The 72,089-nt window shown below is 34.8% G+C and overlaps 1 long non-coding RNA gene across 1 annotated transcript; it reads left to right on the top strand.

Moving 5' to 3' along the window:
• Positions 1 to 34,152: 34,152 nt before the first annotated feature.
• On the top strand, positions 34,153 to 63,251 carry LOC111549493. Its single transcript, XR_002733755.2, has 3 exons — positions 34,153 to 34,305; positions 51,100 to 51,194; positions 62,680 to 63,251. It is a non-coding gene; the product is annotated as an uncharacterized LOC111549493 (long non-coding RNA).
• Positions 63,252 to 72,089: the final 8,838 nt, after the last annotated feature.

Below are 72,089 nucleotides of genomic sequence, written 5' to 3'. Positions count from 1 at the left end.
ATCATTCAAAAATAAAAGCTAAATAATTTTACAGACAACAGAAACTTAAGAGAGTTTATCACCTAGTTATTTTCACCAAGCGAATTTTGAAATACTGTACTTCATAAAGAAGGAAATACCTAGGAAGTAGGACTGAAATTTCAGGAATAGTGGGGGAAACTTGCCAAATATCTAGGTGTAGTTAAAGGGACATTGACTCTCTGTAAAAAAAAACAGAAGTAATTATGACTAATTTGAAACAGAAAAAAACAAAATGAGACTAAATTTCTAAACAATATGTCAGAGAAAAGTAATCAGAATGAGTCTTAAGATGCTGGGTTCTGGCTCTCTTTAATAAGAATGGACCAGCCTGGGAAACATGGCAAAACATCATCTCTACAAAAAAAAAAAAAAATTAGCTAAGCATGGTGGCACACACCTGTGGTCCCAGATACCCAGGAGGCTGAGGTAGGAGGATGAATTGACCCTGAGGGTTCAAAGCTACAGAGAACAGCGATCATGCCACTGCACACCAGCCTGGGTGAGAGTGAAACCCTGTATCAAAAAAAAAAAAAAAAAAAAAAGAATGGCAGGATTAAGGATTTAGTGTAGGCCTTTTAGAAACAAGCACACACATAAATACGTTAAGAGTAACAAATAAAATAGTAGAAATAAAAATTTTAAGCAATCAAAGACAAATGAAAGGAAGACTGAAATAATTTGACTAATTCAATTGAGGACAGAAAAGCAATGGCAAAGCAAAATAAATAGAAGCTATAAAAAGAGCAAATATGAAGCAAAATAAATAGAAAGTATAAAGTTGCTAGTCACTGACTAAAAGTAGTTAATGTAGCGTTTTATGAAACTACTATTTCAAGAGGGGGCTGGCAAGATGACTGAAGAGGAGCAGCTCCAGTTTGCAGCTTCCAGCAAGATCAAGACAGAAGGCGGGTGATTTCTGCATTTGCAACTGAGGAACCTGGTTCATCTCACTGGGACTGGTTAGAGTGTGTATGTGGCCCACGGAGGGTGAGCAGAAGCACCGTAGGGCACCATCTCACCCAGGAAGTGCAAGGGGTCTGGGAACTCCCTCCCCTAGCCAAGAGAACCCATGACAGACTGTGTCGTGACAGACTGTGCCATGAGAAACCATGCACTATAGCCCAGACACTATGCTTTTCCCACGGTTTTCGTAACCCTCAGACCAGGAGATTCCCTCGGGTACCTACATGACCAGGGCCCTGAGTTTCAAGCACAAAACTGAGTGGCCATTTGGGCAGACACCAAGCTAGCTGCAGAAGTTGTTTTCTTCATTCCCCAGTGGTGCCTGGAAAGCCATTGAGACAGAACCATTTACTCCCCTGGAAAGGGGGCTGAAGCCAGGGAGACAATTGGTCTAGCTCAATGGATCCCACCCCCATGGCACCCAGCAAGCTAAGATCCACTGGCTTGAAATTCTTGCTGCCAGCACAGCAGTCTGAAGTCGACCTGGGATGCTTGAGCTTGGTAGGAGGAGGGGCAGCCACCATTACTGAGGCTTCAGTAGGTGGTTTTGCCCTCACAGTGTAAACAAAACCACAGGGAAGTTGGAACTGGGCAGAGCCCATCGCAGCTCACCAAAGCCACTGTAGCCAGACTGCCTCTCTAGATTCCCCCTCTTTGGGCAGGGCATCTATGAAAGAAAGGCAGCAGCCCCAGTCAGGAGCTTATAGATAAAACTCCTATCTCCCTGGGATAGATCACCTGGGGAAAAGGGCAGCTGTGGGCACAGCTTCAGCAGACTTAAACATTCCTGCCTGCCAGCTCTGAAGACAGCAGCAGATCTCCCAGGACAGCACTCAAGCTCTGCTAAGGGACAGACTGCCTCCTCAAGTGGGTCCCTGCCTCCCATGCCTCCTGACCGGGTGACACCTCCCAGCAGGGGTCGACAGACACCTCATACAGGAGAGCTCTGATTGGCATCTGGAAGATGCCCCTCTGTGACAAAGCTTCCAGAGCAAAGAACAAGCAGCAATCTTTAATTGCTTGGGTGATACCCAGGCAAACAGGGTCTGGAGTGGACCTCCAGCAAACTCCAGCAGACCTGCAGCAGAGGGGATTGACTGTTAGAAGGAAAGTTAACAGAAAGAAATAACATCAACATCAGCAAAAAGGATATCCACACAAAAACCCCATCCGAAGGTCACCAACATCAAAGACCAAAGGTAGATAAATCCACAAAGATGAGGAAAAAGTAGTGCAAAAAGGCTAAAAATTTCAAAAACTAGAATGTCTCTTCTCCAAAAAATCACAACTCCTCGCCAGCAAGGGAACAAAATTGGATGGAGAATGAGTTTGACAAATTGACCAGAGTAGGCTTCAGAAGGTGGGTAGTAACAAACTCCTCCAAGCTAAAGGAGCATGTTCTAACCCAAAGCAAGGACCTTGAAAAAAGGTTAGAAGAATTGCTCGCTAGAATAACCGGTTTAGAGAAGAATATAAATGCCTGTATGGAGCTGAAAAACATAGCATGAGAACTTCATGAAGTATTCACAAGTATCAGTAGCTGAATCGATCAAGCAGAAGAAAGGATATCACAGATTGAAGATCAACTTGATGAAATAAAGCAGGAAGACAAGATTAGAGAAAAAAAGAATGAAAAGGAATGAACCAAGCCTCCAAGAAATACGGGACTATATGAAAAGACCAAACTTACGTTTGATTGGTGTACCTGAAAGTGATGGGGAGAATGGAACCAAGTTGGAAAACACTCTTCAGTATATTATCCTAGAGAACTTCCCCAACCTAGTAAGATAGGCCAACATTCAAATTCAGGAAATACAGAGAACATCACAAAGATACTCCTTGAGAAAAGCAACCCAAGAAACATAATCATCAGATTCACCAAGGTTGAAATGAAAAAAAAAAAAAAATGTTAAAGGCAACCAGAGAGAAACATCGGGTTACCCACAAAGGGAAGCCCACCAAGCTAACAGTGGATCTGTCTGCAGAAACCTTGCAAGCCAGAAGATAGTGGGAGCCAATATTCAACAACTCTCTTAAAGAAAATGATTTTCAACCCAGAATTTCATATGCCAAGCTTCATAAGCAATGGAGAAATAAAACCTTTACAGACAAGCAAATGCTGAGAGACTTTGTCACCACCAGGCCTACCTTACAAGACCTCCTGAAGGAAGCACTAAATATGGAAAGGAAAAATGGGTACCAGCCACTGCAAAAACATACCAAATTGTAAAGACCATCAACACCATGAAGAAACTGCATCAAATAATGGGCAAAATAAACAGCTAGCATCATAGTGACAGGATCCAATTCACACATAACAATATTAACTTTAAATGTAAATGTGCTAAAAGTCCCAGTTAAAAGACACAGATTGGTAAATTGGATAGTCAAGATCCATTGGTGTGCTGTATTCAGGAGACGCATCTCATGTGCAAAGACACATATAGGCTCAACATAAAGGGATGGAGGAATATTTACCAAGCAAATGAAAAGCAAAAAAAAAAGCAAGGGTTGCAATCCTAGTCTCTGAAAAAACAGACTTTAAACCAGCAAAGATCTAAAAAGACAAACAAGGGTATTACATAGTAGTAAAGGGATCAATGCAAACAGAAAAGCTAACTATCCTAAATATATGTGCACCCTTTACAGGAGCACCCAGATTCATAAACCAAGTTCTTAGAGACCTACAAAGAAACTTAGACTCCCACACAAAAATAGTGGGAGACTTTAACACCCCACTGTCAATATTAGACAGATCATCAAGACAGAAAATAATCAAGGATATTCAGGACTTGAACTCAGCTCTGGACCAAGTGGACCTAATAGAAATCTACAAAACTCTCCACCCCAAATCAACAGAATATACATTCTTCCCAGTACCTCATCACACTTAGAATTCTAAGACTGACCACATAAGTGGAAGTAAAACACTCTCAGCAAATACAAAATAATGGAAATTATAACAAATAGTCTCTCAGACCACAGTGCAATCAAATTACAACTCAGGATTAAGAAACTCAGTCAAAACCGCACAGCTACATGAAAACTCTACAACCTGCTGCTGATTGACTACTGGGTAAATAACAGAATTAAGGCAGAAATAAATAAGTTATTTGAAATCAATGAGAACAAAGATACAATATACCAGAATCTGTGGGACAAAGCAAAAGCGGTGTTTTCAGGGAAATTTATAGCACTAAATGCCCACAGGAGAAGGCAGGAAAGATCTAAAATTGACACCCTAACCTCACAATTAAAAGAACTAGAGAAGCAAGGGCAAACAAACTCAATGCATTAAGTTGATCTTCAAACTCTGATATCCTTTCTTCCAGTTGATTAATTCAGCTATAGATACTTGGGTATGCTTCATGAAGTCCTAGTGCTGCGTTTTTAGTTCCATAACAAACCCACAGGCAATATACTGAATGGGCAAAAGCGGGAAGCATTCCCTTTGAAAACCATCACAAGATGAGGAAATCCTCTCTCACCACTCCTATTCAACATACTACTGGAAGTTCTGGCCAGGAAAATCAGGTAAGAGAAAGTAATAATGGATATTCAGATAGGAAAAGAGGAAGTCAAATTGTCTCTGTTTGCAGATGACATGATTGTATACTTAGAAAACCCATCATCTCATCCTAAAATCTCCTTAAGCTGATAAGCAACTTCAGTAAAGTCTCAGGATACAAAATCAATGTGGAGAAATCACAAGCATTCCTATACACTAATAATAGAGAGCCAAATCATGAGTGAAATCCCATTCACAATTGCTACTAAGAAAATAAAATGCCTAGGAATACAACTTATTAGGGATGTGAAGGACTTCTTCAAGGAGAACTATAAACCACTGCTCAAGGAAATAAGAAAGGACACAAAAAAATGGCAAAGCATTCCATGCTCATGGATAGGAAGAATTGATATTGTGAAAGTGGCCATACTGCCCAAAGTAATTTATAGATTCAATGCTATTCCCATCAAGCTACCATTGACTTTCTTCACAGAATTAGTGGGGGAAAAAAAAAAACTACTTTAAATTTAATTTGGATCCAAAAAGGAGACTGTATAGCCAATCCCATTACTGGGAATATGTCCAAGCACAAAGAAGAAAGCCAGAGGCATCATGCTACCTGACTTCAAACTATACTACAAAGTTACAGTAACCAAAACAGCATGGTACTGGTACCAAAACAAATATATAGGCCAATGGAACAGAACAGAGGCCTCAGAAATAATGCCACACATCTACAACCATCTGATCTTTGACAAACCTGAAAAAAAAAAAAAAAAAAAAAACATGCAATTGAGATAGGATTCCCTATTTAACAAATGTTGGGAAAACTGGCTAGTGATAAGCAGAATATTGAAACTGGACCCTTTCCTTATACTTTATACAAAAAAAATTAACTCAAGATGGATTAAAGACTTAAATGTAAGCCATAAAACCATAAAAACTTGAGAAGAAAACCTATGCAACACTACTTAGGACATAGGCATGGGCAAAGACTACATGACTAAACCACTAAAAGCATGGCAACAAAAGCCAAAATTGACAAACGGGATCTAATAAAACTAAACAGCTTCTGCACAGCAAAAAAAAAAAAAAAAAAAGAGCTATCATCAGAGTGAACAGGCAACCTACAGAATGAGAGAAAATGTTTCCATCTGACAAAGGACTAATACTCAGAATCTACAAGGAACTTAAACAAATTTAGAAGAAAAAAAGGGCCCCTTCAAAAAGTGAAGAATATGAACAGACACTTCTCAAAAGAAGACATTTATTCGGCCAACAAACATATGAGAAAAAGCTCATTATCACTGGTCATTAGAGAAATGCAAGTCAAAACCACAGTGAGATTTCATCTCACACCAGTCAGAATGGCGATCATTAAAAAGTCAGGAAACAACAAATACTAGAGAGAATGTGAAGAAATAGGAACACTTTTATGCTGTTGGTGGAAATGTAAATTAGTTCAACCATTGTGGATGACAGTGTGGCAATTCCTCAAGGATCTAGAATCAGAAATACCATTTGACCAAGCAATCCCATTATTGGGTATATACCCAAAGGATTACAAATCATTCTACTTTAAAGACACATGCATATGTATGTTTATTGCAGCACTATTCACAATATCAAAGACTTGGAACCAACCCAAATGCCCATCAATGATATACTGGATAAAGAAAATGTGGCACATATACATCATGGAATACTACGCAGCCAAGAAAAAGGAGAGTTCATGTCCTTTGCAGGGACATGGATGAACCTGGAAACCATCATTCTCAGCAGGCTAACAGGAACAGAAAACCAAATGCTGCGTGTTCTCACTCATAAGTGGGAGCTGAACAATGAGAACACATGAACACAGGGAGGGGAACATCACACACCAGGGCCTGTCAGGGGTTGAGGGCTAGGGGAGGGATAGCATTAGGATAAATACCTAAAGTAGATGACAGGTTGATGAGTGCAGCAAACCACCATGGCATGTGTATACCTATGTACCAAACCTGCATGTTCTGCACATGTATCCCAGAACTTAAAGTACAATGAAAAAAATGCAACTTTGCATTTCAGCCTAATTTATCAAATTTCAAGGTGGCCAATTCTGACAGTTGTTAGTGTTTGAATTCAGTATGAGAATTCAGTAATAATGGAGTTGTTCTTTGGGTAGCAGTCACAAATTAATGTCACCAAGAAATAAACCACTTATATCAGTAAAGTTAAGGTTTACACTACTGTGAGTAAGTGTCTGTCTTGGCTAGTATTAAGAGTTCTCTTGATGATTTGCACAGATTTTTAGATTTCACAAAATATATAAGAATTTTTGCATTAGTTCCCTGGGTCTACCATATCAAATTAGCACACACTTTGTGGCTTGAAAAAAACATAAGGTTTATTTTCTTACAGTTCTAGATTCCAGAAGTCTGAAATCCGGCAGGATTGTTGTACTCCCCACAGGGAGTCTACGACAGAATCTGTTTCTTGCCTCTGCCAGCTTCCAGTTGTTACTAGCTTGCTTGTCCTAAGGCCAAACTCCAATTTTTGCCTTAATCTTAACGTCAACTTCTTTTCTGTGTCTGTTTATTCTTCTGTGGGTCTTTTGTAAGGACAATTGTCATCGGATTTAGGGCCTACCAAGATAATCCAGGATGATACCTTTATCTCAGGATTCTTACTTTACTGCATCTGCAAAGACTTTTTCCAAGTAAGGTAACATTTGCAGGTTACATTAAAGGATTAGAACATATTTTTTTCAGAGCTACCAGTCAGCCCATTGCAGTAGAATCCTGGATTTCCCTGAAGAATCTGAGGTTGCTCTTAGGGACAAGAAAGGTTATGATGCAGTTTGGTTTTAGTTTGATTCTACTTATAATAGCATGCTCATACATGGCGTAGGCAAAAGATGCCTGAGAAACACTGCTCCCTCTTTACTCTGGTCTCCTGGTACATGATGAATTTAGTTTCAAACAAGACAAGAAATTTGTACCAGGATGTAAACATTTATCTGCAAAGTCTTTTTAGGAAGAAATGTCAGCCAAACAAAATAGAATGTTTAGAGATTAAGTAATTTACATTCCGGAATGAGTTTCCTACCTTTCAGTAGGCTAGTAATGATTTACAGAGCAGAAGTTTGTATACCTTTGTTCTAGAGGGTTTTCATATTAGGCTTCTTTTTAGTTTTCCTGTCCTCTGAGATATTGCAACTTTGTTTTGAGTAAAGTTGATTAAAAGTCCACATCTTTTATAGCCATTTAACTTTTGAGGTTAATGTGTAGAAAAATTATAAGTTGTGATTTAATTTTTACTTGTTGGAAACATATACACCTGAAGGCTTTGGTTTTACCATAAAAAAAAGTTCATCAGTTATACCTAAGTTAACATTTTTAATTCAGCATTCCTTTCCCCTTTGGATTTGTCATCCTAAATCATCAACTCCCATCTTGTCTTTCTGTTGATTCTAAATAAAAATAAAATTTTAACATGTGATTATTATTTTTATTATAATTATTTTTAGCAATTTGAATATCACGCTTTTATCGTCCTTTTAATATGAATAAAATTGTCTAAGATTATCTGGCACCATTTGGCTATAAGCTCCCCCCTTTCAAACATTAGAGATATTTTTTATTAGCAGGTTTCTCAGGAAAGGGTTTGTATTTCACATTTCAGTAGGAATTACTTCATTCATTCATTAAGGCAGCATTTCTTCACATTGTGGATACAGAGCCTCCTTAGGCATATTTTACTCTTAAGAATTAACAGACTGATAATGGATATAAAGAAAAACACACATAGTTATAAAAAATTTGATACTGGATAATTATAAATGTTATGAGAGAACATAGGAGGGATATCTAATTTAAGTGAAGGATCCAATATTTCCTAGGGGAGGAGACTTCTTCAGGTAGGTACAGAAGAAAAATTAGGAATCCATTCACGGCTGAATTCTCCTCAGCCGCTATCTGTCACTCTAAAGGAATGCTTATTATATATGATAAAAAAGAGATAACATTGGCACCTCAGCTTTTTCTACTAAGATCTGGTATGGATTTTGGAACAGGCATAAGGCAGCATGGATAGCTCCAGAAGCTAAATAAAGGAGCTGCCAGGTCATAGAAAGAAGATACTTTAGGGTAAGTGAAAAGACACCTCAGTAAGGCTTTACCTTTTTCATCAAGTATCTTGGTATGTGAAGGCCATTATTCCCATAGTTTCATTTTTAAAAAAAAATCTCAAGTGATATTTATGACAGTATGATTTAGGCTGAAGTAGGTAACTTATAAACTAAGATACATCAAAACTAATTATGATCATTTTTGCTCTTTTTCATTCTTTTCTGCATTTTGCCTTATGGATCACTCTTCAATCACTCTTAGGTGGTTTTCTTCCTTACCAGGGTAAGCAATAAACTTAGCTTTGTCATATTAATCGGTTCTATTTGTGATATTTGAGAAGCAACCATTTGACAGGATTAAGCTTGTTACAGGTAGTTAGACAGGCATGATCAGGGCACTCACTCACCATGCGTGTCAGGCAGTCAGGTGATGATCCAAGGATTGTCACATTGCCTCTCTGAAAATAATAATATTTGGTAGCCAGCACCAGGGAGAGACAATCTCCTGCTTATCCACTGCTGTTAACATTAAAGTGTTAACTGAATGCAGGCATCAGGGAGAAGCAAGAAGGGCTTCCAATAAAATCTCAGGTATTGGGTAAGTAAGCCCAAGCAAGTGCATTAAGAGACAGAATGGGGAGTAAGAGCTTCCAGGGGCACTCCATCGGAAAAGGGTAGAAAGCCTCAGATGGGCATGCATACGATTTCCTAAACACACTGCTCAGGCTCACTTCCCAAGGACAAGGAGTGCACTGCACATACAGAGAGCCCATCCTAAGGTAAGAATCATGGGAAAGGCAGGCAAGACACTGGAGGTGGGCCAGCCTATAAAGTTGTAGGATTAAGGTTAGACAGAGCACTTGCTCTTCAAGTGGACCACTTGGCTCTCTCCCACGTGCACTTTTCTTTCTTTCTTGCCCTAAAGCTTTTTAATAAACATCCACTCCTGCTCTGAAACTTGGCCTCAGTCTCTTTCTCTGCCTTATGCCCCTCAGTCTAATTCTTTCTTCTGAAGTAGGCAAGAATTGAGGTTCTGCAGACCCAGATGGGTTCACCACCAGAAACTCAAATACCTTCCACTAGTAACAAACTGATGAAGGAAGAATTGACATTCATAGTTTGGCAAATTCTTAAGTCAACTAGCTTGAGTCTTGAGTCTTGGTTTAGACAAAAGATGAGACTCTTTCTCTTTGACTCCTTAAAGTCTTTTTTTTTTTTTCAGATGGAGTCTCACTCTGTTGCCCAGGCTGGAGTGCAGTGGCATGATCTCAGCTCACTGCAAGCTCCGCCTCCCGGGTTCATGCCATTCTCCTGCCTCAGCCTCCCAGGTACCTGGGACTACAGGCTTTGAGTCAGTTGAGTGGTGGGCTTTTCTCTGGTATAATCTTTGTGAATGTGCAAAGCAAGATTTGAAACTAATCTCAAAATACCATACAGCTTTTAGGTTGTTGATGCTGTTATTGGCATAATGATTTACTGATTAAAAGGAGACTGTTGTTTAGGCAGCAGGACTGGCAACTCAGTATGTGGTTTGCTTATAAACCTGTGAACACAGAAATTTCTGCTCCTAATAGGTAAGAATATTATCTTTTCCTAATCATTAAAGATGTGGCTGCATTAGCATATGGAGTGAAATACAAAGGTTCTATCTTAAATAAATGAAACAATTTGTCACTGCATGTGACAAGACTTTCTTCCTGTGATAATGAATACTTGTATAGGAGAGGAAACTGCAAAGAACTGGGAATTGAAATACAAAGAAAGGAGCTGAATCTCACCTTACTGAAAACAGAGCTTTTGCTTTTAAGTGTAAATCTACCATTTATTATGTCCTCTGTTGAGATAATGGCATTATTCAATGTGTTTTAACTACGACCTTGAAAAATTACAGAGAAATGTATACTGCAAAAGAGAAAAAATTAATTAGGCTTAATACTAAAATATTTTCTTTTGTTTAAATTATCTAAAGTAAAAAGAATTATTAAGCCTTTGTAAAATGAACTTTGACTCCTTTTCTAATTATCAAGTGAAAATTTCCATAACTAATTATTTGTTTTACAAAGATAAGTTTCCAAATCCATGTTGTACTTGGAATAAGATTCATTAAATTACATAATTTTAGGCTGAAACTACATCTTAGATTTATGGAAAGGAAATTTTCACAACTATTTCCATAAATAAATAGCATACATTGTGAATAACCATACTTTGAAGGAATCTGATAAATGTAAAAATAGAACAATGCCTTAATTTTATATTGTACAGAATCTTGCAAACCAACATGTAAGACTCTGAAACATTCATTATTGTTTATAAAATAATTGCAATGATAGAGTTTAAATGAGAAAATATATCTGCCATGAGAATTACAAATTATAGATTTATTATAAGGATAAAGTCTTATGTAATCGTGGGAGAGACTGAGGAGAAAAAAATCTAAGGGAGATTTGGGAGATCAGGGAAAAGTCACAAATCAGTCCTACTAAATAATGATTTACGCAAAAAAGTCAGGAGTTGCAGGGGATTCTGGGAAGCCAGTAATGTAGAGCTGCCAAATATAGTGGAAACATCGGAGAAGTAAAGGGAAAACATTAGGGGAAATTGTCCACATTGCATAAATCCTGCTTTTAAAGGTCTTCAGCAAAACATCTGATTGTGGGCTTCAGTTTCTTTTCAGCCTCAGGGCTGGCAGTGAGAAGAGCTGAACACAGAGTAACACAAGACAGAACCAACAATCTTTTTGTCTGTCACAGCATTTAATTCAATCACCTTCAAAGAGTAATGGTAGCTGCTTAACTTCTGTCTTCTAAATGTGAAACAATTTCTTATTTTGGCTAACTCTAATCACAGTGACAGGAGGCAGTGAAATGCCTAAGCAAATAGGGACGGGTCCCCAGTGAAACCCCACCTCCAAAGAAGACAGTTTAAAGCCTGAAAGCCAAGCTACAAGTCAAATCCACAGACTGGATTAAGAACCTGTCTTGCCATTTGGCAGTCTTTCCTTTGATTGATCCCCACCCTTAGCCTCTTTTACATATGCCTACCCTTTCCTAATTGGGTTTCTACAGTTGCACCCACCTTTGCACCGTGTCTTCTCTTTAACCTTTTTTGCATACTCAGATCCAATCTGCATGCACTCCCCATTCTGAGTCCATAAAATTCCTGGATATAGCCACACTAGAGGAGAAACCCACCTGAGTATGGGGGTGAGGAAACACTCCCGGGTCCCCTCTCCACTGAGAGCTGTTCTGTCACTCAATACAATTCTTCCCCACCCTCCTCACTCTCTGAATTGTCAGTGGATCCTCATTCTGCTTGGATGTGGAACATGAGCATGGGAACCACCGAATGCAAGTACAAGTTGTATCACAGGCAGACCAAATGGGTGGGGTGTCTCGTGTGGCAAGGCCTGGCCTGAGGGAGGCCTGGGTAGCAGGGGGGCGTTGCTAATTGTGGAGGTTCCTGGTTGGCAAAGTGGCTGAGAAAAATCCTGCATCACGAGGCTGGAGGATATAAAATATGAAATTTCAGGCAACAGTTTTAACATAACTAAGTTGACAGAGAACATACTGCTACATAGTTGAATATAAATTATATACACTTCCAAGTAATGGCTAAGAAAAATAATTGAGACAAGTGCGTAGAAACTAATCTAGTAACAACCATATCAATTCTGCTTTTACCATTATAGAAAGTGTAAGTTTATAGAAGACAAAAATATGTATAATGGTAATAAATTAAAATTGCAGAGACTTTTGGACTGAATTTAGTAGCATGTGAGAAAAAAACTCAGATAATGGTAGGTAAACATGAATAAATTTACTCTGAGGATGAAAAGAACAAGCTCATTGATGGTCTGAGTGTTTTTGATATGGAAAAATATTACAGTTAATAGAAAATAGAAATATTTTAAATTGTTAGCAAAATTGTTACAGAAATCTGTCCAAAAATATCTTACATAAACTTAGTGAGGTCATTCTGAATGGAAAATGAATGAGGGTAATATGAAGATTTCACCCATGCAAATCACATCTTCTTTTACATGGATAGACCTTCCTATATGGGAATTCACTGGAACCTCAAAATCAGAATTTCAGGACAGTTTTGTCTTATGTGGGAACAGGGAGCAAAAGAAGGTAAGCAGAAAAAAAAAAAGAGGTGAAAAAATATTTTTATCTTGTTTCATCTTTAATTTTTCGAAACAATACATTTTTAACAAATTTTAATCCCATAGAACTTTATAGTTAACAACCGTACACGTTTTACTCAGGTTGACAAAAAGCTAAGAGTGTGCAATTGTTTTGCCTATAAATACATAGATGGATGAATATGTAGATGGATGGATGGATGGATGGATAGATACAGGTAAAGTGTATTTAAAATACTTTCTAGCTTTTCGTATCAATGGCAAGGTTGGTATCCCAACGGCCTGAATCTGGGATGGTCTTTTGTCTTGCTTTAATCCATGGAATGCAGCAGAAGTGACATCATGTGAGTCCTCAATCTAGGTCATGAACTCCTAGAAGCTACCTCCCTCCTCCTATTGGAAATCTGCTACAGTAGGAATATGCTCCAGCTAGCCTTCACAAAGTCCAAGTAGAGCAATTAAGGTGCTCAAACCAATAGCCAACAAAGCACTAGGCATGTGAACACAGTGATCCCAGATCATCCACTCCCAGAAGGACTGTCAGGTGACTGAGCTCAGGAAGATGAGCAGAATCATCCATCTGAGCCTTTTCCGTATTGGCAACCAGAAATATGTGAGTTAATAATTGATTGTTACACTAAGCCATTAAGTTTGGGGTCATTTGGAACAGAAAAGTCTAAGGGATACAATCGATAAATGATTACTTTAGCCATTACTCAATGAGTAACAGACCTAAAACTTCTTTGTTGTTAAGCACTTCAGCATATAACTTCCAAGAATATATAATTTCAGTGTAATTTTCATATTCAAGTAACTTAACTGATTAATATTATCTAATATGCGTACTGAAGTTTTCTTAGTTCAGTAATGTTATTATATCATTTTCAGTTTTTATTTGGTATAATCAAGGATCAAAAATAAATTTATTAGTCATGCCTCTTTAATATCCTTTAATCTAAAAGCATATCTTTATTTTATGGTGTTTTCATTTTTTAGAATCCTTGCCAATTTTTTTGCAGAATATTTCTCAATATAGATTTTTCAAATTATTTAGTTGTGATTGGATGTAAGTAAAGCATTTTTGATAGATAAGCCCTACATGATGCCATCTACTTCGCAGTGTATTACGTTAAAAGGCACATGATTTCAGTTTGTACTGAAATTGGTACAAAATTGATTATGCTAATTTTGATCATGGGGTTTAAGTGGAGTCTGATTTTATCATTTTTTAGTACATCTTGATTTTTAATTACAGTAAGAAAGTCATTACCCATATCCAGGTCCCAGGTGAATCTACCCATGCTGTGTATATATGCATTCTTTTGATTCTTTATGATTTGAGGTACAGATCCAATTTTACAATTTCTTAAATGGCTACTCAACTGATTTATACTATTTATTAAATATTATTATAACATTGGCTTGATATTTCATCTTTATCACAAATTAAATATCCATATTACTGGGTGGGTCAGTCTATTTTGACTTTCTATTTTGTGCCTCTCTACTCTTGAAGCAATATTGCTTAATATAGAAGCTCTAGGGCAATACAATCCAGTAGACTTTCAGAGATAATGGAAATGTTTAATAGCTGCATTGTGCAAAATGAGAGCCACTTGAAATATGGCCAATATGACTGATAAACTGAAGTTTTATTTTATTTACTTTTAGTTAATTTAAATTTTAACTTACAAAGACATTTGTGGCTAGTGGCTACTGTACCAGAGAGTATACTATCAAGGGTGTTTTATATCTGTCAGGGGTCAACTGTCCTCATTACTTTCATTTTTGATAGTTTTTCTAGAATTTATCGAATATCCATTTTCCCTTACATAATTTAGAACTGACTGCTCCCTAATCCCAGATAAAGAATGTTGATATTTTATTGGCATTATATCAAAACATATAAATTAATTTAGAAAAAATTAGCATATATGTTTCCATAGTAAACAATTCAACCCTGTCCAAAAAGAGGTCTGACCTTTGCCTTCAAATTCTAGGATGTGACTTAGGGTGAGGGCATTGGGTCATGCAATATCAGGTTGAACTGCAGACGGGATAGAGACTGAGGTCAACCTTCAAAAAAAATCCTGGACACCAAGATTCAGGTGAACTTCCTTGGCTGTCAATGTTTAATGCCTATTGTAACACAGTGTTAATGTTGTACATGACTTTACTGGAAAAGGACACCTAAAAACTGTTTTGGAGCTTTCCTGTACTCTGCTTTGTGGGTCTCTTCCCTCAGCTGATTTTAATGCATGCCCTTTCACTGTAATAAATGATAACTATGAGTATTGACAGGTTTCTGTGAGTTTTGTGAGTCCTTCTAGTCAATTATCAAAGCTGAATGTAGTCTTGAGTATCCCAATACTTGCAACTGACGTGCGAAGTAAGAGTGGTCTTGAGGACTAACTCTTCAGTTGGTGTCTGCATTAGAGTGATCTTTTGGACTGTTTTCTAACCTCACAATATGACAATGCATTTCATCCAAACATGCATTTTTCAGTTGCTTAAAGCTATTTTTATATGATTTGAATTTTGTATGGTTTTTCTTATATAGATTTTGCACTTTTTTTTCTAATTTTATTCCTAAAAGTTTTTTTCTTTCTTTTATTTTTGGAATACTGCTAGTGTTAGAAGAGTTTTCCCTTCTGGCTTAACTCTTAACTACTTTTTGTTTGAGTATATGAGGGCTACTATGCTAATTGTAAATGTTTGGTTACTTTGGAAATTATTTGCTTTTAGTTCTATGATTATCAGATATTCTTCAGGTACATTATTAGTTCTTGTGGAAATAGGGATCGTTTTATTTTTTCCTAATTTCTGCCTCAAATTCTGATCTCTTTTCTAATTGTATTGGATAAATTGAATAGACACAGATATAAACTATCTATAAATTCCTATTTTTATTTTTTTTCAATCAAGGATGAGAGTTGCATTTTATTATCTTTATATCAATGAATATGATGAAATATATTAATTTATATCATAATATAGAATTGTCCTTTCACTCTTGTATTCCTAGGGTAAAATCCTACATGGTTTTGTGGTAAGAAATTCTCAGTGTACTGCTTTAATATATGTGCTAATATTTTATTTAGGCTTTTTACACTGATATTTGTGAGATAGGTTAGCTTTCTTTCCATTTTCTCGTATCATTTTTTTGTAAAATTTATCAAGTATGGATATCAATGCTATATTGTAAATGTACATTTGAGGTTTAATATGTAAATTTGAAGTTTTTCACGATTTTTATTTTCTGGAACAATTTATATAACATTGGGATTCACTGGTGTTTGAAGTTTGGCATTGTAAAAACATCTGGACCTGGTAAATGGGTGAATTGTGCATGTGTGTGTGTGTGTGCACGCATGCGCGAGAGAGATGCCATTTATTAATAACTTACCTCTCCTCTGAAAGTTTACCTCTCTGAACTTTTAATGGCTGTGGGTCAATTTTGGTAAACTGTATTTCCAGCCATGTTTCTTACATTTTGTTTAATTTGTGTTGCACTTAGATGTGAAAAGAGTATTAAGTTTTTAAAATGTCCTGCTTCATTTGGAGAACATTTATCCCTGTGAATTTGTTTAAATATTATGGCTTAATGTACGAATTTTAGGTTCAACATGAAATGTACCAGCACTTGTATGTGAGGTTTTGTTCAAATTTCCAATGCTGTTCAAGGGCTAGTATTTACCTTCTGTGCTGTGTGAAGTCATTAATACAGAAGTGCTGGGGATTGGCTGAAGCTCCTTGGTAGCCTCAGACTTAGAAATTTTTTTACTTCTGACCTTGGAGATGTCTATTTATTTCTTTACTAGCTCAGTCATGTGCAAATAAAATAAAATAGATTATATATTACATCAGAACATTTTTAGTAAAAACAATTTCAGTATGTCCAATCTGCCATAAAATTTGGCATAAAAGAATACAAATAACATTTTCCAGTTTATATTAAATAAAATAAATTCATGTTGATTGCTTTTTTCCCTATTATCTGTTGTGTTATAGCACTAGTGATCCATTGTCTTCATCTGTTTTCACTAACAGATAATGTTACATTGAAAATGCATCTTAGGATTTCTCATTTATAAGTTCACTTATTTTGTAAATCAGTCAATACTGAGGTTTTACATTTGAAAACACAACCATATTAATGCAAATAATTCTATTAAATAACGTAGATTACTATGATTATATAACATCTTTACCAAGATCATTAAATTTAAACTATTATTTCTTTATACAATTTCTACATCTAATTCTTCTCATTTGCAACACTCTCCATCTGTAGTTCATAATAAATAAGTAATATCTTAATATCTGCCTCTTCACATTCCTTTCATAGAACATCATATAAATATTTGGTCTTCTTGGCAGTCAATAAGTTTTATGGATCCTGCACATGTTATAGAAAGTTTTTCAAAACATAGTTTTCTTGTAATTCCAGAAAAAAGGTTCTTGCTGTCAGTTCAAATAGAATAAATGCTAAATAACTAATTCACTAATGAAAAGACCAACTCAAGGTCAACTATTTTCTGTGCTCTACCTAGAAATGTTACTGTGAGTAGAAGAAAAATTCTAAATAATGACTGGAGGTTATTTGTCATAAATAATTGCTCTTGAATACAATACTAAAATCTGCATTAAAATAAAATATTTTATATCTGTACACAGAATATTCAGATGTCAAAAGGAGGTCAACTTCATAATAGGAAAACTTAAATTATAAGTAACTGTTAGAAACATTTTTCATTGAATGCTTATTGCTTTATATATCAACATAAACATTTGACTATTTTCCAGTTTTATTGAGGTATAACTGACAAAAATTGTATATATTCAAGTTAAACAACATGATTTGATATATGTATACACTATGAAGTGATTACAATTAAATTAATTAATGTATATAATCATGCAATTACCCTTGTGTGTGTGTGTCTGTCTGAGTGTGTATAGCAAGGATCTTTCCCGAAGATTTACTATCGCAGCAATTTCAAACAAAGAATACGTTATTATTAGCTAAAGTCACCATGCTATACATTAGAATATTATATTTTATTCGTCTTATAACTGATTTTTTGTACCCTTTTGACCAGTATCTCCCCATTTTCCCTAAGCCCCAGCCTCTGACAACCACCATTCTACTCTGATTCTATAAGTTTAATTCTTTTAGTTTTCACGTATAAGTGAAGTCATACAGTATTTATCTTTTTGTGGCTGGCTTATTTTACTTAGTATAATGATCCAGATTGTTGCAAATGGCAGGATTGTCTTCTTTTTATGATTTAATAATATTCCACTCTACATACACACCACATTTTCTTTTTCCATGTATTCATTGGCCGACTCTTAGGTTGTTCCCAGTCTTGGCTAATGTGAATAATGCTACAACAAACTAGGAGTGCAAATATGTCTTTGAGATACTGATTTCAGGTCCTTTGAATATGTATTCAGAATTGGAATTGCTAGATATGGTAGTTCTATTTTTAATATTTAGGTACCTTCATAATGTTTTACACAATGATTTTACCCAATTTACATTTCCACCAATGGTGTATGAGGGTTCCCTTTTCTCCACTTCCTTAACATTTGCTTTCTCATCTTTTTGATAATAGCTATCCTAACAGGTGTGAGGCAACATCTCATTTGGTTTAGATTTGCATTTCCCAATAGTGATGTTCGCCCTTTTCATATACTTGTTGGCCATTTTAATGACTTCATTGAAAAGATGTCTATTTAGGTCATTTGCCCGTTTAAAATCAGGTTACTTGAGTTTTTTGTTTATGTGGTATATTTTGTTGTTGTTATTGAGTTGTATGAGTTCTTCTTATATTTTGAATATTAAAAGCAAAAGTAAAAGAAGGGGATTAAAAATGAAAAACCTTGGCCGGGCACGGTGGCTCAAGCCTGTAATCCCAGCACTTTGGGAGGCCCAGACGGGCAGATCACGAGGTCAGGAGATGGAGAGCATCCTGGCTAACACGGTGAAACCCCCTCTCTACTAAAAACTACAAAAAACTAGCCGGGCGACTTGGCGGCGCCTGTAGTCCCAGCTACTAGGGAGGCTGAGGCAGGAGAATGGCGTGAACCCGGGAGGCGGAGCTTGCAGTGAGCTGAGATCCCGCCACAGCACTCCAGCCTGGGTGACAGAGTGAGACTCTGTCTCAAAAAAAAAAAAAAAGAAAAAGAAAAACCTCTGCACAGCAAAGGAAGCAATCAACAACAGGCAATCCAAGGAATGGGATAAAATATTTCAAAACATATACTTGACAAAGGGTTAATATCCAAAATATATTACTTACTCATAGGCATTTTAGTTTAGTTTAATTCTTTTCAATTTGACACTTTTTTCCTTAAATCTTTAGTATCTCTTTCTTAATCATATCTATCTGTGTGTGTATATATATATATAATCATATACATATATATACGCATACCCATATATATATATGTATGTATGTTTCTAACTCCCAGGAAACTCTAATGCAATGTATTGTCACAACAGGTTGCCTAAAAAATGGTCAGTGAGAAATTTCTAAAGAGTACTTGCTCTAAAGAGAATCTCAGCAAGAGACAGTAAAGTAAAGCATTTTTAAAATGTAATAATTTAAGATTGTTTATACATATAAGCATTTATAAAGAGAATATTTATTGAAAAAAATCACAAAACACAAAAATATATAGAAAATTATATAAAATTCACTGTAATTCTATTACCTAGGAGACATGATGATGAATGTTTTGCTACAGTTGCTTTTTATTTGTAACACATCACACAATTACTCTTGTGTGTGTGTGTCTCTGAGTGTGTATAGCAAAGATCTTTTTTTTTAAAGTAGCAACATTACTGAATATATTTTTAAACTATGAACGTTTTTTCTCTTTTACATTGCATTAGGAATATTTTTTCATAATAATAAAATATACTTTTAAAAAATCTAGTCTTTAAAGACTAGACAAATGGTTTGCCATCTATTTAATCAATGCAGTTATTCTATTTTGGGAAATGTCAGTTGCTTAAAATTTAGTATTATAAAAAATGCCACATTGATATACATGATATCAAAATTTTCCTGAATAATTTATTATTTGTAAAGGTTGAATTACTGAATCAGGGTACATGTTTTTCATAAAGAGTATGTATATTTAATATTCCACTAATTTAATGTAAATTGGTGTATCAAGTAGGTAAAAATGATATATTTCCTTGGATTTTGCATTTATTTCTTTTATTCCAAGTAAATGTGAAAATTTTTATGGGCTAATCACAATTTTTTCTTTAATATCAGAGTGTTAAAAATTCATTTTATTGAAATTGAGGTAAAATCTACATAGAATTAAATGCATAAAATATTGAGTTTTAATATATGTATGTACTCAAATAAACACCATCAAAATCAAGGCATAAAATATTTCCATTACCTCAGAAAGTTCTCTTGTGTCTCCTTTCCAACAATCACAGAAACCACTCTTTTAATTTATATCACAACAGATTAGGTTAGCCTCACTCAAACTTCATATAAATGGGTTCATATCTAATTTTAGTGTCTAGCTTTCTTTATTCAACAAAATATTTTTGAGTCTTTCCATGGTGTAAATGCTGCATGTACCAGTAATGCATTTTTATTTATTAATTTCTATCTATTATTGGTATTTAATTGTATGACTAAAATGTTAGTTTATGTATGTCTGATTGGTAAATAATTGTGCTGATTTCAGTTTTATTCTGTTTTGAAAAATTTATACACATGTTTTATACACTTTTTGTGAATATATACATTTTAATTTCTTTGGATAAATACTGACAGTCATATTGCTGGGTCTTAGTTTATTAGAAATTTAAAACTCTTTTTCAAATTGATTGTATGATGTACAATGCTATTAGTAATGTAAGAGATGTTCTTCCACATCCTTGCCAACATTTAATGCTGTCTTTTTTTATGTTAGTCATTTTAGATGCTCTGATATTTCACTGTGATTTTAAATTTTATTTTCCTAATCAGGAATGATGTAATGATATGGAGAAGATTTCATATCTAACAACCATTAAGTGTGTTTATTTGTGATGATTTGTATATCATCTTTATGGAATACTTGTTCAAACGTTCAAAACATTGAAATATTATAGAATATATTTTCTGGCCACAGTAAAATTAAATTAAAAATAAATTACTGTCTATGGACACAAAATTTACTAAATATAAAATAAAATAAATAACAGAATTTATAAAAAATAAAAGGAACTCATTAAAAGATGCAGTTAAAAAATGAAGTCACAAATTCATATAAATTTATTTGTGAGACACATCTGATAAAAAGTGAAACAAGAATAAACAGTTATTATAAGTTTATAAAAAAATAAAAACAGGCAAAACGTTTGAACATTAGCCAAGCAACAGGCTGACCACCCTCATACTTCCCGGAATTATGGGCTGGACTGCCGCTCCACCCTGAGAAGAGTATAACCAAAATAGATGGACCAACCACACAAACCTCTGCAGCCTAAGCTACTGAAGCATGCACGTGTATCACTGACGGGAACTATAGCTGAAGAAACTGCACAAAACTGCACTATGGCACTGACGCAAAATGAAGTCAACCATTAGTTTTACCCTACCTAACCAACAGTCTAGGACACATCTGCAGGTAAAAGTCATTCCCACAAAAGCTACTCTACAAAATTGGAAGATATGAGTATTCTGCCAAATATATGGATACAAGAAACATAAAATGCTAGGAAGCATGACACCACTAAAGAAGCACAATAATTCTCTATTAACTGAGAATTATACCAGTTTTTCTTTGGGAATAAATGGAAATTTATGAATTGCCTGAAAAAGAATTCAAAATAATAGTAATAAGAAAACTCAGAAAAATATAAGAATATGCAGATGGACAATTTAACAAATCCTGGAAAACAACTTATCATCTGAATAAACAATCCAACAATGAGATAGATACTAAAAAAGAACCAAACTGAAATCTTGAAGCTGAAGAACTCAATGAAGAAAACTCTTTAAAACAATCCAGTCATATATAAAAAAGAATACAATAGAATAAAGGAAGTCTATCGGACTATGGGACACCATTAAGTGAACAAATTTTTTAATTAGAGTTTCAAGACAAGACATGGGAAAAGGCTTGGAAAATCTATTTAATGAAATACTATCTGAAAACTTCACAAGTCTTAGAAGATATGTGGACATCTAAATTCAGGAAGCTCAAAGATTCCAAATAGTTTCAACCTAAAATGATCCTTTCTGAGGCACATTATAGTCAAACTGTGAAAAGTCAAAGACAGGGAATTCTAAAATTAGTAAAGAAAAGCATCAAGTTGCATACATGGGTGTGTCCATTAGAAGAATGCTCTCACAGAAGATTTCTCTCAGGATTTGACAGATCATCTAGGCAGAAAATCAAGAAAGAAACATAAGATTTAATCTGCAGTACAAAAAAAGGACCTAAAAACCATTAACAGAGCATTCCATCCAGCAACGGCAGAATACACATTTTTCTCATTGGTGCGTGGAATATCTCTCAGGATAAACCACATATTAGACCAAAAAAAATTTAATAAATTTAAGAAAAATTAAAATTATATCAAGTATTTTTGTGACCATAATAAAATAAACCTGGAAATCAATAACAAAAAAATTGAATAATGTACAAATACAAACAACATTTCCTGAACAACTAATGTGTCAAGGAAGAAACTAAGAAGGAAGTAAATAAATTTATTGAAACAAATAAAAATGGAAATACAACATGCTAAAACCTATGGAATACAGCAGAAGTAGTACTAAGAGTGAAGTTTATACCAATAAAGACTACATCAAAAACTTAGAGAGGTTTTAAACAACCTAATGATGCAACTCAAGACACTAGAGAAGTGAAAACAAACTGAACTCCAAATTGGTAAAAGGAAAGAAATAATAAAAGTCAGAGCAGAAACAAATAAGATAAAGACAAAAATAATACAATCAATTAAATAAATTTGTTTGTTGAAAAGATAAATAAAATCAACAAGCTGTTAGACTACCTAAAGAAAGAATAAAGAGAGAAAAACCAAATAAATAAAATCTAAAATGAAATATGAGATGTTACAGGAGATACACAGAACTACAAGGGATCATTACAGACGATTATGAACAATTATATGCTAAATAAAAATGGAAAACCTAGATGAAATTTATAAATTTCTGGACAGATATATACTACCAAGATTGAACCTGGAAGAAATAGACCAGTAATGACTAATAAGATTGAATCAGTAAAAAAGAAAAGAAAAGATCATTCTAACAAAGAAAAGCCTGCGACAAGATGACATTATTGGCAAATTCTACCTAACATTTAGAGAAAAATTTAATAATATTTTTGAAATTATTTCAAAATATTGAAGGGTAGAGAATTCTTCCTAACTCATTCTATGTGGCAAGCATTACCCTGATACCAAAACCAGAAAAGGACACTCAAATAGCAACAATAGCAGCAATGAGATAAAAACTAGAGGTCTGTATTTCTGATGAATATAGGTGCAAATATCCTCAAGGAAATACAAACAAATCCATAAGCACATAAAAAAGATTATACACCGTGATCAAGTTGGATTTTCCTAGGGATGCAAGAATGATCCAGTATACACAAATCAATAATGTGATACGTCATATCAACAGAATAAGGAATAAAAATCATGTAATCATTTCAATAGATGCACAGAAAGCATTTGATGAAATTCAACATTTCTTCATGGTAAAACTCTCAATTAATTGGCTTTAGAAGAAAAATACCTAGATGCAATAAAGGCCATACATGACAAGTTCACAGCCAACATCATAATGAATGGGGAAAAGTTGAAACTTTTGCTCTAAGAACTAGAACAAAACAAGGATGTCCACTTTTACCATTTTTAGTCAACATAATATTGAAAGTCCCAACCAGAGCAATTAGGGAAGAGAAAGAAATAGAAAATATTGGAACTGGAAAAAGGAAAGTAAATCATCTCTGTTTGCAGATGACATGATCGTATAATAGAAAAACCTAAAGGATCCATCAAAAATCTCTTGGGTCTGACAAATGAATTCAGTAAATTTTCAGGATGTGAAATCAATATATAAAAATCAGTAGCATTTCTATATACCAACAATGAACTAGTGGACAAAAGTATCAGGAAAGCAATGCCATTTATAATAGCTACAAAATAAATAAAATAATGTAGGAAGAAATTTTCCAAGGAGGTTAGAGATCGCTATAATGAAAACTATAAAACATTGATTTTAAAAGTTGAAGAGCACACACACACACACACAAATAGAAAGACATCCTATGTTTATGGATTGGAAGCATAAATTTTGTTAAAATGACCATACTACCTAAGATGATCTACAGATTCAATGCAATCCCTGTAAAAATACCAAAGACATTCTTCACCGAAATAGAAAAAAAAAAAATTCTAAAATTTATATGGAACCAGAAAATACCCTAAGTAGCCAGAGTAATATTGAGCAAAAAAAAAAAAAACATAGTTAGAGGCATCAATTACCTGACTTCAAATTATGCTACAAAGCTATAATAGTCAAAACAGCATGGTGTTGGCATAAAAACAAATGTGTAGACCAATGGAATAGAACAGAGAAGCCAGAAATACTTCCACATATTATAGCCAGCTGCTTTTCAATAAAGGTGCCAAAAACATTGGGAAAAGGACAGTCTCTTGAATAAATGGTGTTGGGAAACCTGGATATCCATATGCAGAAGAACAACTCTAGCCCTTCATCTCTTACCATACACAAAACCAATTCAAAATAAATTAAATACCTAAATGAAAGACTTGGAAACTATGGAACTACTAGAATAAAACATAAGTGAAATGTTTTAAAATATTGATCTTAGCAAGGATTTTATGGTTAATACCTCAAAACCACAGGTAACAAAAGCAAAAATAGTGGGATTATATCAAACTAAAAGTGTTCTACAGAACAAAAGAAACAATCAATAGAGCTTAGAGACAACCTGAAGAATGGGAGAAAATATTTGCAAACTAATCATCTGATAATTGGTTAATATCCAGTATAGGTAACTCAAACAACTCAACAGCAAAAAAAATAAAAATAAAAATTGATCGAAAATGTTCAAATGATCTGAATAGGCATTTCTCAAAGGAAAACGTACAAATGGCCAACTATATGAAAACATGTTTAACATCACTAATTACTGAAAGAAAACAAATCAAAACCACAGTGAGATATCTCACTCTGGTTGGAATGACTATTATTTAAAAAAACAGTGATGAGGATGCAGAGAAAAAGGAACTCTTATACGTGATAGATGGGAATATAAATTCGTATGGATGTTCCTCAAAAAGATAATAGAATTGTCATATGATCCTGCAATCCTATTATTGGGTATATATGCAAAGGAAAAGAAATTTGTTTGTCAAAGAGTTATCTGCACTCCCATGTTTATTACAGCGCTATCCACAACAGCCAAGATATGCAGTCAACCTAATGTTCATCAACACATGAATGGATAAAAAAATGTGGCATACATATTCTTCAGCCATAAAAAGAATGAAGTCTTGTCATGTGCAGCAACATGGATGGGCCTGGAGGGCATTATGTTAAGTGAAATAAGTCAGACATGGAAAGATCAATACAACATGTTCTCAGTCCTACATAGAAACTTAAAAGTCGATCTCATACAATTAGAAAGCAGAAAGCAGAATAGTGGTTACTAGTGACTGAGAAGAGTGTTTAGGAAAGTTGGTTATGGATACAAAATTATAGCTAAATTGGAGGAATAGTTCAAGTGTTCCACAGCACTGTAGAGTGAATATAGTATACAATAATTATTTTATTTTTTCAAATAGCTAGAAGAGAGGATTTTGGATGTTCCCAACACAAAGTTTTGAGGGGATAGGTATGCTAATTACCCTAATTTGACCATTACTAATTGTATACATGTATCAAAATATCACATTGTACCCCATCAATATGCACAATTATGTGTCACTTTATAAATATTTATTTTAAAAAATTTAAAAATATTTATTAGGCCAAGATGTGTGATGGTATTATTCGAAACTTCTATAAACTTATTAATTTTCTTTTCATTTTTTGGAGACAGAGTCTTGCTCAGTTGCCCAGGCTGGAGGGCAGTGGTGCGATCTCGGCTCACTGCAAGCTCCGCCTACTGGGTTCACGCCATTCTCCTGCCCCAGCCTCCCGATTAGCTGGGACTACAGGCGCCAGCGACTATGCCAGGCTAATTTTTGTGTATTTTTTGTAGAGATGGGGTTTCTCCGTGTTAGCCAGGATGGGCTCAATCTCCTGACCTCGTGATCCGCCAGGCTCCGCCTCCCAAAGTGCTAGGATTACAGGCGTGAGCAGCTGCGCCTGGCCATTATTTTCTATCTATTCTAGTAATTACTAAAATATGGGTATTAAAATATCTAGATATGACCACAGATTGTCTATGTGTCTTATCTGTTCTGTTGGTGTTCTCTTGATATATTTTGAAGCTTTGCTATTGGAAGTATGCACATTTATGGTTATGACGTCTTCTTTTTTTAAAATTACTCTTTGTCTTTATAAAATTATTTTCTTTATCTCTAATTATCTTCCTGTCTTGAAAATTCACCTGTTTTTGTTGAAACAGTCCAGCTTTCATATGATTATTGTTTACATTGTATATCTTGTATTCATCATTTTACTTTCCACCTAAGACTTTATCTTAAAAATACATGTGTTATAGTCACCATATAACTGTTGAGCTCTTTTTTAAAAATCTGGTCTCAAAATGTCTACCATTTAGTGGCATGTTTAGCCCATTTACATTAAATGTAGTTGTTAATATTGTTGAATTTGTAGCTACCATTCTGTTATTTGTTTATTATTTATCTCTGTATACTTTGTGTTCCTCTGTTTCTCCTTTTCTGCTTTACCTTGGGTAAGTGGAATGCTTCTTTAAGATTCAAGTTTAATGTTTATATTTTATTTTGCATTTTTAGAGGATCCTTCTTGAACTGTACTGCTCAATACAGTAGCTTATATGTACCTATATGTATCTATTTAAATTTCAAATTTAATTAATTAAACTTAATATAATAATTGGTCTATCACTTTTCTAGAGATGGAAATAACATAATCAAATTTGCATTTTAGAAAAGAATTCACATTAATAATGTTATAAAGGATGTACTCAAGGCAGAAACACACAGAGGGTAAGAAAATGAAAACAGGAATATAGAAAGAGAGGATTTTAGAAAAATGTATTATGATTAAAAAAGCTAATATAATGAAGGTCTGAATTAGAGAAATGGCAATGAGTTTAGAACGGATTCTAGAGATACTTGAGCAATAGAAGCAGTGGGAATTACTGAATGGTGTTAGTGACAGGCTTGTGAAAGAAAACAATGTCAAAGGTGAGATGTGTAATTAGATCCACTGTTCTTTTGTTAATGTTTTGACAAGCATCAGGAATACAGAAGGAGGAGACAATTTTAAAGTGGGGCGAATAAAAAAATGAAATTAATTTTGAACTTAAAATTTGTGCCTATGGCTTTTGAATGTGTCCAATAGGAAGAATGGGAGAGCAATATATTTTAATTTTGTGCAGTTATTAAAATAATATCAAAGTCTCTAAAATTATACATCTCAGTACAGAAACTTATAAAATAGAAGCAAATAGGGCATTCTAATAGAATATAAAAATAATGAAATGGCATCTCACTGATTGTCTGATCATTCTCTCTTTTTGGAAATAAAGATTCCCAAACTACCTAATGCTGATTTCATTACTATTTTGCTGCTGTTGTTTTAGAGTCTTCTGTTTCTGTTTTGGGTAGCCCTTTTCCTTGCCCAACTCCCTATTGCATTCAGTGAAAAGGGCTCTCAAGTTAACCTGTCAAATTCAATTAATTGCTGTAAGCTGTCCATGGTGACACTTGCTATAATTAACTAAGAAAACCAGCATGAATGCACCCTTCAGAGTACTCTGTAATTGAGTGTGAAGTCTCATGAGATCTGTTGCTCAATTCCAAGTGCATGGAGGTTTTGGATGGTGTGTGGGTTGTGCCATAGAAACCATTTATAAACAAGTTATATGTGTGTTGCCCAAACTTCCAAATACCAACAGGTTTGCACTCATGAGTCATGGTTTGAGTACACTGAGAGTTTTCTGTGTAAACAGGCAGTTTTAACTTCTTTCTTTGCTTATTTATCCAAATAGGTATTTCAGATTTTTCTCTTCTTCTTACTCTCACTTGTCTATAAAAGAAAATTATTTCAATCTTCTGTAATATAATGACTACTGAATTGAACCGTGTTTAATTCTAGGTGATAATTACATAATAATTTGATAAAAATAAAAATAATTTGCAAATTACTTTCTTCTTTGTCCACAAAATTTGATATATTTTCATAGTGGTCAGATTTATTAACACAACTTCTCAAAAGAGAAAATATTAAAATGTGCAGAAATAATTTACAATGCCATTAAAATCTAGGGTTTCATGGTATTTTCTAAACAAGCATTGAGCAATATAACTTTGTCTCTGTAACAGAATTTGCAAACCTTTCTTGGAGTGCCAGAATGACAATTCTGATTAAAAGTTAAATTGATCACCACTAGATGGTAGCCTAGGCAGGGATTATTGATCCATATTGTTAATTCCTAAGTTTGTGTTGGGACAACAAGATAATAATACATGTATTATAATTATCATAGTTCTAGGCACAGAGTGGGCAGTTGGTAAATGCTAGTCATTTTTATTTTTAAATTAACATTTAATAAACATTTACTGTGTATCAGTCATGGTATTAGGTAATTAAAAATTGATTTATTAATCAACTATTTTAAAATTTTCAATTCTGAATTTTTACCAAACTTTGATTATATAGTCCATATATTATATAGAAATATATTTAATTTTATAAATTTTAGCACAATTATTTTTAACAATAAATTGATACTTAATTATAAGTACACTCTATCATTCTAAATTAAATACTAAGGCCTTAACATATTTTTCCTATTTTTTTACTTCAACATTTTCACACCATTTTTAGATTGTCAAAGCTCTACATAAAGATATTATCCAGAGTTACTTAAAACATTCATTTCAAAATCTCATGATATCAATGATCATAAGTTATAATGTTTCATGTAGTGTATCAAAAAAACCCCACACAACTCACAGAATAAAAACTACTTACCAGACTCTGTAGAAGATACAATGTATGACCTTTTCCTCAAATATTTATATAATTTTTTAAATGTCTCCTCTGCATTTTAATAATTTGACCTTAGGTATTTTAATTTTACAAATGTAGATGTGCATAAAGACATTAAAAGTCTTATAATCAATTAGATATAAAAGATAAGATAAATAAAAATTGAATTCAGTGTATTCTTGTCATATTTTAACATTAAGATTTCATTTTTAAAATAAAAATAATATATGTAGGTTGTAAGGAATATAAATCATTCTGATACAGAGACACATGCATGCATATGTTTATTACAACACTAGTCACGGTAGCAAAGACACAGAATCAACTAAATGCCCATCAGTTATAGACTGGATAAATAAATATGGTACATATAGGTCATAGAATACTATGCAGCCATAAAAAAGAATGATATTATGTCCATTTAGGTACATGGATAGAGCTGGAGGCCATAATCCTTAGCAAACTAATGCAGGAACAGAAAGCCAAATACCACATGTTCTCAATTATAAGGGGGAGCTAAATGATGAGATCACATGGACACATAGAGGGGAACAACAAACACTAGAGACTATTGGAAGGTGGAAGCTGGAAACTGGGAAGTGGAAAAGGATCAGGAAAAATAACTAATGGATACTAGGCTTAATACCTGCATGATGAAATAATCTATACAACAAACCCCATGACACATGTTTACCTGTGTAACTAGCCTGCACTTGTACCCCTGAACTTAAAATAAAAGTTAAAAAAAAAATAGATTTTTCTCTTAGCAGTGATGTATCTAAACTAGTGGATTCATTTACAATAAGAATCAATACTGCCATGATAACCACACACTCAGTGTCTAGGATCGGTGCATACTGTTTCTATAAGGCAGACTGGCACATAGTTCAGATTAACAAATGAAGATTGCTGGGGAGAGAATGACTTGCTGAGTCAGCTTTAAAAACGATTTTTTAAAAGTAGGCTACTGTTGCTTTAAAATGTACACAATTGTATGATTTCTTTATGGTGATTTTTAATGCATAATGCATTAATGTGTTGATTTCACAATTCAGTCTCTGAGAGCAACATTCATATTCCTCAATTCTTAGGGCTATAGCTCACTTTAACACCAAGATAAGGATAACAGTGTTTCTGTTTACTCTTTTTGTTTGTTTTAATCTGCCTGCTAATTCTTATCAGTTCCACTCTCCTTTAACTATGGCAGTAGTTGAATATATTTTAATATCTAGAGAAAAATTTAATTTTTACTTTTCTATTCAAAACTTTATTTTTGCCTCTTTCTTATTCAACAATAATTTCAGAAGTACTTGTGTTTTTAAATTTTTAAAAGTGACATTTTAAGATCATTATTGTAAGGCCAGGCGCGGTGGCTCACACTTGTAATCCCAGAACTTTGGGAGGCGAAGCTGGCGGATCACGAGGTCAGGAGACTGAGACCATCCTCGCTAATACGGTGAACCCCCGTCTGTATTAAAAATACAAAAAATTAGCCGGTCGTGGTGGCGGGCGCCTGTAGTCCCAGCTACTCGGGAGGCTGAAGCTGGAGAATGGCATGAACCCGGAAGGCAGAGCTTGCAGTGAGCCAAGATAGCACCACTGCACCCAGCCTGGGCGACAGAGCGAGACTCCATCTCAAAAACAAAACAAAACAAAACAAAAAAAAATTATTGTAGTTAAATGAATTACATACATATTAGAATAACTGAAATGTTTAGACCTTCAGGCCATATCATTCACAAACACGATTTACTTCTTCATTGACTAAAGGTTTTTATATTAATAAAATTTTTATTTTCTTCATTTAGGTCTTACGTAATGTTCCTCTGTTTTGTATTCGTGTAGAATTATGAACAAGATTTTTTTTCATTGTAATGTATTCTTGCCGGTATTCAGAAAAAATCTTTATAGGAGAACTGGAATATTGGACTATTGGAAAAGTTCTTTGTCTCCATTTGAAATGGTCTTATATCCAGGCCATTTGTTGAACGATCTCATTATTGTTACCCATTTATACCCACCAGATCCAGTTTTATCCAAATGCTTTTATTCATTGAGGGAAGATGTATGACCATATAGCAGGCATTGTGCGAACCTGTGAAGATACAGAGATAAAGAACTTTTATAACCAGTGCGTGAGGGCAACTTGTTCTAATGAATGGGAAAGGATGAAAAGAAAAAAAAAAAAAGAGGATATTAAAGGTGGCATTGAAAAAGAGAACAAAAATGCAGCCTAGAGAATCAGTACATTACCATGAGATGCTTTACAGACTTGCCTCAAACCACTTTACTTACCTTCAATTATAGATTGTGCTTGGCTGTGATTTTCCTTTCCAATATGTGAAACCGCTCTATCTCATTTGATTCATAAGGTGTTGAACATCTTAAAGATGTTTAATTGCCACATAATTACGCATATTAATGGGTTGCAGTGTGATATTTCAATATATGTATACAATGTGTAATGATCAAATCAGGATAATTAGTGTATCCATTACCTCAAACATTTATTATTTCTTTGTGTTGAAAAAATTCAAAATCTTATTTTCTAGCTATTTGAAAATACACACTAAGTTATTGTTAACTATAGTCACTCTACAGTGCTATTGAATGCTGGAACTTATTCCTCCAATCTAGCTGTAATTTTGTGTATATTAACCAAACTCTTGCTATCCCCTTATCCTTTCCAGACAGTATATATAATAAAGTCTTGCATTACTACTTTCAACAGATATTATATTATTCTTAAAATTTATCATGCCAAAAAGACTTGTCTCTAGGCATCACAGTTTAGAGATTTTTGAATTTTGGGGCAAAGAATCCATCTGTGAATATAGATAGATCCTATAAAAATCATAGATATTCATTTGGAGTATAGTAGTATAAAAGCCTTTCTTTCTACTTTCAGAAAATTTTAAGTGATGATTGATTATTTTTGGGTGACGATGTTGAAAATGTATAATATAAGAAAGCAATACATGACCTGGGAAGCCATGAGCTGTGAACCCCAAAACTTTGATGGATAGTAAAAATAATTTTTTTATATCCAGGGGCTAAAATACTAGTATTTATCTAAACAGAGTTAACACTATTTCCATACAGAACATATCTGTTTTGAAGAGACATTGATCTCTTCCAAGTAAAATAATGCCAAAATCTATTGATTTAATTGACATTCACCTTTTTAACCCCGAGCCCAGGAAAATTTCAGGCTTCATTGCACTTCTTGTCTGTAATATCTCTTTTTATATGTTCATATATATATACACATACATACACACACACACATATATACACACACACTCAATATATTTATAAGTTAGAACCTCTAAATAATGTATATTCAGCTTTCTGTTTTCATATTGTTTTCTAGTCTGGGGTAAACAGTATGGCAATATGTATCTGATGGGGTAACAGAGCAGTGTTGTTTGCCCTATTGCTCCCTTATTTCAGCAACAAGTCACAATTGTATGAAAATACAAAAAAAATTCCAGAAAGACATGGAGAAGTACTGCTGGGGTATCACAGAACCATCAGTAAAGTTACAGCCTCTGGCTTGCTGGGGCTGTACTTCTTCACTATGTTATTGGTGCTGTTGTGCTTCTAATTTGAAAAGAAAAGGAATTATGTTGTCACTGGGGCAGCTTTTGGATATATGGCTAATATATACTTTTAATTTTTCTGGCACAGAGGAACATCCTATACATTTATTTACTATTTTGTTTTAAAATTTCTAGGAATGCATTTGCATATAAATTACAAGAGAAAATATAAAATTTGGGTAAATTACACACAGATACAGTTTTGTAGTTTATCAATTATTATCAAATAACATTTTTAACCATGAACTGAAATCACAGGCACAAAACCTAATGGGCCTTCAATCAAGCATTATATTTTGGAGCAATATTAGCCTTACAGATGTTTTTTGTGACCAACTATCTGGCTATCTGGCATAGACTTAATTAGCTCCAAGACCAATAATTTACTTTGTTATTTTTAAAGAATTACTTCTTTGTGTTACCAGGGGAAAAATTCAAATGTCAAATCTACAAGCAGACTAGGAACTTAAAACACTGTTGAGAGACAATAGGGAAATGAATTTTCATCTAGAAGTCAAGAGACACAGATTCTTATTATATTTTAGCATCAGGATTACATGTGTGACACTAGGAAAATCAATCCTTCTGGTTTTCAAGTTCTTCCTTTACAAAACAAAATGGTTGGCCTAAATAATCAATTTGAATATGTTTTGATATCGTCACATAGCCATGTTTAATGACTATTGGATATTGTAGAACAAGAATTACAGAAGTGAATTACAGAATTTCATTTACCACAATGAAAAATCATATCCTTGGGCTTATACAAGGATCAGAGTTCAAATAAAAATTTAAGATTGTTGAAATAAATTATTTTAGTTCTTCTACTTTCATTTTCTTTTCTATGATTATGTAATCTCATGAATTATGATTAGTTTATGAATAGTAGACAATATGTTATGCTATGCCACTGTAGCGGAAACGTAGACTCTAAATTTTTCAAACGGCAAGGTGAACATAACTAACGACTGATGTTTGAATTCATATGGCTTTCCTACATGTAGAAATTTCCTTCTAAGAAAATTAGCTCAGCCCCATTTGAATCAAACTTCGGAATGTGTGGTAAGATATAAGGGAAAGTTTTACCATTGCAGAGTCCAAATTTTGCTGACTAGAACTCTGCCACAGTACCTCCTGATTCAGAAAAGAACAAACAGTATACAAACCAAACTCCGCTGAAGTAATCATTTTCATTAGCTCGATTTTCATCTGACCCTGAATTGACCCTGGAGCTCTAATTATACTTCAACTTTAAGTATAATTGTGAACATACGGTAAATGAAGAATACGTGAACCTGAGTAAATTTACAAAGTCAGCTATGTAAAAACAGATTCTTAGAGGTCAAAGTAAACTAATACGTAAATCCATAATGGTTTTCACCTCCAGAAATAGAGGTTATTCTTTCCTTCAAAATAATTACTATCATTCCAGCTTTATAAGTATGCATTGTTATTGCTTTGTAAGACAAGCTGATTTCAAATCTTACTTTTCCTCTATTTTTGAATCCTTATTATAGTATTTTTATGTTGCTCTATTCTCCTTTTAAAATGTTTCTATTTCCTTAATGCAGAAACAATTGATCTTGATGGAACAATCTTGTTTTTATATAAAATTTCAAGCTGGTGATGACATGTATAAAAGGAAAAGTGCTGCAAGCAGTAAATTCTGTTCAGTTTGCATTCCATTACATCAGCATATCTAAATGATGCTCTTTAGCCCAGTAAGTACCTATCCCGTGCTTACTCTTTCCAAAATGTTTTCCATTTCTTTAAAATCTAAGTTGATGATAATTCTTTCATAAGGCAGAATTCAAGTAAATACTGTAAAGGAAAAAAGACTTTGCAATGACCTTTCTATATGTGATTATACAATGTAATCCCAAATTATTTGAAGAGCTAAAGATTAGGCACTAAGCTGGGAGTTGAATGATGAGACCTAAATCAACGATGATAATTTACATTTTATTTTTTAATGTAGAAAATATTTGAAGTATCATGTATATTTTTCTCTCTGTTACTATTTAATACTAACAAGACTTGGCCATGACTAATTTATTTTTTGACTGGCAATTTAATTATGAATAAGCCAACAAGATTATCTCATACTTCAAAGAAATAGTCATTTTCCTAACAGTCTTTGTATTATCTGATGTATATGTAGAACTAACTTACCACCAATTATAGTATTATTGATATAAAAAATGAAGACCACATACAGAATGATTACAGAAAACTAACTACAAGACATTTAAGGTTAGTTTTAATGGAATTATTAAGTGAAAACCAAAGAAAGCATTTGATTTAGATCAGGCAAATAGAATCTTCTCAACTCAAAGCTCCAACATCATTTTATTTGATATTAAAGCATTAAAGTAACTAATTAGTAGTTCCAAACACATTTGCTACAAATCTAATCATGTTTACCTTTTAACGAAACTATGGCTTCCATGCTCTTCCAGATTTGACGTCCAAATACTTTATGCAACTCCTCAATTATCTAGCAAAGCAATGGACAACAAATCAAGACAAGGTATAGGAGACTATAACACAATCGGAGAGCATATGCAGTTTTGAGATAGAGTAATAGAATGTTAAGACTAATAAGACGTCTGGCATCGTTCTTGGAACAGTGGGTGACAGATTGTTTGTTACTTGATTGTAAGATTGATGCAATGACAATGTGTGAATGACTGACTCCACCTGGCTAACTAGGATAACCCCACATGTAATGCAAACACATTCAATCACAGTGTTACTATAAAGCCCAATACCAAGGCACAAACACAAATTAGAATAACATATAAGCAGCATGTGAATTATAATGTTAAAGATTTCACTTTTGAGTTATTTCATTTATTGAAGAATGAATAGGTTTATTCACATCTGGATTTATTTTACCTACTAGCTTAGCCACAGATACCCATAATGCTTGTCAATCAACTATGCTGGTTCTCTGTGGCCATCACAGTGAATATTTTTATAAAAAATACTGTGAAACAGATGCACACATAATAGGAATATAACAGTAGGAAAACCATTTCTGCCACCTAAAAAGTACTCTACAGAGAGATTCTTGACTTTTAATAACATAAAGAGAAAGGATTCCATGAGCTGTAAATCATATAGTATTTATAGTTTATTCATACTTACAAAAGGGATTATATTAAGTATTTAAAATTCTTATACAAGATTATAATGTTTCTATAAACATTGCATTTTTAATTCTATCCTGAATAGATATTTGCAAACAGTGATGACTCATATTAAACTATAATTTGTATTTTTTCCAATTTTCCATTATGAATTATCCTTGTAACTTATTTTAATGCCTTAAAATGTCCTAAGTGAAGATCATTATTATACAATGTAATAAAGATTTTCTGCTTCAGATGAAACTAGTCTCTTTTTTTTTTCTGAATGTAGAATATCTGGTCATTATTCTTTATAATATATGCTTAAATTCTTTTGTTTGGTGAATGTTATTAAGTACCACATTAGTCCTATATCTACAGCATCTGTAAATAAATGTTTGGGAAATTAATGAGATTCTTATTTAAAGCAATTTTTTCTTTCATTTGAGTTTTGCATTTTCTACCTATAGTGTTCTTGTGCAATTATGATATTTCCCTTACTTGATTTGTTTTCTTATTGAATTTGTTTTCAGTGATCTTCTTTCTGATTTAACAATTTGGATAGAAATTAGGAGAATGATAAGATAGTGGCCTGATAATTTATGATAATTCCATATTCCTTGTGGAAAATTTAAAGAACAATTGAACATGGTTGGCACAGAGTAGGTACGTCGGGAGCGTCTAAAACTCTGCATTCTTTTTTGTTCTTGGAGTTTTTATATTTTTAAAGTTAAAAATGAACTCTAATCATGATTTTGTGTATACTAACTTTTTAAAGTATCTAAAAAATATATCAGTTTGCCTCACTAAGACTACACCATTACTCACCCATTCATTTATCACTCAGTTTTTACTTGTCTTTAGCCTTATTCTTTTGACTGCATTTTATTACTAATAAAGTTCTTAATATTTGCTCTTTATTTAAAGATAATTCCTGTACATAAAAAGAGCCCTGAAGGACTGAAAATAAGCAATTTCAGAAAAATATATATCAAAATTTATTAAGTTCAGCAACAGTAATACCGATTAAATTAATATTTAGGAGAAATCTTGTCAAACTGATAGAAATTATAGGTAAATATATAGCAACAAGTACTATAAAAATGCATTTTGAAAATTAACGCAATTAAAAAAATTAATGAACACTAAAACAAATTAAAAGAAAATTTAACAGCAATTAATGTTGATACAATGAAATATTGCTTAAATTGGTCCCAAAACAAAGGTTAATTTTTGGTGCTTGTTCTTTCCAAAAAAAAAAAAAAAAAAGTAAAACATTACACAAATGTTGAGTAATAATAATCATGGGGAGTTAAAAAAGAAAACAAAAAAATTAGGAATAAAAAAGGAAACAAAATTGTAATATAGTAGAAATTGAAATATATGTGAAACAATAACCAGGATAAATTGCATGTCAATACATTCAAAGACTTAAATGTAACTGATAGTTTTACAGGATTATATTAATTAATAATTTTAACTCATGAATTTATGGCAAACAAAATATAGTCATTAAATAAATTGAATTTGTAATAAAACAGTTTTATAAAGGACAATTTTTATTGGTATGTTTACCACTCCAAGAGGCAGTCAGTTTCTATTTTACACAAAATATTTCACACAAAGTATGAAAGGTATCCAACTTGATTTTATACCAAAATTGGAAAAAATACAAGAAATTTGCGAACATTTTTTCAGTTAAAAATTTGAATACAAAATATTTTCAGACAAAATGAAGCAGAGTACCAGAATTTATATATCAGGATAAAGTAGTACAAATACCATGAATATAGTATCATTCACCATCACATAAATTTATCAATGTAATTCACCTCATGAACATAAAAGTTATTTTGCCAAATGCAACTCTTCTTAATTTAAGAAAAAAAGACAGGCAAAGCAAAAAACTTGGTGAATTAAGTGTAGATGAAATATATTATCTGCTGAAAATTGTAGCAAATATACTTTTTATATATTTTGTATATTTGTAGTTACTGTTTTCTTTTTTAACTAATTTATATATTTTTAAAATTACAATATTGATTTTTAAATCATAGATTTTTAAATGATAGATATTTTTGTGTGTCTATGTGCCCGTGCATGTCTGTATGTGCATACACATATATTTGTGGGTTTGTGTGTGTGTGACAGCAATAAAAAATAAGAGAGAGAGAAAGTACCCAAAACTGGCTACCTCTAGAATACATACTGAGATTGGCAAGAGAGAAAGGTGTGTTGGAATTTTCTTATTTTATTGTGTACAATATTTAGTGTTTGTATATTTATACAATATACGTTTTTTTTTAATTTTGTTTCGGAAACTTGTGAGTTGTTTATTTCTGGACTGTTTCTTTTTTCAAAACTTTTATTTTTAGTTGAAGAGAACAAGTGCAGGTTTGTTACATAGGTATCATGGGTGTTTGTTGTACAGATTATTTCATTACTCAGGGATTAAGCCTAGTACTCATTAGTTATTGTTCTGATCTTTTCCCTCCTGTTACCTTTCACTTTCCGATAGGCTACTGTGTTTGCTGTTTCCCTCTATATGTCCATGAGTTCTCACCATTTATTAGGTTGGTGCAAAATCAGTTGCAGTTTTTGTCATTAAGAGTTCCCACTTATAAGTGAGAACATGCAGTATTTGGCTTTCCGTTCCTGCATTTGTTTGCTAAAGATAATAGCCTCCAGCTCCATCTGTGTTCCTGAAAGGATGTGATCTCATTCATTTTTTATGGCTGCGTAGTATTCCATGATATATACGTACCACAAATTTCTTTTCCAGTCCATAATTGATGGGCATGTAGGTTGATTCCATGTCTTTACTATTGTGAATGGTGCAGCAATAAATATGTGCATGCATGTGTCTTTATAATAGAATGATTTATATTCCTTTGGGTATATACCTGTAATGGGATTACTGGGTCAAATAGTATTTCTGTCTTTTGGTCATCGAGGAATCGCCACACTGTCTTCCACAATGGCTGAAGAAGACATTCATGTGGCCAACAATCATATGGGGAAAAAAAGAGCAATATCACTGATTAGTAGAGAAATACAAATCAAAGCCACAATGAGATACCATCTAACACCATCAGAATGCCTACTATTAAACGTCAAAAAAAATAAAAGATGCTGGCAAGATTGTGGAGAAGTGACACTGTTGGTGGGAGTGTAAACTAGAAAAGTCTATTTCTGATGTACTGACAAATCATGACTCAGACTATGGCAGTCAGAAAGCCAGTCCCTGTATTACAGTAAATTTATCATGGAAACGCCTTTCTAGGAAGAGTCTTGGGAGGCGACATGATAGCCTTCTCCTGCTGACATCTGACTTGACTGCTGGGTGCACATGACTTTTCTTCTGTGCTTTCACATTTGATATTTGATATTTAATAAATATTATGACAGAATGGTGACATTTTGCTTTGTACAATAAAATATATTGAGAAACTATGGTGTTCAGCAATAAATTAATATGTCTATTTCTCCTACATTCAAAAAACGTAATTGCTCTGAAGTGCTTAAATGTGAAAATAAATTGGCTAGATGAAAATGCATGTGAAAATTTGCCTCATCTCTGGATGAAAATCACTTTCGGGGCATAAAAGTAACAAAATAGGGTTGAGCATGGTAACTCACACCTGTAATCCCAGCACTTTAGGAGGGCAAGGCAGACAGATCACTTGAGCTCAGGAGTTTGAGACAGCCTGGGCAACATAGTGAAACCCTGTCTCTACGAAAAATACAAGAAATTAGCTGGGCATGGTGGTGCATGGCTGTAGTCCCAGCTACTAGGGAGTTTGTGGTGGAAGAATCACCTGAGCCTGGGGAGGCAGAGGTTGCAGTGAACTGAGATCCTGTCACTGCACTCCAGTCTGGGTGACAAAAGTGAAACCCTGTCTCAATAATAATAATAATAATAATAATAAAATATTTTTTAAAAGTTAGTAGATTTTACTTCAACACATTACAATTTCATCTTAATATCAAAAAGTTAAAACTACAGCTGAAAAACAAACATTAACTATTAAAAAATAAGGAAAAAAGATAATATCTATAGTAAATTAACATTCAAAAGAAAATATCAGGTCAGGTGCTGTGGCTCAGGCTGTAATCCCAGCAATTTGGGAGGCTGAGGCAGGACGATCACTTGAAGTCAGGAGTTTGAGACTAGCCTGGCAAACATGGTGAAGCCCTGTCTCTAATAAAAATACAAAAATTAGCCAGATGTGGTGGCGGGCAAATGCAATGCCAACTAATTAGGAGGCAGAGGCATGAGAGTCACTTGAACCTGGGAAATGGAGATTGCAGTGAGCCAAGATTGCACCACAGCACTCCAGTCTGGGCAACAGTATGAGTCCCTGTCTCCAAAAAAAATAAAAATAAAAAGTCAAAACCCACTATTAATAGACAAAGACTGTAAAGAGACAATTCACAAAGGAGGAAATATATAGGATTAATAAAATTATAAAAATGTGCCCAATGTAGTAGTAAAAAAAACGCAACACAAAAATGAAATATCTTAACTGTCAAATTAGAAACAACAATATTAATATTTAAAGATTGAATGAGACAGGTAAAGTCTGATACTACTATTTGGAAAGTAAAATAACAAACTTTTAAAGAAACAATTTGTTGATATTTACTTAATTCTGTTGATCCATTCTTTATAAGGAAAAGAAAATTGAATTCCCTGTCCTGCAGGAAAAACAGTTGCAATCTCAGACAGCCATTCCAAAAAATACAAAAAATAAAGAGCAATATTAAACATGCAAATTTGTATTGCTAATATTTTGTTGGTACTAGTACCTCTGAAGTTATCGCCAAGCTACTTTCAGAATAAGTCTGGAGACAAATCTCACCTAATCTCCCTCTCCATCTCCCTCTTCGTCTTTGGTGGTGATAATGATGAATGAGAGGTAAGAAACTAGTTCTCTAAGTGGAATACACACACAGGGAGTGCATGCACACACATACATGTTGCAGTTTGGATTCTTTGGGACAATTGGAGGCCATGTCTACATGTCTAGGTTTTTGAGAGTGTGCTCTAGAGAATAATTACTTTTCTTAATTACTTCTCTTATTCTTGCTCTCTTAGTTTGTTTCTTCTTTCTTCTGTTCTGATCAATTCATTGTAGCACATAGCACATTCTCATAACCAAATACCAAACGTGATTTTGGCAAGAGAAATTAAAGTATTTGAGTCTTAACACACATTATTATAATTCTTCCTTAGAGATAATTTCTTCTGGAATTACTATACTTGTGGTGTTTGCCAAAGGCATGCCCATGGGCAACATGAAATAAGGCAGCAGATTTAACTTTGGGTGACTGTAGAAGTAACTAGTAACTTTTATGCCACATGAAATATTTACATGGTTAAAACAAGCTCTCTCATATCAAGTGTTAGGCCTCTGTGTGAGCATTCCTAGAACACGTGGATTCCTCATTTCTTAAGGGTTTCATCTCCCGAAAGAAAAAATATTGTACATGTTTATATAAGAATTTAGACCTATTAGCGTGCATCTTTTGGCATCCTTAAGAGGATTGGCTCCAGGACTGCTTGAAGATAGCAAAATTTACAGATGCTCAAATTTCTTATATACTTATCTCTATCCTGGGACTGCAAGAAAAATGGAGTAAGCAGAGCATTGACTGGAATGACTGTGAGACCATATGTGACAAGGCATGTACAATAAGGATACTTTTAATGTGACATTCAATCATTAAGAACTCCATCTTTGAAGTCTTAATAAGTTTCAGAATCTATTCAAGGAGTTCAATATGTATTGACTTGTTTTATCCTCACAACACCACAAAGATAAAGGTAAATTTATTATCCTTATTTTAAAGCTAAGAAGATTGAGTTACAGAGAGTTTTGCTTGACGAGTTCACCCAGATCTTAAGTGACAGAGCAGGATTCAAATCCAAAAACTTTGTTTAATATACTGATATCTGACTTCATTTCAGTGAAGGTATGTGCACATCCATCCAACTGCATTTCATTTGGCATTTATTTTTAAGGAAAGATTTTGTAAAATTTATTATCTGGTTGATTATAAGAACAATTGACAAATCACTGTTTTAAAATCTTCATAGGTTCCATAAATAAGCTAATTTCCTTTAGTTGCTTTATTCTGGAGATTTTATAGAAGGCAAAGAGTTGCCAGTGACGAACGCTCTTTTATGTATACTTAACCCAGAATGTAAGACAAGTTTGAAGATCAAGGTGCTCAGAGTGCGTTTCTGGAACTTCTTCACGGATCAGCTTCTGTGTATGGAAGTGCTGTGACCTGAAAAACAGGAGTATCTGTGATAGAGAGAGGCTGTGTAAACCCTTCCCTTTTGTGTCTGGACACAAAACCAGGCCTTGTTTGCCAGTAGGTGTTGACACTGGTGAGTGAGATAACAAGGAGGGAGTCACCCCTCACTCCTGCCCCCCTCCAGTATCTCATCTGTAACATGATTATTATAGCAGTTCTCTAAAATTCTTTCCAGCTAGAAAATGTATGCCCTTAAGTTGCTGTGAATATTCTCACTAAATCTCTAACTTTCCTAGTCAGAAACTTTTAAAAGGCAACCCCTTAGCACTCCAAGATTGTTAAATTCAATAGAATACTTACCATGAATTCTAAAAGTGTTGCCGATGTGTCATTCAGATATTTACAAAATTTTCTCTTGACTTGAATAGAAAATACCTTACTTCTAAATTGAGATCCTTTGCTTTTGCTATCAGAAAAATTATGTTAATGGGAATTAAGAAAGTAGTAAGAGGGGAGGGGAAGAGAGAAGAAGAGAGAGGGATAGGGAAAAAGGGAGCTGGAGAGAATAGTGCATGTTTGTAGCACTGCAGAACAAAGCTAAATGCTAACTATGACAGAGTAAGGTTTATATGGCTATCACTTCGCATTGAAGTTACAGGTTTCATTTATTCAAAATATTTTTAAAGCAGTCAGGTATTCAACCAGCCCCCCCCCAAAAAAATAAAAACTTATATCTTCCTCAAAGAATGAATTCAATTCTGATTAATGAATAGCAGAGAGCTAGCTAATTTTATTTTTATACTAAATTTCACAGCATTGAATACTCTTGATAGAAAAATCAATCATGTAAAATACCTCCTGTCTTCAGGAATAGAATATTTAAAGTGCTTCTGAAGAGAAAAGCATTAGATTTTAAATAATTGAAAACAATTTTTTCAGGAAGTTTATCTTCCTTCAGAATTGTTTACTGAATAAAGGCTTAGAATAAAAATGACATTACATGTGAGAATTATCTTTCCAGGAACGGTTCTTTTCAGGAAAGAATCAAGGAGAGAATACAAAAGGGTAGCATAGGAGGGATTTGAAACTGTCATTATGATGACAGAAGGACAAAATTTAGATAGGAGAAAATGTGTAGTCATTGATACTGTTTGGTTTCTGTTTGTTTGAAAATATGGACAGGTAGACATGTTTGGAAGTGATTATAATACAACTTGGAGATAATTTGATAATGAAGGAAAAAGAGCTAGGCAATAAGAATGATGGGTATGATCAAATGGACAAGAATTATTGTCTCAGAAAAGAAGAGAAGAGGGAAAAGTAAAAAGAAAGGCAGAAAAGTAATTTCAGTGGTTTTAATATCAATTTTAAAAAATAAATCTATATTTTCAGGAGTGAAAATAAAGGAGATATGACTTCGAGAATCTTCTCATAACCCTTCTAGTTCTGCTGTAAAATAATCAAATTTCACCATATTTCTGTCTAATAGCAATAGTGAGGGCAGTGACCCATACCTAACACCAAACTGTAAACTAGGAAAGTTCAGCAAATGCTTAATTAAATCACAGAAGTCTATTAGGAATACTTATTACAAATTATTTGAAACTGGACCAAATTTTAATACAAAGCGTCAAAATAGGTTATATTTCTTGAACTTGTTGATTTCTAAGTATTTTAATTCCTAAAATTATTTTATATCCTAATTAATTAAAGAATATAATTTGATGTTATAATTTCTAAATTCCAACTCAGATGCACATGAAATATGGCAGTATGACAAACTTCAGTATTGTAAGAACTCAGCTACATCTTTATGACATTTAAATTGTTCTGAGCATATTCTGGAAGCATTTTCTGTGAAAAAAATTAACATTTTAGTTATCAACAAAAACATTCATTTCAATATATAGAAAAGTAGACAATATTATTCAAGTGATTTTTTTCATTCTTATTGATAGCAGGAGTGTAATGATAGCTTTGTTAATAAAATCACTCTAACAAACTTATTTCTTAAAGTTATAGAAACTACAAATAAAGTATCATATGTAAAGTTCCTGGTACAGTACTTGGTATAGCATAATTATTTAATGATTGGTTGATAAATAATTATTTAATATTAGCCTCATTGTATTCATTCATCTACTTATCTATACACAATTTACATACATGATATACAAAGCATATATAATGTAAATATATGCATATATATGTATGTGTGTAGGCACACATGTGTAGATTTTAATTTGAACCTGTGAAAGGGAACTGAATAATTCTGTTGCATGTATTTTTTCTCTGTCAAATTTCTTTGTAGGAAAATATTTAGGTTCTAAATGTCAAGGGCTGCAATCATTGGCTCTATGCGCTCTCTGTCCCAAGTGCCTGGCACATAGTACATGCTCTATAGATATTTATGGGTTGAATTTGAAAATCAATGCAGTATTTTGAAGAGGCACACTTCCTTGAGGTATCTTAATATTCTTCATATATACTTGATACCATGGTGTCTTACTGGCTTTCCTCCGTCTTTCCCATGACCCTATCAATGCATGTCCCATATATTACAGTCACACCCATCATATTTTTGCAGATATGGCTTTTCTTTCTGAGGTTTTGCCATCTGTTTGTTCATAGGGTCTTCTTTTTCTATAAATTTTTATCACCTAAAAGCTTTCTCATTACTTATATTGCATTAGCTTCCTTCTGTATAATTATTTAACTTTTGGGGTAATTATCTCTAATTACTTAATAGACTTTGAAATTAAGAGCAAATACTGTGATCCATATTCCTTTATTACAATTTATATTATTATTTATTGCATTTATTTTTATTTTCTTCAACAAGAGCTTAATAAATATTTAATGTCTTGGGAAGTTTCCCAAAACAGAAAATTATTTCTCAACAATATACAATGGTGTGGGGAATTGTCACCCTCATGTACTGCTTGTGGAAGTAAATTTAGTTTAGTTAAATAAATATCATTAGGTAGTCCTCTGTGAAAACATGTGCCCCTTTTCATCTCAGCCACTATGAGAAGTTTCTCCATTTGTTCTTATGGCAAAGAATGCACAGTCCTAGCACTTAACTGTGTCTCTCAATACTCTGAAATTTCTTTGAAAATGAGGACAGGGAAATGTTCTTGTTGTTCAGTCCAATCCCTATATAGCACTCACTGAATTAACGTCTGTTAAGTGGATTCTAAAGTTATAGAATTTTTCTGCTTTTTTTTAAATTATCTGCTATTACATTAACAAGAAATATTCTCAGATCATATGATGTTATCATGGAGTGATCAAAATAGTTATTTTCTAACAAATGGATTATTTTGTTAACCTCATTATTCCTTATTTTATGTAGTAAAAATAATCTGAATTTATATGATTTTTTCTTTGTTTTGGGGGGAAAATTCTACTCTAAATTCAACTTTCTATGTCTTCCTATGACTAGTAAGTGTAAGATAATGAAATTTTTCTCCTGATTAGAAGAAATCACTTTATGCCAATCTAAATACAGCACCCATCCAGAGGGGGCAAGCTGATTTCCACACATACAGCAACACTGCCTGCCAGCAAAAAGTTTAGTTCCAATCTGTCAACATGTTTATCTAAAAAACAGTATCTGTATAATTATTTGTGCATTTTGCTGCATTTTCTTAATAAAAATGATTAAGAGTAGTGGCAAGAAGCATATCTCATAAACTGAATGCAAATTAAACAAAAATAAAAACAGGGTGCTTCTCAAAATGGCTAGCCCTAGTTAGAAGGTGCTTGGGATTTAATTCCTCCATCTGTGAAGGAAAAGAAACGAATTGTTAAATGTGTGTGAAGTATTATAGTAAAGAACTATTATCAATAATTGTGTCTAAAGTTAAGTTTAATTAAGGAAGTTGTAACATTTTAAGCCCTTTTTAAAACAAAACCACCTTCATAGCTTCCAATTCAGTTGTTCAATGTTAACTATTCTTTCAAGAAAAATTTCAAGAACTCATTAATATTGAAACTGACTATACAAATCCAGATTATTACCTTAGTCTAACCTCCAGTTAAAAGTAAACTCTGGGCAGCGCCTTAGCATACAACTAAATAATACTCAGAATATTATTCAGAATGAATAAATGTGGAGTAGACAACCAAATAAATATTTGACTATGTAAATAAATTATTGAGAAAATAAAAAAAATAAAAGTCTGGCTTTTCTAGAAAACATGAAGAGCTTGCTCTTATTTTGATATATACAAACTTATATGTACCCTCCCTGTAGCATATATTAGCTTAAATTTAACTGTTTTCAAATCTTTTTTATCTCTTTTTTTCAAGACTATGGATATTTTGTGAGAAGAGCCAACTCTGCATTTCTTTTTTATTTTTCATTATAACTTTTATTTTAGGTTCAGAAGTGTATTTGCGGGTTTATCATATAGGTAAACCACATGTCCTAGGGATTTGATGTACAGAGTATTTCATCACTCAGATAGTAAGAATGGTATCCAGTAGGTATTTTTCTAACCCTCTCCCTCTTACCTGCCTCCACCCTCAAGTAGGCCTTGTTGTCTGTTGTTCTGCTCTTTGTGTCTATGTTTTCTTGTTGTTTAGCTTCCACTTATAAGTGAGAACATGCGATATTTCATTTTCTGTTTCTGCATTAGCTTGCTTGAGACAATGGCCTCCAGTTCCATCCATGTTACTGCAAAGAACATGATCTCATTCTTTTTTTCTGGTGGTGTAGTATTCCATGGTATATATCTACCACATTTTTTTTTAAGTCTAGTCTACCATCGATGGGTATTTAGGTTGATTCCATGTCTTTGCTTTGTGAGTAGTGCTACAATGGACATATGCTTGCATGTGTCTTTATGGCAGAGCAATATATATTCTTTTGGGTATATATCTAGCAATGTGATTGCTGGGTCAAATGGTAATTCCGTTTCAGGTTCTTTGAGAAACTGTCACACTGCTTTTCAGAGTAGCTGGACTAATTTACGGTCCCACCAGCAATGTATAAGGGTTCCCTTTTCTCTGCAACCTTACCAGCATCTGCTATTTTTTGACTTTTTAATAGCAGTCATTCTAACCGTTATGAGATGGTGTCTCATTGTGGTTTTGATTTGCAGTTCTCTAATGATTAGTGATATCCAGCATTTTTCATAACTTTGCATTTCTTTATGAATTCTTATCACCTAAAAGTTACCACACATTTAGCAAGTGTTCAGAAAAAGTGTGTATTGAAAGAGAGAGATAAAAGAAAAAAGTTAAAGCAAATAAAGGAAGATCCAAGAAGCTTATTAACGGTAAAATTTTCACATAGTTGCTGTGAAGTATGAGACAAAGGTTAGGGAATAAAAACAGCTCTTACTATGCAGCAAAAGTATGTATAGATGTTGATACTTTTTCTTTCACCTCTGTCGGTATAATTGCAAAACTTTTAAGTATTTCAATAGGGAATTCAGGTTTACTGTATACTTTGTTGGGAGAAAAAAAATATGAGATAGTTTATTTGTAGCTTTGTCTGGATAAATTATATGTTCTAATCTTGATACTGATTATTGCAAAATAATCCTTATGTTATAGTGTGCTAAAATATTAGTTGGAAACTAATTAGTTGGAAACTGTGAACTTTTTATCTGCATCCGATGAGCTTCCTACGAATTATTAAAAGGCTAAGCAGGGCAAAATTGTTTAGTTAGCAAATTAATCTATAATGCATAAAATGCAAGCTTCTGCAAAGCTCAACCTTTTGGCTAAAGATTTTAGGTCACCACATTCCATATTTTGATCTCCATGACATTCAGATAACTGGTTTAAATGTTAAAAATTCAGTCAATGCTGAAGTTGTTTATACCTACCTCATGCCAAACATCTAGTTTGACATTTTGTACTGAATTGCCAGAATTGATCATTTGTCTTGACATCAGGTGATTACAGTGATACACCTCAGATACACACATGCATGTACACACACGCACAAACACGTACACAAACAGTGATGGCTTTTCTGCTTTATAATAAGTTTTATTCATTGTAGGAAGTTACAAAATCCAGGTAATTGTGAATGTAACTGGTTTTTGGCATGAGTTGGCCTTCTTAGGTTGCAAGCAGAAAGTAATTTTATAGTTTTCTGTTAATTTCAGTTTCTGAAACAAAATGCTAGGGTAATGCCATATTTTTAAGATAATTTTTAGTAAGTACAAATTATTTTGGTCACTATTAGTTGCAAAAACATGCTCCTTTCAGTAAGTAAATCCCCATCTACTGCATAAATGAAAATTCCAAATTCACATCTTTCTTGGAACGTTCTCATCCCCCATGTGCCAGCCTGCCTCTGAGTGGACAGTGAATCTTGAAGCAAAGGCAGAACTGGCTTCTGTCTTGCTCCGACTTCTCTCCCAGCTTGCAACTGCTTCTGACACCTACACAATTAGGCTAGAACAGCCAGTAAAAAAAACAAGCTTTTCATTAGTTGAATCATTTGCAGTCTGGGATCTGGTTTGTGTGTGTGTCAAATGGACAATTCCTAGCTCTTTGTTTCATGGGAAAGGGACTGCTGTGATGTCTTTGATGTGGGTCTGCCTCTCCTGAGGATGGTTGCTTAGCCCTCTCCTCAGCCCTTCTGGCAGAGCTACTTCTGTTGTGCTCTCTTTAGTCCCAGTAGTCATTGTTGTTAGTGTCTCTTATAAAGTGATTACAGACAGCCTGTCTGTTGCTGGGTCCACATTTGGACCCTGGAAAACATCGGCCATTGCCTACACATCAGTGGAAGTGCAACATTCATCTAGGTCAGCACTTCACAGTTGTTTCTTCCCAGACATGAGAAGTGCCAGCCACGTAACCTTTCCTCCTGCTTGCTAAAGGGTGAGTCAAATGGCAGTCCCTATGTCCTGCAAATTCTAGGATCACTGATCAAACTCTCTGAGTGATCTTGTTGAAACTCCCTTTACCTGAGGCAAAAGGAAGCCACCTCCATGTGAGGAGCACACGAAGTCTCTCAAAATATTTCCTTTTCCCTGCCTCCTAAGCGTTAGTCTCTTTCATGAGCCATATCTCAATGACAGGCCAGTTCTAGCTGAACTCGATTTGGACTACATCTTTTGCAAATCCTGGAAAAGAGGTGCAGCAACTCCTCAAGATGCAAGGTTTGCAAAATTGATTGGTTGTTCATTTTAGACTCTAGAGTCTCTTTGAAAATGCTGAACAAAGAAGACAATTCACATTTAGTATCCAATTGCATAAAGAATAACAGAAAAATTACTATCCAAGTACAAATGTTACTTATTTTTCATTCTTTTTCTCTCCTTTAATATAAACAAAATTGAATTCATATTGTAGGTAGGGTTATATATATCATCTGTTGTTACTCGTTGTTTATGAGGTCATGAGCATTTCTCCACGTTGCTCAATACTCATCCAAAATGGAAATATTTAAATAATTGAATAGAATTATTGGGTTTGGTATATAGGGAACAGATAACTTCTTTCTAGTTCATAATTGCTGGACGCATGGAGCCATGTCTTGACCTGTTAAAGAGGATATGTCTACAATCTGAAGTTCCTGAGCGTTGACTGAGCTGGGCCAGTGACTGCTGGCTGTCTGCATTGGCTCACTTGGGAAGGAAATGAGTGGTTTTTAAGTATAGTTGGGAGAATGACATGGAAATGTAGGCTATTTCTCTTTTCTTCTGATACGGAACAAAATTACATTTTTGAGCCTCTTTAAAAGGTAGATACAGCCATGGGAGTAAGATGTGGGTAACAGATGTAGGCAATCTGTCCCATAAAAACCTCCTCAATGATCTCTACTCTCTTGTTTTCTCCACTCATGTTAGAGTTCCAAGCTTAAAGCTGTATTAGATGACTTTGTGTTGAGGATAGTAAATTTTTTTTTTAACCTTTTTATAGCAGGCTCCTGTTACAGAGCAAATAGGCTCATAGCCCAGTGCTCACAGAAATTAATACTTACGGTTCTGGCTTTTGAGAAAAGAAAAGCTGTATTGCAGAAACAGCCTGTTGAAAGGCTATTGTTGAGCTTAAATATATCTATCCAATTTGAAGTGTGGGGCACATTTTAAGAGATCAGAGGGCAAGAGAAAGGATTTAGGAATGTTGACTTGGCAGGGTCTGATTGGAGGGCTTCAAATTCGACCACTTACAGTAAGGTATGTTGAAGCAGATCTTACCTCAGATCTTCTGGTCCAACATACTCCTCACTTCTGAGAAAGTTCTGCCATTCTGGCTCCAGTCGTGCATCAATCTTCTTGACTCTGAGAGGAAGAATCATTTATTCCAGGTGTTGTTAGAAGTCAAAGCTTTTGCTATTGTGCATGCCCAGGCTGTATAACACAGTTTTTGGGTCTGTCTTATTGAATGATATATATATTTTTTGTATTTGAAAATAATCCAACCCTAAAAAAACAGAGATCTCCAAATGAAGAAAGCAATACTTTTCCATCAGTTTACCTTTGCACTGCTTCTTCTTAGACTTTGTTTCCTAGAATTCTTATAAATAAGTAGGAATATATTGTGACATACTGGCACTGTGAATTACCAATCATTATAGTTAAGAGCATATTCTAACAATAAAATGTAGAAATAATTGGTCAGGGAAAATAAATGTAGGATTTTTTAAAACTAAAATAAAAAAATAAGACATTTGTTTTAGAGATTTATCTATGTTAAAAAACCAAGGGTGGCATATAATATAATTTTGGAACAATAACTTTTAAAATTTGAATGTGGCACTTAAAAATAGGTATGTTAGCAATATTTGAACTTTTGCCAATCTCCAATGATGATTGCGTAAGTCTAATTTTTTAAAATTAAGGAATTTACTTAAAAGGAATTTATTTTGTTTTATGTGGAAATACAAGAATTTTTATTTGAATCCAAATTTAGCCTAGTAGATTGTCATTCAGTTAATTGCTGGAATACATTTGTGAGCTATGGGAGAGTTCTTTGATTAAAATAGAGATTCTATACTACTGACCTACTGACTGAACAATTATAACTCTTGGCTGGTGGTCAGAGATTTAACAAGAAGTGAACTTAACTTTATCAACAATTTAAAGCTAAGTTAAATATTAACAATTTATATTTTTCAAAATTCTTATTGTCTTATGATAAAAATTATAGAACTATCAGAATGAATTTTCCATGTCAGCCATAAGAATGACCTTCTGGCACGTAAGACACTTCTTACTATGTAATGCAAGGGAAAAAAAGTTCAGGTAAGGGGATTCTCCCTAGAAACCACATAATCTCTGTCACTTCCACTTTCTGTTTTGAAGGAGTTCTCATATGTAAATTACCTGGTATTACACAATGTGACATTGCCACATCTCATTGATATGGGCGGCCAAGTTTACTCTGACAGGTGAACAAAGATTCTATATTATCTAGTGACTGAACGAACTAAATTGCCTCTGTTGGGGGTCAGGGATTGAATGTTGACATAGAGATCTAACCAGAAGTGAACTAACACAGACTTAAAGAAACCAAGAGACAGAGGGTAAAAATGGAAGCTGTGAAACCACAGAAACCATGGGTAAGCAAAAGCCACAAAGGGGAGCAATAGGGGAGAGAAAGTAGGTGACCATTGAAAGTGTCAGTAGACATAAAAGCAGAAACAGAAAATTGAATCACCGTAATGGGAACTATAGAGCTCTAAGCATTGAACACCTGCTGGTGAGGTGAGAACATGATTACTAGGTGGTTAGAACTGAACACAACCTGAGAAGAATTATAACTTCATTACACATGAAGCCATGCAGCCATTGAGGCTTTATAGTTCTTTCTTACTTCTCTGGTGGTGTGGAGGTGGCTTTAAAACAATGCCTCATTAACTGCATTTATGTACACATATCTCTTTTACTCAGAACCCATCTGACAATTCTAACACAAATGGCTAGAATGCTTTTGAGTAGTAGTTTTTTATTTCATGATAAAGAATTGTAATAATACTCATTCATTCTTGATTATAACAAGTCAGAACATTTGTTTTGTTTCAATTGTTTTATTATTATTCTGTCTTGTGAAAATTTTTATATTTCTTTCATAGATGAGATAATAGAGAGAGAGAGGTCGAATACCTTGCCCAAATAGCTCTGACAAGTAAATGGAGAAGGAGGATAAATGCATGAATATAAGTGCATATGATTTTTGCAAAAAATGAGAACATACCCCACAATTTGTTCCATAAATTGCTATTTTACCAATTATGTTAGATAGTTATTCTTCTGTGTAAGCATACATATTTCTTCCTCAATCTTGTTGAATAGTATTTCAAAGCATTGAAATGCTGGAATTTGTTTAATCATTTCTCTACTTATGGCTTATTTATTTCCAGTTTTTTATTCCTGGAAATGTAGTAAGATATCAAGTGATGGCTTATTTACTTGCAGTTTTTCATTCACGGAAATGTAGCATGATATCAAGTGAGACTTTTCTCATGCCTGGATACAAATCTGAGGACAACAGAGCTAAGTAAGTCACAATCTATGGAAAACTACAGAAATCTGGGATTAGTCTTCCTCTTAAAATGATTTAGATGTGGCCCAATCCTTCCTTAGAATGAGTACTAAATAGGAGGAGAAAGAAAGAATATTGTAATTGTGAGTTGTCAGCCTGCCAAAGAATACTGAAACTTTTCCTTCATAAACTGGGAGTATGCTTGTATGCTTCTGCTTACTTATGGTTTCTGTGATTTCACACCTTCCATTTCACCCCCTCTCTTGGTGTGTTTGAATCAGCATTAGTTCACTTGCTGTTGGATCTCTATGTCAACATTCAATCCAAGTTGAGTAAGAAAAGTCCAACATTTGATCCACGTTGAGGGAGAAAAAGGTCCAAAAGTCCAGATTGATTCTCTGAATTTGAAGATGCCTGAGGAAGAGAAAATCACCATCCCATTCACAGCTATACACCTGCAAACGTTCCAGTCCTCAAGCCCACTCCTTGCCAGCATCCCCCTTCTTTATAAACCAGGATGGTAAAGAGTTTGCCCTGACAAACATACTTGTCAACAGTGGTTGATTTAAAGATTCCAATGGCCATCCAGGATAAGAAAGAAAGTAACCAATAAGGAGGGATGAGTAAATGCCAATAAAATACAAATATTTTATCAATATTTTGTCTTTTTCAATAGTTTACCCTGCTACATTACCAGAAAAGAGGACTGTAAAGGGGACTTAAAGAGTAGTTCATTCCCCTCCACCATCTGAGTACCTCAAGCCATACTTTAACCTGTTCTGAGAGAGGGAAGGACATAGTCTTATAATTGGATTTGAGATATTGACATTCCGTGTGATAATATAACCCCTCATTCAGATCATCTTTCCCACTGAGAGCAACTACAAACTCCAGATAAAACAAAACAAAAACAACTACCTCAGTATTCAGTGATTCAGTGGAGTCAAACTTAAAAAAATGACAAAAAATAAGTTGTCAGTTTCCCATTTTCTTGTAGTTTTTCCCTGCAGGCTGACCACGGACGCAGAGCAGCTCATGACAGGCAACTAATTTTGCTAAAAACCTCACTTACTTTCTGGATATAGAAAAAAGGAAAAGGATCCGGGACAACCATGGCCAGCTGTCAGAAAGTGAGGGGAATTCTCGCAGGGGAGAAAAAATGGAGGATGAGATCCCATGATTCTGGGTATGCACACAATCTCTGATTGATCCATAAACCACTTCAGTGGGGATGAACTCAAATCACTTCAGCAAAGGCTTAAGTATTAGGATGGAGATTTGAACAAGCATCCACAGAATATGAGACTGAGCTAACAGAATAACTTGAAAAGATGAATTATTAGCTAAAACAAAAGCATCAACATAGAGGAATATAAAAGATCCTGGATAGAACACAACATACTATCCACAGTGCCATAGTCCAAAATTATCAACATTAAAACAAAATGAAAGTATATGTTATGACAAAGATTTGGAAACAAGTGTTTATAGCCCTTTCATTTACAATAACAAAAAATTGGAGATAACCCAAATATCTATCAACATGTGAACATAAAATCAAAGAATATTCAATAGAATGCTGAAAAAGTCTGACTGTGCCAAGTGTTGGTAAAGATGTAGAGCCACTGGAACTCTTGTATACTGCTAGTGGGAATGTAAAAGAGCCCAGCTACTTTGAAAAACAGCTTGGCAATTTCATGAAAATTTAAACATATGTTTATTATATGTTTATATGAAACCCAGGCATTCCACTACTAGGAATTTATCCAAGAGAGATGAAGTCATATATCTCCATCAATATTTGTAGATAAATGTTTACAACTACATTATTTGTAAAAGCTCAGAACTGGAAATAACCCAAACATCGATCCACAAATAAATGTATCAAAATATTTTCCATAGAATGAAATACTACTTGGCAATAAAAAATGAATTATCAACACATGTAACAACATGGATGAATCACAAAATAATTATGCTAAATGAAATAAGTCAGATACAGAAAGCACACATGATATATGATTGCATTTACAAGAATTTCTAGAAAATTCAATCTGACCTACGTAGATCAGTAATTGGCTGGGGATGGGAGCAATGGGAAGATCAGTTTGATTGCAAAGAAAAACATGGAAAATTTGGGGGGGTGAAAGAAGTGTACACTGTCTTGATTGCAGTTATTTCACAAGTGCATCACATATTCCAAAACTTACCCAATTATGTGCTTGACATATATAGTTTATTGTACATAAAATATAGTTCAATCAAGTAATATAAAAATGTAGATTTGAGACAAAATTTAAACTGTAACTGGAAAGTTCTGGACATGTCCTGGTTGTAATGAAAGGGACTGCTACTCAGCTGGCAAAAGAAATTCGGTGCAGTGTGATTAAAAGTAGTAAAGAAAAATAATACTGTTTGATGGTTGTAGCCCACAAATTTCAAACTGCTACATGCCCTAGATATCCAAATACTTCATTCATGACCTTTACTCATTTTGTATCTTGATAAATACTGCCAAATAGCCCTTCCAAACAGTTAAACTAATTTTAAAGTCTGACAAGAAATGCTTGTGACTGCTCATTTCCCCCTCTGCATCATCATTAATACTAAATAGTTACAATCTCTTTATGGAGTGAGATGATCAATGAAAACCTTAAAATAAACTGCAAGGTGGGAGCCAAACGGACTAGAGAAATCCAAAACTTGAAAGGTCCTAAGAGAGGGAGAAAAAGTGGGGGAGAGACACTTTCCAAAGAGTCAGTGTGAATAATGTCAAAGGCTGTAGAGAAGTCAAAGTTTCTATTTTATTTAAGAACACTTAAATTGTTTAGTTGAAAGCAATTTCAGGTTATCATGGTGAGAACAGAAAGTGATTATCATTGTTGAGGGGTAAATGAGATGAATGAGAGAAAACATAATCAGTTTTACTGTTTTTTGTTTCTGGAGGATTGTTTTTAAAGAATTTTACTGTGAAGGGGAAGATAGTCATTATAGCATAAATGTTATTTTTTTTTGTTTATTTAAATTTTTGGAAGTGGTTTTACTTTGCATATGACAGATACTTGAGCATGTTACAACATTCATTAGAAACTTAATGGCAAGGTCATTTTCATGAGAGGAAATAAGAGAAATTTGATAAAATGAGATTCCAAGTGAACAAGATTCAATAAGATTATATGTATAATGTTAGGATAAATGCTGTTGCTATTTTAGTATTTGAGAGGAAGGCAAGCATTTATGTAAATGCAATAAATTCTGTAAATCTAGAATTCTGATGCTCCTTATGAATGGATCTTTTCTCTGAGAATTATCAGGCTATTGTAGGTGCTCGATATTGTGAGGTTGAAAAAAATGATTCTTGAGAATGGGAGAAAGAAACAATTTGGCTTGGCAAGTATGAAAATTCAGCTCAGCACTGTTAGGGGTTTCAATAATCAGATAGGATATCCCCAGTCCAGGTATCTGGAAATAACCACAGGGTTTATCTAATTCCTTCTAAAGATACAGTAGGATTTATTATCTCTTAATCTGCACTAAGGAATACAAAACATTTAAATGTAATGACATGGCAAATGTATGGCATCTATACTCGTAAGTACAAACAAAATATACTTTATTTCCTATGTGAAACTAAACTTTTCCTTCGCATATTCCATTTTAACTACTAGGACAAATAAGAGAAAAATATTTTAAATTTGCCAATTACTGGTATCAGAGTCTTGAGTGTAAATAATCTAATTTAAATGGCTCTTTATTTTAGATAATTGTTGGTCATGTTCTTTTTTACATCCTTGCCCTTCAGCTTTCCTTCACTTCTTCATTCCTTTCCAAAAATTTGTCTGAGTATATAGGTGATTTTTATGGCAGTCACAGATGTTGTTCAATCATCAAATTGATAATACCCAGGGTGTGAACAGACTCAGTTGCCCTTTTGAATCACTGTACTGGCACACAACTATGTAGTCTTGGTTCTTTTGGTCCTTTTCTTCAGTTAAAAAGTATCTACATATCACTGAAACCCAGTTGCTATCATTTCATCTTCTTTGCAGCACTGACAAGGCACACATGAATTTTTGGACACAATCTAGATAACTCACTACTCATGGGAGTCTCTCTTGGGTTAATCTAACTGGGACCTTCCTTCTGCTAAAGTAGTGCTATCCTCCTCCCTCAATAATGAGTAGGACACCCATGTGGATGCAGCCTCCTCTTAGCATCCTGCAGTCTCCCTCAGGCAAGGCCAGAGGAAGCAGGCTACTAGCCCACTATTCTTGGAATCCTCCGTGCCCATTTTGATATTTTCTAGTTATGATTGGTACCAGGGCAAGACAATAGGTAGAGGTGGATGAGGATGTCTACAATGGGTAAAGATAGATGAGGATGTCAAATAAATTAATTAATTAAAGATTCAAAATACTACTGCCCTTATTTTTATTTTCTATAAATTTAATTTAATCCTAAATTCTACATAATAAAACATAAAGACTACATGAGGTATTAGAAAAATGAATTTTCAATTCTTTCTCAGTAAGTAGCAGGTAACAATATTTAGTCCAGTAAAGATATTTAGAAACTAGTATCTTTCGCGGTTCACTCTAGATTCCTCTTCTTCCACTTTTGTTATTTGCTATCCTTTGTCTCACAGGTTTTGGCCCAGTGCTCACATTTGCCAACATAATTTTATTCCCAGCCTGTACTTTTAATCAGAACCTTAGTACTGTTTTGTTAAGTAGACTGTCCCATCCGGCATAATATTCAAAATACTATCTGCTTCCACTGATAGCTCAAGAACAGCTGTAAAACCTTTCGGCTCTCCTCTCTTGATCTTTCTCTCTAATTTGTGAACTTCACTTTCATAATCAAATACATCTTCTTCAAATACAAATATTCTGATTTTTTTAAATGGTGACTTTAATTGATCCTAGGCTGGAGATAGTTTTTGTTTGGATTCAGACTCACAGTAAATTCTCCTATTAGTTAAATATTGAAGGAATGGATGCTGCTGTACATTATCTCTCAATCATGATTTCAGCCAGGTAAGGCATGTTACCATCTAACCATTTCACTCTGCCATGGATGTTTGTCCCGTACTTGCCTAACCAGCATCCACCCCTGCTCTCTATGTCTGTGAGTCATAGTTTAGGACACGACTCCAAGTACATCCACCGAGAGAAGCCCTGTTCCCACCACATGGCACCTAGGGCATAAGCATGGGAGCTGGGATACTGAATCTGGCCTGAGTGGAGGCAAGAATAATGGAGCAAAAATGCACTCACAGTGGCTGGCCTAAGCAGTGTGGTATCCACTAATCACGCTCAATGCTATTAGCTATGGATTACTGCCAAATCATGGATTTTAGTTTCCAATTTTCTGTATTTAAATCTTACTCTAAAAAAACACATTAAGTTATCTTACACAAAAAAATTCTTCTTACAGGAAAAAATTCTTTCCATATATTCATATTTGCTTCTCATTCTTTTTAATTTTTTTAGATGTTTAGGTTGTTTTTATTGCTTCTTTCTTTTTATTATACTTTAAGTTCTGGGGTACACATGCAGAACGTGGAGTTTTGTTACATAGGTGTATACGTGCTAAGGTGGTTTGCTGCACCTATCAACCTATAACCTACATTAGGTATTTCTCCTAATGTTATCTCTCCCCTAGCACCCCACCCCACAACAGGCCCCGGTATGTGATGTTTCCCTCCCAGTGTCCATGTGTTCTCATTGATCAGTTCCTACTTATGAGTGAGAAACATGCAGGGTTTGGTTTTCTGTTCTTGTGATAGCTTGTGAGAAATATGGTTTATAGCTTCATCCATATCCCTGCAAAGGTCAGGAAGTCATTATTTTTTATGGCTATATAGTATTCCATGATGTAGATGTGCCACATTTTCTTTATCCAGTCTATTGTTGATGGACATTTGGGTTGGTTCCAAGTCTTTACCATTGTGAATAGTGCCGCAATACACATATGTGTGCATGTGTCTTTATAGTAGAATGATTTATAATCCTTTGGGTATATACCCAGTAATGGGATAGCTGGATCAAATGGTATTTCTAGTTCTAGATCCTTGATGAATCGCCACACTGTCTTCCATAATGGTTGAACTAATTTACTTTCCCACCAACAGTGTAAAAGCATTCCTATTTCTCCACATCATCTCCAGCATCTATTGTTTCCTGACTTTTGAATGATGGCCATTCTAACTGGCGTGAGATTGTATCTCATTGTGGTTTTGATTTGCATTTATGTAATGACCAGTGACCATAAGCATTTTTTCATATGTCTGTTGACTGCATAAATGTCTACTTTTGAGAAGTGTCTATTCATATCCTTTGCCCATTTTTTAAATTATACTTTAAGTTCTAGGGTACATGTGCAGAACGTGCAGGTTTATTACATACGTATACATGTGCCATGTTGGTGTGCTGCACCCATTAACTCGTCATTTACATTAGGTATATCTCCTAATACTATCCTTCCTCCCCCCACCCCATGTCAGGCCCTGGTGTGTGATGTTCCCCTTCCTGTACGTTTATTGCTGCACTATTCACAATAGCAAAGACTTGGAACCAACCCAAATGGCCATCAACGACAGACTGGATTAAGAAAATGTGGCACATATACACCATGGAATACTGTGCAGCCATAAAAAAGGATGAGTTCACGTCCTTTGTAGAGACATGGATGCAGCTGGAAACCATCATTCTCAGCAAACTATCACAAGAACAGAAAACCTTGGCCCAATTTTTGATGGGTTTTTTTTTCTTGTAAATTTGTTTAAGTTCTTTGTAGATTCTGGATATTAGTTCTTTGTCAGGTGATAGATTGCAAACATTTTCTCCCATTCTGTAGGTTGCCTGTTCACTCTGATGATAGTTTCTTTTGCTGTGCAGAAATTCTTTAGCTTAATTAGAGCCCATTTGTCAATTTTGGCTTTTGTTGCCATGCTTTTGGTGCTTTAGAAATGAAGTCTTTGCCCATGCCTATGAACTGAATGGTATTGCCCAGGTTTTCTTCCAGAATTTTTATGGTCCTAGGTCTTACATTTAAGTCTTTGATCAATTTTGAGTTGATTTTTGTATAAGGTGTAAGGAAGGTGTCCAGTTTCAGTTTTCTGCATATGGCTAGCCAGTTTTCCCAACAACATTTATTAAATAGGGAATCTTTTTCCCATTGCTTTTTTGTGTCAGGTTAGTCAAAGATCAGATGGTTGTAGATGTGTGGTGCTATTTCTGAGGCCTCTGTTCTGTTCCATTGGTCTATATATCTGTTTTGGTACTAGTACCATGCTGTTTTGTTTCTGTAGCCTCATAGTATAGTTTGAAGTCAGGTCGCATGATATCTTCGGCTTTGTTCTTCTTGCCCAGGACTGTCTTGACTACGTCGGCTCTTTTTTGGTTCCATATGAAGTTTAAAGTAGTTTTTTCCAATTCTGTGAGGAAAATCATTGGTAGCTTGATGGGGATCGTACTGAATCTACAAATTACTTTGAGCAGTATGGCCATTTTCAAGATATCAATTCTTTCTATCCATGAGCATGGAATATTTTTCCATTTGTTTGTTTCCTCTCTTATTTCGTTGAGCAGTGGTTTGTAGTTCTCCTTGTAGAGGTCCTTCACATCCCTTGTAAGTTGTATTCCTAGGTATTTTATTCTCTTAGTAGCCGTTTTGAATGGGAGTTCACTCATGATTTGGCTCTCTGTTTGTCTGTTATTGGTGTATAGGAATGCTTGTAATTTTTGTACATTGATTTTGTATCCTGAGACTTTGCTGAAGTTGCTTATCAGCTTAAGGAGATTTGGGGCTGAAACAATGCTGTTTTCTAAATACACAATCATGTCATCAGCAAACAGAGACAATTTGACTTACTCTCTTCCTATTTGAATATCTTTTATTTATTTCTCTTGCCTGATTGCCCTGGCCAGAACTTCCAATACTATGTTGAATAGGAGTGCTGAGAGAGGGCATCCTTGTCTTGTGCTGGTTTTCCAAGGGAATGCTTCCAGCTTTTATCCATTCAGTATGATATTAGCTGTGAGTTTGTCATAAATAGCTCTTATTATTTTAAGATACATTCCGTCGATACCTAGTTTATTGAGAGTTGTTAGCATGAAGGGGGTGTTGAATTTTCTCAAAGGCCTTTTCTGCATCTATTGAGATAATCATGTGGTTTTTGTGATTGGTTCTGTTTATGTGATGGATTATGTTTATTGATTGCATATGTTGAACCAGCCTTGCATCCCATTTTGTTGGAGCGTAAACTTAGGGTTGAATTTCCTCATTCTCTTTCTTAAATAAAGTCAGTTCCTTTGGGGTACGCTGCAGTGCATTCTGTTCCTGTATTCTTTCCCTGAGGAAAAATTCTGATTTATTGCTTCAGAGTTATGATCAAGACAACAGAGTTATGATCCAGATCCTCTTGGAGTTACATACCTGTTTTTTGAGCAGAGTTTTGAGCATAAGTGGTATCCTTTTGTCTTCCCAGCTTGCCTCTCTTCTGTGGAATTTCCATATTATGAGAGAGTTGGGTCAATGGCTATTGCAGTATTAGTGTTCTTGGACTGTGGTGCCTGAGTTAGAGCCTCTGCTTTAAGGATAGGTGCCAGGTCAAAGACTGTAGTCTGAGATATCTTGGCTAAATTCATCTGGAATTTAGCCTCTGCAAAACAGAGCTCAAAGAGATGAAAAATGATGGCAATCTACTTTTTCTGGTGAGATATAGTAGCCTTTGATGGGGAGCTGGGACAAAAAGAATTCCTGTCTTCTTGTTCACACCTGCCTAGTGGAAAGTCTGTCATGCTGAGGTGGAGGGGTGGGGGTAGAAGGATGAGGCTGTAACTCAAGTCTGACAGACTAGCTTTTCTTACAGAGATTTACTAAATTTCCATGACTAAATGTTTCTTGGTTTACTCTATTCCCTTGTGGCAATTTTCAGAGACTTTGAATGTTTCTTTGTGTTTTTAAAGTAATTTTCACCACTTAATGGTTTTGCACTGGGAATAGGTTAAATTATTATTTATGATATATATTAAACTTCTATGTCTAATCTAACAGTGTCATTGAAAGCCTGTTTTATTTTTTCATGCACATAACACATCTATTTATCTGTGGAAGGCCAAATTATATGAAGAAAATAGTTTCTGGTATTATTTCCAAGACATATATACTTCTTTTTATGATTTAGATTTTTTTAATTTTTAATGTAACAGCCCTATTGTGTGAAAGGCTTTTAGAGGCATATTGAATTATGTGTTACATATCATAACATGCTAATTCTGAAGAACAGAATTTTTGGCAGTAAATTACCAAAAGAATATAGCTCAGAAATTTCTAGGACAAATGTCCATTGCTCTATCTCTTTTTGTGTAAAATGGATATAATCGTTCAGTGTTGTTTTGAGGATTAAATTAATATATGCAAAATAGTTAAAAAGAGTACCTGGCACATGGTATGCACCCAGTAAATGTTGACAATTGTTGCTGTGATTATTGTAGTTGTTATTCTCGTGAATGAAGATAGTTTGGTGGTGAAACATAGGTTTAACAATAAAACATTTTTGTCAGAATAGATTTTGATTTAAAAATATAAGGAAAGTTTCATTTTCTTTTTACTCTAAACATTAGTAAGTTTTCTGAGAGGATAGAGATATAAAATTAGCATTGGTTCATATTCAGTCTTTCACAAAGAATAGTTTTTGATACACTCACCCTCTGATTTAAAAGCTCACTTAAATTCAAAGAAATGTAGTAATTTCTTTGATTCCAGTTCACAAAAAAGCCATCTTTTGAGAAATGCTATTGCTTAGCTTTGGAGCTGAATAGAGATTCTTTTTGAATTCCACTTCATCCATGTTTCTAATCTGTTTTCTATACCGATCTCTTTGAGATTAAACAATCTTAAATCAAAGCTTTATTTGTTTGAGCTATAGAATTGCTGCAAGTATTTAAAAATCACAAGTTTCTTCTGTACTCAGCAGCTGGTACAGATTTTCAGAAAAAGAACTTGTGAGTACAAAAGGACAACACAAACATCAAATATGATAATGAATTTGACTTATTCACTACCCTGAGATTAAATTTCTAACAACTTAACTTATATCAAGTATAATATTTGTATTTTTTCCAAAAAAATTATTCCAATATGAGCTCAAGAATACTGGTTGAAATTATGAGTACTATAATATTGAAATTATTATTTGCATATGTGAAACTAATATAAACATTTATCATTTTTCATCAGGTAGGTCAATAGGATGTTGGAAAAGAAGACTTCCACTCTAATAGGAGGTTAAAATGATCATCTGTTTACCTCATTCTGATTTCTTTTAATTGTTTCACAATCTACTGTAAAGATTTGCTCTGACCCTAACATTTAAAATGTTCTACTTTTTTCCTACTTTTCTCTCACATAAATTAGATGTTTCATTCTTTTTCCTACTTATTATTCCATTTACACAATACTGTGTTGAGCACAGAAAGGTGGAAGTATACAACCTTGTTCTGTTTTTAATGCTCTGTATCTTTTTGTTTCCTTTTCTGTGGAATCAGTTTTTCATTATCCTTATAAGGAGATGTCATTCTTTTTCAATTCTTCCTTAAAAATATAACTTCTTTACCAAGTCATTTCTGTTCCTTATAGAATAGTGAATGGGACTGTTCTTAGTGCATTGACTGGTCCCTCTACATCAGCATTATAACTTTTAGGTATTAGTTTACTTTCATGTGATTGTTATTTCATATATCATTGTGAACATATTTTTTTCCAAAAATAAAATACATATTGACCGAAAAGAAATTTCATCTAAAAGAAAACCTGCCTAATGTGCTACATTTTGATATTTCAGAGGAATTACTTTTAGTCTAATTATTATAATTTATTATAATCTCATAATCTTTTCATATGGTGGCCTATGCACTAGTTTGTGAACTGATTGCAACTGGTGTGGGAGGTAAGGTGCTCACTAAAATAGGTCAAATATGTGGGTTTTTTTTTTTTTTTTTGTAGGAAGGCATTTTCTATGAAAGATACAGTGTGTTTATTTCCATTCTAGAATAAGCTCTCTATCGCCTAAAAGACTGGTAACATTCTGCAGACTGGCTCTGGTTCACAGACCTCATTTTGAGGTTTATAGCATTGCTATAGAGAATTTTACTACTCCCTTTAAACCCATGTACCTGAGAAAAATCTTTATATTGCCTGTTCCTGTAGAAAAAAATTATAAATTTACTTTCTGTGGATATTTTTTGGCATTCTTAAAATTATAAAATATGTTGATTTTGTCAACTACAAATGTACTGATTATAAAATTGTCCTCTTCTTTCATAAAAATAAACATGGCTTTATGGTTGAGAAATTTTATCTTCAGGGTACAGCCTAGAAAATAGAAATATGCTAACTTTTCCAAGGGGATATCAAACAGATAATTGGTTAAAAAGTGTTAGAAGGCCTGGTGTAGCAAAAGGGAGAGTTGTTGGCAGAACAGAGAGAATAAGTGTGTTTTCCAGAAAACTACAAATGCCACTGGACTAGAATCCAGGAACCAGTGCCTACTGCTGGTCTGCAGTAGGGCAGCTGTTCAGGGGCTGAAACTGCTAAAAATGGATACCAGAGCTATGTTGGTGCTTGCTTACCAAGCAAACCCTAAGGAAGTTTAACCACTGATGGGACTGCTGGAATTCTCAGTCACCTAATCTCATCTGAGCTGTAGCTGTAGCAACATCAGCAATTTCCAGCACCTACCAGCAATTGCCGCTGCTGTCTATACTAAAAGCTTCTCAGTTCTAACAGCCTTCAAATTACCTTCCAGAGGCAAAGAGGGAGCATGGAGAAAGCAACAGCAAGAGAGGAGAGAGGAGCCACATACTTTTAAACAAGCAGATCTCACTATCACAAGGACAATACCAACAGGATGATACTAAACCATTCATGAGAAACCGCGCCCCATAATCCAATGACCTCCCACTAGGTCCCACCTCCAACACTGGGGATTAGAGTTCAACATGAGATTTGGGTGGGGACACAGATCCAAACTGGAGGAAGGGAGGCAAGATGGCGCAGTTCCGGGTTCTTCACCGTCAACTTTCCCGTGCCGGGGAAAGACACAGGTCCACTCCGCAGGCACAACCCGACCTCCCACGGAGAAAAACCGGAACCCGCCTAGCCTCGCCTACCGCCCGGCCACAACCCGCCTTATGTCCTGCCCACTGCCCTCCCACTCCCAGGCCCAGGACATAAAAGCGGGTCCGTCCGGCATGTGGCGGCCAACTTCCTCAGCCCCCACTCCTGTCTGGACTGCATTAGGAACCTTGCCTGAGAGCTCCACCTGGCGACTCCCTTGGCCTCCCCTGCCAGAGACCGACGGACCTCACCCCTCCTCCACAAAGCTGGCTGACCAAAAAAATAAATTTGCAGTTTTGCTAGCCTTGCCTACTTGCTTGTCCTTTAATACTCGCCCTGGTGAGCCTGGAAAGCAAATCAGTTTCCTGGAAAGCAAATCAGTTTCCTAGAAAGCAAATCACAAACCTTATCACAGGCCAAGGTCAAGGCTTGGTTTAGAAGAAGGCTCACCCGTAACCTCCGCCTCCCAGGCTCAAGCACTTCTCCTGCCTCAGTCTTCTGAGTAGCTTGGATTACAGGCTCACCTCCACTACCACTAGGCAAATTTTTGTATTTTTAGTAGAGCCTGGGTGTCGCCTTGTTGGCCAAACTAGTCTCAAACTCCTGACCTCAAATGATCCACCCACCTCAGCCTCCCAAAGTGCTGGAATTACAGGGGTGAGCCATCATGCCTGGCTCGAGTTTTTTAATATATTAAAATGTAGACTAGAAACCAAAGCTTTCTCAAATAAAATTAAGAATGTTGTATAGCAAGAAGAGCAAAAGGAAGTACAAACTTTGAAATCATAGTTTTGAATCTTTATTGCAACATTTGTTCTGTTAACTTTGAAAAGTTGTTTTCTTCCCTCAGGTTCCTCACCTATGGAAATGAAAGTGCCATTTTATCAGGATTATGATGAGAATTGTCTGAGATACTGAACACAAATCATGAAATTATCTTTGACAGGAGTTTGCAATATAAATTTTTTGAAAGTGCTGAATTTCAAATTAATAATAAACAGCAATATATACAGTGAAAGGGTGAAAACTCATTTTGACATACTTAGTAAGAATAGATTAGATAAAGTAGTATGATATGTAGCTAAATATATGGCCTAATATAAAAAAAAATGCCATAAGCCATTATATTTTTATGTGTGTATAAGTGGCTAATGACAAATTTTATACACACACACACACACGTCCTCAATAGCCACGTGTGTTAAGTGACTACTGTTTTGGACAGTGCAAGTACAGATTCCAAGTTTGACGTGGAATCCTAATTTTGTTCACTTTTCTTGCTCTGTGTTCTTGGACAGTTATTTAGCACATGTGCTTTAGTTTGCTCACTGGGAAGAAGACGAGGAAGAAGAAGATGGGGAGGAAACTGTTTCATAATTTATCATGACAGCTAAATGAATTATGACATTTAAGGAACTTAGAACAGCACCTAGCATATGTTAAGCACTATGTAAGATTTTTCCATTAATTGCAACGTAGTTTTCTGTAAGGAGGTGATACATACCTGTGTTTAAGAGGATCAGTTTAATTCCTGTGGGGAAAACTTAGGAGCATGTTACAATATTTGGGTTGATGCATCATGGCATGAAATATAATAAAAGCCACAGGGATGAAGGTAAATGGGACATATTTGAGAACTATTTATGACGTGCAGTTACAGAACTTGTTGATTGATTATACATAGCTGGCAAGGGAAAGATGAGACAAGGTTGAAACCCAGGTTTTTGACTTGAGAAAAATGTAGAAAGATAAAGGACAGAAAGGGCAGGATAAATAAAAATATACTTAATTTCACTTTGATAAACTCTTTGAGGTTTCTCTGGGTTGTTAAGAGGAGATGTCTTAGAGATATATTTGGGAATCTCTAGCATACAATAGGTAATTGAAGCCTTGAGAGTAAATGAGATGACATGAGAATGGTAAAATAAAAAACTTAGAGGAACCAAGAACCTTATAAAATAATAATATAAACATCTCTGTGCTGTACAGGCTACAAACCATCTTTATCTCTAACTCTTATAGCCACCTTGTAAATAAAATACACTTCTAATTGTTCAAATTAGATAAATGGGACTTGGAGATTAAGCTTTTAGCTAGTGACTGCTCAAGAATTTCTGCAGGGGAGTGAACTACAAGTACTCGGGTTAGAAGGTAAACACTGAAGCTGGAGTAAAAGTGTATTTTACATAATGTGAAAAGTATCAAACAAATGGAAGGTGTTAGAGATTGTACAAGATGTACTAAGATAACCCCACTCCCACCTCCCTTAGCATCGCTATTAGCTGTTTTGCAAGATCCTCATATGAATAAGCTATGAACTGAGGGGTTATGTGTTGAAAACAAAAACAGTATGCTTCACAAGAGATAACTTATTTCAATAGGCCTTGTCATTCATGCTTCAAGCAATGTTTTAAAATTTTCAAGAGGATTAAAATAGTGATGCCATGAATTACTCATTTTAATTTTCTAGACACATCTGAGATAAACTTCAAAATTGAATTATGAATTATAAAAAATGCTTACCTATTTATACTCAGTTAAATAAAAAGAAACTGAGGCCCAAATAGAACACATAAAACACTTGTTAAGAATACGTTTACGTTTATTTTAAGCAAGCTTCAAATGTAAAATTCACTTTATATCTTATAAGGATTATAAGGAAACACAAAAGGGTCTCTGAATTATGACTGGTCACTAACCTCTTTATAAATTTAATGAAGCTCCACTCCAGCCTGGGTGACAGAGCAAGACTCTGTCTCAAAAAAAAAAAAAAAAAAAAAAAAAAAAAAATCATGAAGCTCAACTGATAAGAACCACTACATATTGAAATTCTTTTAGACTATGTTCCCTGGAAAACACAGTCTGTGAAAAACAGACATGCTGGGGTAGAGGACAGAAAACAAATACAAGGTGTTGAATTCCTAAGCTGGCCAGAGTATCACAAGAAAATGCAGCTGCCTCCTCAGGCATATATGGTATGGCTTCTTCCAGTCAGTTTATATGAAACTGTTGTTTTTTGGAACAGTCCATCACAGAGAAGGTAGGAAAGAATATCTGTCAGTTCCTTCCTATCTTCATATCTTACTCTGAGAGGCAGTAGTCTTATCCTTCAAATACATTTGCAGTTAGTATTATCTGGTATCTTTGAACACATATTTGAGAATCCCATTTTTTTATTCCCCATGTTGAGACAATTCATCAGGGCTCAGAAGTGGTTAAAAAAAACAAAAAGCCAGTGAGTCCAATGTGGTTAGACTTCCTGCTGATGTCCTCTCACTTGGAAAGGGCTGAGTGCCAGCAGTGAGAGGAGATAAGACAATAAGGACAGTGGCCCAATGTCTCCTATGAAGAAGCTGCTAGGGCCAAGGAAGAACACAGCTGGAGCAGATCTGGAATGGTTTATGAACAGAGTATGATACATAAGTTAATTTAAATAATTACAGATGTAGTAATTTAGAAGTCTTTATCTACTCCTAGATCTCTACTCCAGTTTTCAAAAGTAAATGCCACATGGAAGCAAATAGCGACAGAGAGAGTAAACTCAGGGAATCAGAATCTAGTGGTAGTGCTTCATAGTTCACTGTTGCTTTTCTCCTGCTGAGAGGAAATTCAACCAATCACTAAGTGAACAAAAGCATAATGTACTTCAAACGTCTTGTTCACTTACTATGTGTAAGGTATGATATTGGACTCTGGCAAAATCAAAGATAAGTAACATCAACGGAACTCAATAAACTTACAGCCTTTTGAAAATGAAAGATATCTATTTTGTCTGAGGTCCAGTTCCAAGATGGCGGAATAGGAACAGCTCCAGTCTACAGCTCCCAGCATGAGGGACACAGAAGACACGTGATTTCTGCATTTCCAACTGAGGTACCCGGTTCATCTCACTGGAGCTTGTGGGACAGTGGGTGCAGCCCATGGAGTGTGAGCCAAAGCAGGGCAGGGCATTGCCTCACCCGAGAAGTGAAAGGGGTTGGGGAATTCCCTTTCCTAGCCAAGGGAAGCCCTGACAGAGGGTACCTGGAAAATCGGGACACTCCCACCTTAATACTGCACTTTCCCAACAGTCTTAGCAAACTGCACACCAGAAGATTATATCCTGCGTCTGGCCTGGAGGATCCCACACCCACAGAACCTCGCTCACTGCTAGCACAGCCGTCTGAGATCAAACTGCAAGGTGGCAGTGAGACTGGGGGAGGGGCATCCAACATTGCTGAGGCTTGAGTAGGTAAACAAAGTGGCCAGGAAGCTCAAACTGAGTGGAGCCCACCACAGCTCAAGGAGGCCTGTCTGACTCTGTAGGCTCCACCTCTGGGGGCGGGGCATAGCTGAACAAAAGGCAGTAGAAAGTTAAATGTCCCTGTCTGACAGCTTTGAAGAGAGTAGTGATTCTCCCAGCATAGAGTTTGAGATCTGAGAGCGGACAGACTGCCTGCTAAAGTGGGTCCCTGACCCCCGAGTAGCCTAACTGGGAGACACCTCCCAGTAGGGGCTGACCGACACCTCATACAGCTGTGTGCCCCTCTGAGACGAAGCTTCCAGAGGAAGGATCAGGCAGCAGCATTTGCTGTTCTGCAATATTTGCTGTTCTGCAGCCTCTGCTGGTGATACCCAGGCAACAGGGTCTGGAGTGGACCTCTAGAAAACTCCAACAGACCTGCAGCTGAGAGTCCTCACTGTTAGAAGGAAAACTAACAAACAGAAAGGACATCCACACCAAAGCCCCATCTGTATGTCACCATCATCAAAGACCAAAGGTAGATAAAACCACAAAGAAGGGCAGAAACCAGAGCAGAAAAGCTGAAAATTCTAAAAATCAGAGCACCTCTTCTCCTCCAAAGGAACAAAGCTCCTCACCAGCAATGGAACAAAGCTGGATGGAGAATGACTTTGATGAGTTGAGAGAAGAAAGCTTCAGACGATCAGTAATAACAGACCTCTCCGAGCTAAAGGAGGACGTTTGAACTCATCACAAAGAAGCTAAAAACCTTAAAAAAAGATTAGACAAATGGCTAACTAGAATAAATAGCATAGAGAAGACCTTAAATGACCTGACGAAGCTGAAAACCATGGCAGGAGAACTACGTGGCGTATGCACAAGCTTCAGTAGCCAATTCGACCAGGTGGAAGAAAGGGTATCAGTGATTGAAGATCAAATGAATGAAATGAAGTGAGAAGAGACATTTAGAGAAAAAAGAGTAAAAAGAAATAAAGCCTCCCAGAAATATGGGACTATGTGAAAATACCAAATCTACATCTGATTGGTGTACCTGAAAGTGACGGGGAGAATGAAACCAAGATGGAAAACACTCTTCGGTGTATTATCCAGGAGAACTTCCCCAACCTAGCAAGGCAGACCAATATTCAAATTCAAGAAATACAGAGAAAACCATAAAGATACACCTCAAGAAGAGCAACTCCAAGACACATGATTGTCAAAGTTGAAATGAAGGAAAAAATCTTAAGGGCAGCCAGAGAGAAAGGTCAGGTTACCCACAAAGGGAAGCCCATCAGACTAATAGTGGATCTCTCGACAGAAATTCTACAAGTCAGAAGAGAGTGGGAGCCAATATTCAACATTCTTAAAGACAAGAATTTTCAGCCCAGAATTTCATATCCAGTCAAACTAAGCTTCATAAGTGAAGGAGAAATAAAAACCTTTACAGACAATCAGATGCTGAGAGATTTTGTCACCACCAAGCCTGCCTTACAAGAGCTCCTGAAGGAAGCACTAAACATGGAAAGGAACAACCGATACCAGCCACTGCAAAAACATGCCAAATTGTAAAGACCATTGATGCTAGGAAGAAATTGCATCCACTAATGAGCAAAATAACCAGCTAACATCATAATGACAGGGTCAAATTCACACATAACAATATTAACCTTAAATGTAAATGGGCTAAATGCTCCAATTAAAAGACACAGACTGGCAAATTGGATAAAGAGTCAAGAACCATCAGTGTGCTGTATTCAGGAGATCCATCTGATGTGCAGACACACATAGGCTCAAAATAAAGGGATGGAGGAAGATCTACCAAGCAAATGGAAAACAAAACAAAAAGAAAAAAAAAGCAAGGGTTGCAATCTTAGTCACTGATAAAACAGACTTTAAACCAACAAAAATCAAAAGAGACAAAGAAGGCCATTACATAATGGTAAAGGGATCGATTCAACAAGAGCTAACTATCCTAAATATATATGCACCCAATGCAGGAACACCCAGATTCATAAAGCAAGTCTTAGAGACTTACAAAGAGACTTAGACTCGCATACAATAATAATGGGAGACTTTAACACCCCACTGTCAACATTAGGTCAATGAGACAGAAAGTTAACAAGGATACCCAGGACTTGAATTCAGCTCTGCACCAAGCGGACCTAATAGACATCTACAGAACTCTCCACCCCAAGTCAACAGAATATACATTCTTCTCAGTACCACATCATACCTATTCCAAAATTGACCACATAGTTGGAAGTAAAACACTCCTCAACAAATATGAAAGAACAGAAATTTTAACAAACTGTCTCTCAGACCACAGTGCAATCAAACTAGAACCCAGGATTAAGAAACTCACTCAAAACCACTCAACTACATGGAAACTGAACAACCTGCTCCTGAATGACTACTGGGTACATAACAAAATGAAGGCAGAAAAAAAGATGTTCTTTGAAACCAATGAGAACAAAGACACAACATAACAGAATCTCTGGGACACATTTAAAGCAGTGTGTAGAGGGAAATTTATAGCACTAAATACCCACAAAAGAAAGCAGGAAAGATCTAAAATGATACCCTAACATCACAATTAAAAGAACTAGAGAAGCAAGAGCAAATACATTCAAAAGCTAGCAGAAGGCAAGAAATAACTAAGATCAGAGCAGAACTGAAGAAGATAGAGACACAAAAAAACCCTTCAAAAAATCAATGAATCCAGGAGCTGGGTTTTTTGAAAAGATCAACAAAATTGATAGACTGCCAGCAAGACTAATAAAGATGAAAAGAGAGAAGAATCAAATATCCACATAAAAAATGATAAAGGGGATATTACCACCCATCCCACAGAAATACAAACTACCATCAGAGAATACTATAAACACCTCTATGCAAATAAACTAAAAAATCTGGAAAAGTGGATAAATTTCTGGACACATACACCCTCTCAAGACTAAACTAGGAAGAAGTTGAATCCCTGAATAGACCAATAACAGCCTCTGAAATTGAGGTAATAATTAATAGCCTAACCACCAAAAAAAGTCCAGCACCAGATGTATTCACAGCCAAATTCTACCAGTGGTATAAAGAGGAGCTGATATCATTCCTTCTGAAACAATTCCAATCAATAGAAAAAGAGGGAATCCTCCCTAACTCATTTTATGAAGCCAGCATCCTCCTTATACCAAAGCCTGGCAGGGACACAACAAAAAAAGAGAATTTTAGACCAATATCCCTGATGAACATCAATGCAAAAATCCCCAATAAAATACTGGCAAACCGAATCCAGCAGCACATCCAAAAGCTTATC

This window comes from Piliocolobus tephrosceles, chromosome 6, assembly GCF_002776525.5.
Source record: "Piliocolobus tephrosceles isolate RC106 chromosome 6, ASM277652v3, whole genome shotgun sequence".
NCBI classification, from domain to species: Eukaryota; Metazoa; Chordata; class Mammalia; order Primates; family Cercopithecidae; genus Piliocolobus; species Piliocolobus tephrosceles.
Note: the sequence above shows the minus strand (reverse complement) of the source record. Positions and strands in the feature narration are given on the sequence as shown.